At 37.0% G+C, this 72,089-nt stretch overlaps 4 protein-coding genes and 2 non-coding genes across 13 annotated transcripts; 1 reads left to right on the plus strand and 5 right to left on the minus strand.

The window, feature by feature from the left end:
- The first annotated feature begins 2,533 nt into the window (after positions 1 to 2,533).
- On the plus strand, positions 2,534 to 22,117 carry LOC136222232 (beta-galactosidase 8). Of its 8 annotated transcripts, none has more exons than XR_010685547.1 (22): positions 2,534 to 3,081; positions 3,184 to 3,279; positions 3,389 to 3,501; positions 3,629 to 3,695; positions 3,802 to 3,894; positions 4,108 to 4,251; positions 4,390 to 4,478; positions 4,580 to 4,685; positions 4,770 to 4,857; positions 5,066 to 5,184; positions 5,846 to 6,007; positions 7,724 to 7,926; positions 8,016 to 8,125; positions 9,212 to 9,321; positions 9,474 to 9,584; positions 9,729 to 9,830; positions 10,182 to 10,393; positions 10,467 to 10,803; positions 10,891 to 11,049; positions 15,900 to 16,154; positions 19,992 to 20,127; positions 21,866 to 22,117. XR_010685547.1 is itself a non-coding variant. In XM_066009784.1 (19 exons), the coding sequence occupies exons 1-19, from the start codon at positions 2,914 to 2,916 to the stop codon at positions 10,996 to 10,998; spliced, it is 2,538 nt and encodes an 845-aa protein (XP_065865856.1). In that variant the 5' UTR covers positions 2,534 to 2,913; the 3' UTR covers positions 10,999 to 11,266. The 8 variants fall into 8 exon arrangements, 1 of the variants encoding a protein (XP_065865856.1); XR_010685548.1 differs by having other exon boundaries at positions 19,992 to 20,036; XR_010685551.1 differs by lacking the exon at positions 19,992 to 20,127.
- LOC136222621 (uncharacterized) lies at positions 15,083 to 16,186 on the minus strand. The gene is made up of 2 exons (XM_066010364.1): positions 15,892 to 16,186; positions 15,083 to 15,801 (listed from the first exon to the last, which is right to left on the minus strand). The coding sequence occupies exons 1-2, from the start codon at positions 16,184 to 16,186 to the stop codon at positions 15,083 to 15,085; spliced, it is 1,014 nt and encodes a 337-aa protein (XP_065866436.1).
- LOC136222233 (uncharacterized) lies at positions 18,432 to 22,003 on the minus strand. The gene is made up of 2 exons (XM_066009786.1): positions 21,732 to 22,003; positions 18,432 to 20,693 (listed from the first exon to the last, which is right to left on the minus strand). Exons 1-2 carry the CDS (start codon positions 21,982 to 21,984, stop codon positions 19,981 to 19,983), a joined length of 966 nt encoding a protein of 321 aa, XP_065865858.1. The 5' UTR covers positions 21,985 to 22,003; the 3' UTR covers positions 18,432 to 19,980.
- A 5,247-nt stretch (positions 22,118 to 27,364) lies between the features above and the next one.
- Positions 27,365 to 30,443, minus strand: LOC136224602 (probable pyridoxal 5'-phosphate synthase subunit PDX2). The gene is made up of 7 exons (XM_066012983.1): positions 30,265 to 30,443; positions 30,015 to 30,142; positions 29,225 to 29,312; positions 29,048 to 29,121; positions 28,662 to 28,853; positions 27,840 to 27,937; positions 27,365 to 27,759 (listed from the first exon to the last, which is right to left on the minus strand). Exons 1-7 carry the CDS (start codon positions 30,314 to 30,316, stop codon positions 27,630 to 27,632), a joined length of 762 nt encoding a protein of 253 aa, XP_065869055.1. The 5' UTR covers positions 30,317 to 30,443; the 3' UTR covers positions 27,365 to 27,629.
- Positions 30,444 to 49,626: 19,183 nt separating this feature from the next.
- Positions 49,627 to 49,733, minus strand: LOC136224999 (small nucleolar RNA R71). The gene has a single exon (XR_010686740.1). It is a non-coding gene; the product is annotated as a small nucleolar RNA R71 (small nucleolar RNA).
- A 19,144-nt stretch (positions 49,734 to 68,877) lies between these two features.
- Positions 68,878 to 68,984, minus strand: LOC136225012 (small nucleolar RNA R71). Its single transcript, XR_010686752.1, has one exon. It is a non-coding gene; the product is annotated as a small nucleolar RNA R71 (small nucleolar RNA).
- Between the last annotated feature and the right edge of the window lie 3,105 nt (positions 68,985 to 72,089).

Here is a 72,089-nt window from a genome sequence, read left to right on the forward strand (position 1 = left end):
TTCCCTCATAATGGTTGAATGATTCAATACACATTTTAATTGAATTTATATAATAATTTGTTGATTAACAAATAAAAAATACAAATCCGATTAATCCTCGACTAATCCCTAATAACCTTATCCGTCCGACTAGCGCCTAACATTTATTACAACCTTGATGAGACCCATCAAATTTGGGGCATTTACTATACAAAATAAAAAGACTAGTTACTCAATATCATAAAGAAAATGATAAGTTAAAAAAAATGTGGTTTGAGGCTTGATATTTTTTTAGAATTGTAGTGTTTTTTATGATAAAATAGTTCAGGTGGTTTTCAATATTAGAAAGAAAAAAATAATTTTTAGTAACACGGTTAAAATTAAAGGAAATTTTTGTCCACTTATTTTTATCTGTTTTGGTATTTATTTTCGTTATTTTAATAAATATACTAAATTTAAGTTGCTATTTCCATTGAAATTTATTTTCATTGAAATTTTTTTCCTTGAGAGAAAACAATGGGTTTTATTTGGAATACTATTTTAAAATTTATTTTCACGTGCTATTTTTTCTTTTAATTTTTTTCAAATGAATTATATCAAAAAAAATTTGATTGGACACTTCCACCATCGTCAACTTCAATTGATATATCAAAAATTTCTATTGAGTTTAATTGTTGTGTTACTAGTTTTTTTTATTACAAGTATCATTTTTGTTAAAAAAAAAAACCAAACTTCTCAAAGTATCAAAATCTAAGATTTTGATACTTTTTTTTGAACTTATTCTTAAAAAAATCATGAAGCCAATTAACGAAAACACGAAAGTGGGCTACAAATATATTTTTAAATAATAACAATTGATTATTGTACCTATTAAATTTATTAAATTGATCTTTATGCAATTTTGTATCTAACATAATCTAATAAATTATCATACAAGATTACATAATTTTCCATCATAAACTAATTTATGGACTCGTCAGTCAGAAAATGCAATTGAGATAATAAAAAAAGGACGATATACAAATCCATATCCTAATTATTAATACCACGTCTCTACATTTTTGTTTTCAGATTTATGGATATTATATTTTCAATCTTTTACTCCACTAATCTTCTCACCTTTTTTTTAATCAAACATATCATTTCTTTTTTGTTTTAAAATAACATTTTATTAGGCCAAAAAAAGTAGATACACTGCTCAAATATCAACTATAAGCTTTCAATTTTTGCACTCTTTAAATCTATTTTATTCGGTTCATACTTAGACGAACAAATCCTATAATTGTATTAAAATAATCATTCTATACCACATATATAAAAAATTAAATTATTCTTTAAATTGCCCAAATGATATATTTTACCTAAGTTTTAGAGATATTGGTGAAGAGATTATGTAATATATATGGGACCCATCTTCAAGATTGTTTTTTTTATAAAATGATAAATTTAGAAGTATGAAAGTGAAAGATTGAATAGAAAATAGAAAATAGAGGAAATGGATGACTATTATTGCATTGGGCGGGACAAAAATGGATAGGTGATGGCGCAAATATCACGCACATGCACTATATATCCAAAAATGCTCCATCCTATTATTTTTATTTCAACCCACGTATCAATTTTATTCTATAAATACAAAATGGAGAAGCCACCATACATTATTACATCTATTAAAAAAAAAATTTGATAAAAAAAAACAATTATAAATACAACTTCACATAACAAATAGCGAAGCAAACTCATTATATAAAGTCGTTTTCTGAAAAAATACAATTTCAGTACATGAATTTGCTTCGCGATTTTCACAAATTGCGAAGCAACTCATCATGTGAAGTTGTTTTTTTTGAAAAAAATGGTTTTCATACTATCATTTTAAACTATCTCTAAGTTATATTTTACAAAATATAGCTAAAAAAAAAACTAAACCATAAAACAAAATCGTACAAAACAAATAACACGAAAATATAAAACCTTAAAAACATTGAAATCACAAAAATACAGTAGATACTTACATTCTTTCTGTCTTTTGACATTGAAATTGATAATAAACAATATTTTAAATGTAAAAAAAAATCATTTCTACAAAGAAAATGTTGTTTTCGAATTCGAACAAAAAGAAAGAAACGAAGAGAGAAAAAAAAAGAAAGAAAAAAATGAAAAGATACTTTCAATTCGTAAAAGAAAAATGAAAAGGAAAGAAAAAGAAAGATAAAACGATTTGGATATTTTTGAAAAGCCACAAATAAAAAAATCTAAATATATAATGTATTATATGATTGATTTAAATAGGTAAATCACCCTCCAAATTAATTCGGTGACGTATATTCCAAAAAATATCATATACAATTTCTCACATGACAGAATGACAAAGAATTAAATAAACTAAACATAATGGTAATAGAGTGGTTAATCTGAGCATTATTGTAAACCAAGACAGAATGTTCAAATAAAAAAGAATAATAATCCCGAGACATGGCATTAAATGATTGGGTCGGGACCAATAGTATTATGGTGGTTAGAGCTACACAATATAATTTCTTTTTTTTATCGGTGTCATCTCTCCCTTCTCTAGTCCAAAACACACACTCTATCTGCTGCCCAGCTCACAACTCTGCCATTATCTTCCAACACTCCAAGCATCTATCAGATGACTCAAGCACACCATTAATGGCTTCTCGCGTCCCCCTTAAGATTGTTTAATTCTACACTTCTCCTCTTTGGTTCACTCTACGCTTTCGCTAAAGTAAAAGCTTAAAGCAAATTTTTTTTTTTAGTAAGCAAAGAAAACTGTTCTTTATAAGCCATTTCACTACTGTTTGAAGAAACTTATAGGAATAAGTTGAAGATTTATCAATTCAGTTTCGAGGAAGGAAAGGATAAACGAATATTGTTGTTTTTCTGTATTTTATTTACTGAATTTGGAAGAGGAGGAAAATGAGAGAGAAGGAGATTCTGGTAGTGGTGGTAATGTTGTGCTTTGATGTTCTTGCTACGACGTCGTTTGCCGCCAATGTGACATATGATCACAGGTCGTTGCTGATCGACGGGAAGCGCCGTGTTTTGATCTCTGGATCCATTCATTATCCTCGAAGCACTCCTGAGGTCTATTCATTTCTTTTCCCTTCTCTTACACTTCATCTTTAGAAGTTTCCTTTTCGTGAAAGGAAATGTTTAATGTATTTGTATGCCCATTTGTTGATGTAGATGTGGCCAGACCTTATACAGAAATCCAAAGATGGAGGCCTTGATGTTATAGAGACGTACGTTTTCTGGAATGGTCACGAGCCAGTTAAAAACCAGGTAGTTTTTTTTTTTGGTTTAATTAACCATAGTTAGTTTTATGTTTGATAAAGGAGAAAATTATGGATTACTTGGCTCTGATTGTTGTGTGTATTGACTATTTTTGCAGTTTAATTTTGAAGGAAGATACGACCTGGTAAAATTTGTGAAGTTAGTAGCAGAAGCTGGACTTTATGTTCATCTTCGTATCGGTCCGTATGTTTGTGCAGAATGGAATTACGGGTACATCATGTTATTTCACTCAAATAGTTTATTCAGCAATGATTATTTCTATTCTTTTAATTTTGATAATTTCTTGAAATTTGATTCTCAATTTTACCATTTTTCTTTCTTTTGGGGGTTTGAACAGTGGCTTTCCTCTCTGGTTACATTTTATACCTGGAATCAAGTTTCGAACTGATAATGAGCCGTTCAAGGTTTTTACTTACCCTTGTAGTCGCGTAATTGGTGGTTTGTGTTAATAATTGTGCGTTACTGATTTTATTCGCTCTTTTTTTCCCCTTTCTATCTCTCTATTCTCAGACGGAAATGCAGCGATTCACGGCTAAGATTGTGGACATGATGAAGCAGGAGAAGCTTTATGCATCTCAAGGAGGACCCATCATTCTATCACAGGTTGAATTTTAAAACTAAATTCGCGTTTGATATAGTGTCCAAATCATGCATGTTCTACTTGTGGGTTCTCTTTTATCATTAGACAATAAATCATAAATATAATCACTATTTGACTTTTTCGTCAATGGGATGTTATGTGTTCTAGAAGCAAATAACTTTTTTTTGTTACAATTGTTTTTTGAATATATTTTCTTTCTTTTTCCTTAATTTCAGATTGAAAACGAGTATGGGAACATTGATTCTGCTTTTGGCCCTGCTGCTAAAACCTATATCAACTGGGCAGCTGGCATGGCCATTTCTCTGGATACTGGTGTGCCCTGGGTCATGTGTCAGCAAAGAGATGCTCCTGATCCCATAGTGAGTTATTTCACTTTAATTTATGCTTAATCAAAGTAGATAGTATCTTACTTCGTAGCCACTCCTTTATGTTAATCTGATCATCACCTATCTCTTTTATATGATATTTTTTGTTTGTCTTCTTGGATGAATTTGCAGATAAACACCTGTAATGGGTTCTATTGTGACCAATTCACCCCAAATTCTAATAACAAACCCAAATTCTGGACTGAGAATTGGAGTGGATGGTCAGCACCTATAGATTCTGAAATTTATTTTGTATTACATGTCATTTTTTATTATTTGAATGGCTGAAAACTTGTCTCTTTCTGAAAATTTGAAATGCTAGGTTTCTTTCCTTTGGTGGCACTGTCCCCTACAGACCTGTAGAAGACCTTGCCTTTGCTGTGGCTCGATTTTTCCAGCTAGGTGGAACTTTACAAAACTATTATATGGTATGCAATTTGTTCTTTAATATGTGATATCAGAATGAAGTATGAAAGATGCCATATTAACTTAAACTTGCCGGTCATGCACAGTACCATGGAGGAACTAACTTTGACCGTACTACTGGTGGACCCTTTATTTCTACAAGCTATGATTATGATGCCCCTCTGGACGAATATGGTAAGTCTTCTGCTACCACTTATCTTTGAAAGCTGTCCGACATAATAATTGCAGCCAATCTTTTGATGCATGTGTTGGCTATGTGCTCTCATTTTATTATGGTAAATTTTTTATAAAAGAGATATCATGCTTTCTTGTCTTGTCTTGTAGTTCAACAATTCAAGTATTCCTGCCAGTTACATATGTAAGAATTTTGCCTATATTGCAGGACTTCTTAGGCAACCCAAGTGGGGCCACCTAAAAGATGTGCATAAGGCCATAAAGCTTTGTGAAGCAGCATTGCTGGCAACTGATCCTACAACTACATCTCTAGGTTCAAACTTGGAGGTAGGTCTTCATGTATTTGTTTATTTCACTTTTATTGCGCCGTTCCCATTTTCAAGTATATTTGTATGTAGAGACTTCCAAGGCCTCAAAATTGTTTCCAATCCTAGTAAACGACAAACATTAAGGAATGGCTTCTTCTGCTTAGTTTGTCACCCTAGGGAGAGGGCTCAAGGTGTTCGTATCCTGCTATTTATAAATGCTATGAAATGATTAGAGTTAAAAAATTAATAAGTCAGAGAAGGTTTCCATTTTTCCGCAAGGCTTGATAGTGTTGTCATTGGAGCATTAACCTTCTAAGTAAACATTAAAGGAAAGAATGTTCATCCTTTAACTTACGAAATTAACTGATGACACAAAATTTCTAGCCTTTCAACCCGGTCTTCAAACTTATCCTTGGGGATTTCGGGTTCCCTTATATTAAGTCTTCAGCTTAATATAGTTTGATGGGTATTTAAGATTAGTACTTGTGACAGATTAACTTTGTTTGTTGTTTTGAGTATAAGCAGTTTTAGTCATATGCTTGTATTAATGTTTATATTGGACAACATAGATCATTGTTCGTTTTCAGAACCAAGAAACTGGAAGATTATGGACTTGTGAACGTTGTATGATTTTTAGGCTTGGATGAATTATAATTTGTACTAATTCAGTTTTCTTTCAGGCGACAGTCTATAAAACTGATTCAGGATCATGTGCTGCATTTCTTGCCAACGTTGCCACCTCTGACAAAACTGTATCTTTCAATGGAAATTCATATAATTTGCCTGCATGGTCTGTGAGCATTCTACCAGACTGTAAGAATGTAGTTCTGAATACTGCAAAGGTTTGTCTAATTGGTTTCTGTCGCATATCTATTTTCTTCCATTTACTATTCTTCAGTTTTATTTTATCACCATAAGCATAGATAGTTTGGTTTAAAGATGTGATCAGGAATGCTTTCTCAGAAAGATGCACACTGATGGGCACTTTAAAAAGCATATATCCAATGGATTAACTTTAGGTCATGTGCAAACAGACCTGGATATTACATGCCAAGTTTTCTCTGTTTTAACAGATAATGGCATCAGCAAACATACCTCTGCACTTCTTTTGGCACTTTGCAATTAAGAAGGGGGAGAGAAGTTGTTCCCGACCTTGTATACTTGTACCAGTTGATGTATATTGTCAAGAAACCGAGCTTTTAGTTCAATTGGTTCCATGACATGGTATGAGAGCCTCTTTGACCAAGTGATCAAGGGTTCGATTCATCGAAACCCCATTTGTTGATTTAATTTCAACACATAGTACAATGGGCCTATGTTGTACATGCTTCAAGCCTAGTGGGCATTTGTGTGCGGGGGTGTGTCAGATATTAATATGAATTGGTTTGCAACCTTTAACTATCAACTTAAGCTTTTAGTTCAATTGGTTCGATGACATATATATACTCGAAATGTGCTTATTGTTTTATTGCATCCTCACACGTGAGAGTTGAAGAGGCCCGTAGCACACACTTCACCTATTTGCGTCCCCACCTAACTACTCTAGGCTGAACCTAGTTGGAGCTGGAGGAAGTTATAATTCATAAACACTTTATGTACCATATATCTAGCACAGTTAGTTTTCTATGAAGAATTCCAATCTTGAAGATAAAATCATTTGCACTATGTTGAATTTACTTTATTGATGTTGCTATGGATGCCAGTAAATATATTTATGCTGACTTTGTTAACTATTCACATGATGGAACCAGTTAAGCATCTGTTGTTTTTCATTTAGCCCTTTAGCAGTAGCCTAACCAATTTTTCATTTGGAGTGTAAGTTTAGCGGCCGTAGGAGTAGGGAGGCAGGGACAATCACCCTAGATGGGAGAGTTGTTCAGGCCTCGGATTGCTTCCGGTATTTAGGATCTATTATCCAAACGGATGGAGAAGTAGATGGAGATGTTGCTCATAGGATTAAAGCTGGTTGGTCGAAGTGGAAGAGTGCTACGGGTTTCCTTTGTGATCCCGGCATGCCTAATAGATTGAAGGGAAAATTCTACCGGACGGCAATTAGACCAGCATTGTTATATGGTACGGAGTGTTGGGCAGTGAAACACTGCCACATCCATAAGATGTCGGTGGCGGAGATGCGTATGTTTAGATGGATGTGTGGTCACACGAGAAAGGACCGGGTGCGTAATGAAATAATTAGGACAAAAGTAGGGGTCACATCTATTGAGAATAAAATGAGAGAAAACCGACTAAGGTGGTTTGGCCATGTGAGACGTAGAGCGCTTGATGCGCCGGTTAGGAGAACCGAAGAGTGGCAAAGGGATGTAGTGGTGAGGGGTAGGGGAAGACCTAAGCAAACTTGGAGGAGGGTGATCGAGAGTGATATGAGTTTATTGGGAATTGAGGAAAATATGGTAGTGGATAGGACGGAGTGGAGGGAGCGAATCTGTGTCGCTGACACGACTTGATTTTCACGGTGTTATATGATGGTTCATGTTAGCCGACCCCGAATCATTTCGGGACTAAGGCTTTGTTGTTGTTGTTGGCTAACTTTCTCATAACAGATCAACTCTGTCACTGTGATTCCAACCTTCACTCGTCAACCTCTGTGGGGTGACATTGGTTCCTCCAAGGCAGTTGGATCTGGATGGAGCTGGATACATGAACCCATAGGTATCTCAAAGAAGGATGCATTTGTGAAATCTGGGCTGTTGGAGCAGATAAATACTACAGCTGATAAAAGTGACTACTTATGGTACTCTTTAAGGTGTGCAAGTTTTTTCTTTTCACTGTGTTTCCTTATATCTTGGTGTATATTTCCATTTTAGAATGAAAATTAAATTGGTATTTTTGCAGCACTAATGTCAAAGGTGATGAGCCTTTCCTAGAAGATGGATCTCAAACCGTTCTTCATGTGGAATCTCTTGGACATGCCTTTCATGCCTTTATTAACGGAAAGCTTGCAGGTGACTTTAAATTATGGGAAATCATGGAAAAAAAATTAATTTTTTTTTAATGTTTGCAAGGCTGGGATAGATATTCCTGATACCACTTAAGGAACATCTCATTTCCAATAATATCTCTGCAAAAAGCAGAGATTTCTTGATAATCAAGTGTGCTATGGGTATATGGATGTCCCTTGGCTACCCTTTGTTCGTGGTGGCAAATTCGCATGCTTTTTCTGTGTGCATTGTTCCAGCATGCCATCTGTTCCCGTGGTTGCTAATTGAGGATTTTACCTAGAACTATGTTTCTCAAATGTCAGAGATAATAACAAAAGCTGTTCTTGGCCCTTAACTATTAGCCTAAGCTTTTGTTTTAAATGGTTCCTTGACATGGTATCACAGCCTCTTAGACCAAGTGGCCGAGGGTTCGAATGCTGGCAGCCCCATTTATTGATGGAGTTTCAACACATGGTAGGATGGGCCACGCTTTAAGCTTAGGAGGCATTTGTGTGAGGGGATGTGGCAGAGATAATAATAAAAACTATTCTTGGGCCTTAACTATTAGCTTAAGCTTTTGGTTTAAATTCCTTGGCATCTACTTTATGGAAACTTGATTTATAAGCCTTTCATCTTCTTCTGCTTGATTTGTTGTTTGATGCACAATTTATCTTAGTTCTTCCTTGGAGCAAACCTCTCTGTTCCTTGCAAAATATCTCTCTGATTAAGAAGAAAAGAAATTAAAGTCCCGTTCTGCATTTCTACTTTAATATTGATTTGATTCCAAGTTCCTTGAAGTATTTTGGTATCACAATGATTAAGGTCAACTGATGCTATCTGGTGCAAAATAAATTGCATCAGAAACTATGAAAAATACAATGCCTCTCAGCCATCACCAGGCACACCAATTGTGTTTGCTTGCTATGGTAGTTCTAACGTTTTCATCTTGTACTCTCTTGGTTGCTGTGCAAACTGAAATGAAATTTCAGAAAAATGAAGTTTGATGCAGCAGAAAATTTTATGCAACTGTACACTTGAAATTTGCTAAGAGGATCTGCAATAGTTTCTTGTTTGAACAGCTGCAATAAATAGCAACCTTTGCTTGTACAGGGAGTGGAACAGGCACGAGTAGCAATCCTAAGATTTCTGTGGAAATACCCGTCACACTAACAAATGGGAAAAACACTATTGATCTGCTAAGTTTGACTGTGGGGCTTCAGGTCAGTCCCCTTGATAAAATTTATTTTGCAACCACGAAAGTGGAATGTGTTCTAGTGGGTTGGCTTTTGTTTTGACTGAATATGATGTCTCTTAGATAAAGAAATTTCAAGCTTCAAATCTTAATGGCTAAAAGTTCTATATTATGTTTCAGAATTATGGAGCTTTTTATGAGTTGGCGGGTGCTGGGATCACTGGTCCTGTAAAGCTGAAAGGGCAAAATGGAAGTACTGTTGATCTCTCATCCCAGCAGTGGACATATCAGGTCTCTTTATTCCTCACATTATAATACAACTAGATAGTTCATTCGATAGTAATAGGAATGGGGCTAGCTTAAGTTTTGCAACCTAAAATATTCAAGGACCAAAAAAGAAGAGTAATTAAATTACATTATATATTCTGAGTGCAGATTGGACTTCAAGGAGAAGACTCAGGGATTCCTAGTGGAAGTTCTTCACAATGGGATTCAAAGCCTACCTTGCCTAAGAATCAGCCTCTGATATGGTACAAGGTAATTCATACTTCTATCCTTCTGGTTGTCAATTTTAACTAAGCGTAGGCATTTCTCGAAATAGCAAGAGGAAATCGGCTCATGCTTTTGTTAATGTCATTGCTTGTTCAGTTCGTAGCATTCATTCCACATAGTGAACTAAGATAAGTTTATTATCATACTTACATGTTTTGTGTGCATGTCTTTGATGAACTTTTAGTCGAAACTGTATTGTAAATCTTGTTGTTTATACAAAAGCTTTTTATTATGGGACCATTCCTTTGTTCTTTTATCTCACAAAGATGAGAGATTTCTTGAACTATGTAGTATCAGGTTCTTAGAAACTAACGACTTGCACTAACTGTGATCCAGACCAACTTCGATGCACCTTCTGGTGATGAGCCCATTGCGATTGATTTCACTGGAATGGTTAAGGGTGAGGCATGGGTTAACGGACAGAGCATTGGACGTTATTGGCCAACCAATATAGCTCCAAACAGTGGATGCACCGACTCTTGCAATTACAGAGGAGCTTACAATGCAGACAAATGCCGCAAGCACTGTGGAAAGCCTTCTCAGACATTGTAAGTGTTGATGCAAGATCACTTGGGAAGGTTTCTCAAAAGCTTTGGTTCTGATCTGAACAAAATTTTGCAGGTACCATGTACCTCGGTCATGGGTGAAATCAAGCGGTAACACTCTCGTTTTATTTGAGGAAGTAGGAGGGGATCCAACACAGATAGCTTTTGCTACAAAGCAGGTTGGAAGTTTGTGTGCACATGTGTCAGAAATCCACCCCCAACCTGTAGATATGTGGAATAAAGATTCAGAAGCAAGAACGAAATCAGGGCCTGTATTATCACTAGAGTGCCCACATCCCAATCAAGTTATTTCTTCAATCAAATTTGCAAGTTTTGGAACTCCACAGGGAAGTTGTGGTACTTACAGTCACGGAAAATGCAGTAGCACTAGTGCTCTTTCCGTTGTAAAGAAGGTAAAACCCTGTTCAATTTCTCAAAGCAGCTGCATATATCAACTATGAACTTGTACAGGATGGATCAAACTAAAGCTAATTTTACAGGCTTGTGTGGGATCAAAAAGCTGTAGAGTTGGAGTGTCTATCAGTACGTTTGGTGACCCATGTGTAGCAGTGAGAAAGAGTTTAGCAGTAGAAGCAACCTGTACATGAGATGTGGCTCAAAGCATTCACTTGAAATAGGACAGTAACAAACCCCTCCAAGTAAGTGTCAAATTAAATAAGCATTCAACTAGTTATAGAAGGTACCAGAAAAAGGAAAGTTGCCTTGTCCTTCGCTATTGTATTTCTTGCCTAAAGAAAAATGATGATGTTTGCCCGTATTGGAGCAAAAATTGTAATTTTACCAGCCATTTTAGGCAGCAATGGAAGTATTGAAATTCCAGTTTTAGAAGAGAATAAAACACTGACTTTCCTGATAGTATTTATGCAACTTGGAACTCAACAGTGGTAGAGAAGTAAGAAATACATAGTTGAAGCAATTGATTCGTACCATTCTAAATGAGAACTTTGCAACACTTCAACTATATCATCTCATGGTTTTCTTGCTTTCTTAACTGCATATGGATAACAATAGTTGATTGTTAAGAAATGAGAAGCGGCTTTATTTTTATTTTTTTGGAAAACTAGTACCAATTCATTAAACAACAAATTCTGATGAATACACTAGGGTAGTGGGGATAGAATAAGAGGGATAGAATAAGATTAATCTCGATTTGTATTGTGACAATGCTATTTAGGTAGCTAAATGACTCCTATGTGAGACAATCCTCCTCCTTTGAGGTAGCTTTTAGGGTGAGTAAGGCCTTTAATACACACTTCAATAAAAGAATGTCTATTTTGTTGTTTACAATGGAGGAGTTGCTTGTATTCTAAGAAACTTGATCTACCAAATTTTTTTTTTGGCTATAGTATCTTCCATACTAGAGTCTATTAATTACAAAAAATTCCTTATAAGGAATTGTACATACCTGATAGACCGAAACAATCAGATATTTATTGTAAAACATTTGTCATCTATCTTGCCGAAATAAATAAAGGCAAAGGGACTCAGTGGTTTGATTAAAATACATGTCAGTACTATGCTTGATTGTTTTTGTACTTTTGAGAGATTAAATTTCTCTTGTGCCCAAGGTTGTAAAAGCGCTAATCGGGCGGACAGGACCTCTGGAGATTAATCAGGATTTACATTTTTGTATTTTTAATGAATCAATTATTATCTATATACAATTAAAATATAAACTATACCATGTAAAAATAATAATATAAAAGATTTAAGATAGAAAACATATATATTTGTTACATTAATGCCCTTAAAAAATAAAAATGTGCCAACAAAATAACATTAATATCCCTAAAAATAGCATTTGATAGTTTTAGGTCTTTTCTTTTAGTTTTAGGTTATTTAATATTTTATTTAAAATTGAAAAAGTTGACATAAAATTTAAGGGCTAGTTTTTAAAACAGGGTCACCTGGGGCCACCTAGGTTCGCCCAGGCAGCGAAAAATCAGTAAACCTATTTACACCTATGAAGCACGGACACGGGTGCGGACACGGAAAACGGCATTTTTAGAAAATATGAGACACGGGTGCGGCGGGGACACGGCAAATTTTATATAATTAATTATATATATATTAGATATAAAAATATATAAAAAACATGCTAAATCACAAATCAGATTATAATTTAGGATTTTTGATAAATTGCATAATTGATCCTTAAATTTTATAAAAAAATTTTAAAAAAACCCTAATTTTTAACTTTTTTTTACCCCAGCCGTGTCCCCATCCGTGTCCCCATCCGTGTCCCCGCCGTGTCACCGCCGTGTCCGGCCGTGTCCCGCCGTGTCCCCGCCGAGTCCCCGAGTCCGGCGAGTCCGACTCGGCCACGGCGACCCCGGGGAAGAGTCCATGCTTCATAGATTTACACTGTCCGATTTGAGGAAATCGGGCTGGTGTTGTAAAAATCCTCGCCTGGGTGGCTGCCTGGGCTGATTTTTAGAATACTGTTTGTGCCAATCCTGCTAGATGTTATTTAAGATAGAATTAGAACCTCTCAAGATGTGTTGGTCTTGCTGCTAGTTGAATACATGCAGGGTCAGAAGCAACTTTCTTATTAATATTAGTGTAATTTTTTCTTTTCCATGTTACATTCTCCATATTTTGTCAGTCTCCTTTTCTAAACATGATATCTACTTTCTATCAGGATCTTACTTTTATCAGCAAATAATCAAAATATCCACAAATATTTAGAGGCAGCTCCCATTTACTTATCTTGCAATTGTTCTAAAAATGAAGAGATCCGTGTTTCCTGTTGTCGTTGTTGTATTAGATATTTTTATAGTTAGTAATTAGTAACAAATGCTTTCAGTTTACAATTGTGTATAATTTTTTTTTTCCTTATGTGGTACTCTGTTCTATTTGCCTTGTGTGGAGAAATACCACAATAATAATTTGAAAATTATAAATATATAAAAGGCAAGTCAACCAATTCTAATTTCATAAATGTCTCATCTTTATATTTAGCTCCATCAACTTAGAAACTGTTGATTTTGACAGTGTTAGTGTTGTTCTTACAAGTGACACTGGCTCCAGGTAAAACGGGTGAAAATTGAGTATCCTCTCCACAGGGAACGATTGAATCAGAAGTCTAAACTCTTAACGAACAGTCTGTTCGTTCTTACTTAAAGGTCATTCTTTTAAAGTGATTTTATACAGAATAGTAAAGATAAAACATAAACAACATAAAACAGAAGTAGATGTGTGGAATGGAAAAAGGGAACAAGCTAGGATACTTCTCGAACAGGAAATTCTAGTACAAATTCTTCATATTTAAGCATGAATGATGTGAAACGTGTAGATTCAAGGTCTATTCCATGAATTTCACTTCAGCCAAGTCTCCTGGCACTAAAGATCCTAAAAAAGCTCATCAACCAAGTCTCCTTATGTAACTTGCTCTCCATGTCCTTCTCCTAAACGTGTATCAATCCAGATCCGGCCTATTAGAGTGATTCAGCTCCAGCAGGAAAAGTTTCTTCCTGTTCGCCCAGATTGTTCCTTCGTCCATCATATAACCACAAAAATGAGACTTTTAAGCTACAAATTGCTCCAATGAAGCTCCAAAACCAAATATATAAATGAAATCCCAAAATAATGGTTGTCCATTAAGCACATCATAGTGTCATTGGTTCTTTCAACCGCAACCTCTGTATCTTCAGCATGAGCTCTCCATTCTGCCTCTTGTTCTGTTGGTATATGGACGGTTTCCCCATCCCGTTGTTACTACAAGTGCCTCTTGCACCTATATGTAGTCACTATTTCTTCCTTGCGGCCGAGTACCAATAAACTGCATTGATCTGCAGGTTTTCATTGGAAACAGTAACAAAGTTTCCATGTTTCTCCATGGAAGTAGAACATCACACCATCACCACCAACAAACTGAGGATCATAACATAGAGAGCCATATCCATTACAATTAGGTCTTCCCCCTTCCATAAACATAACATAAAAGGAGCAAAAAGAAAAAAAACTCCAACAGGAATAGCTCTTTTCACATACTATCCTAAACTTAAGGCTGACATTTGCAAGTGACTTCACATTTGCTGCTGCCTGCTGCAGTCAATGAAGCATCCCTTTTGCTTTCTGTTTTTCACTGGCTTGAATTTATTTGTAATTTAAGAGATTGAATTTTTCTCTTATTCCAATTTGCTAGATATTATGGAATCTAGAATTGAAAAATATTGCATATTTTAGTTTTGCTGCTAGTTTAAGACATGCAGAGTCAAGAACAACTTTATTATATTAATATTAATGTAATATTTTCTCTTCCATGTTGAATTCTCTATGTTTTATCAGTCTCTTTTCTGAACATGATATTTGTTCTCTCTTTGGGATTTAACTTTTATCAGCAACTAATCGAAATACAGTCAAATACCCACAAATACTTCGATTTTGTTTTCTTGCATTAGAAAAAATGAGGAGATTATTGTTTTAGATATTCCTTTTGCTGGCAATTAGTAACAAATGCTTTCAATCTACAACTATCTCTATAATTGTTTTGTGCAGTACTCTATTCTATTTCCAAATTAAGAACTCTTTACTAAATTAATAACAATGTCAAATTTTTATTCCCTTAAATCAAAATACAAAGCTTATAGGACCCAAAAGCAAATACAACTACACACAAAATTCTTTTCTTTTTTTAATTTTACCATTATCTTCTGTTATGACTATTTCCTAAATAGCTTGAAAGCCGTTCTCTCTTTGAAATCTGCAAACCGTACAAAGAGGTGAAAAGAGGGATGGAGTCTTGTACTTGTCTTCTCCTCCCATCATGGGCATAGGAACTCCAATCTTGACAGGGCTAACATAATTTGGCCTGTAGGTCTTACCCAAAACTCCTTCAACATCATCTGTCAAGTTAAAAAACTTGAACTGTGTCTCTAAGTGAGCGAAAGCATCATTATCTGGCAGCTGATAGTTATGAATCCTGTTCTCTTCTTTCTCAATAGGTCTCACCTTTATATTTAGCTCCAACAACTTAGAAACTGTGACTTTGATAGTGTTCGTGTCATCAGTTCTTTCAACTGCAACTTCTCTATCTTCACCATTAGCCCTCCATTCCGCCTCTCCTTCAGTCGGTATCTGGACAGTTTCCCCGTCCCATGTTACTATAAGTGCATCAACATTAGCATCCCAATGTGATAGTCTCCTTGCTGAAATGACTAGTGTGTGAGTATCAAACATGACAGAGAGTGCTTGCACCCATGTGTAGTCACGAGTTCTTCCTTGTGGTCGAGTACCGATGAAGTGTGCATTGATCTGCAGGTTATCATCAGAAACAATAGCAAAGTTTCCACCCGTTTCTCCATGGAAGTAGAACATCACACCATCACCACCGATAAACCGGGGATCATAACATAGAGAGCCATATCCGTTACAATTAGGTCTTCTCCCTGTTATAAACATAACATAAAACGATTGAAAAAAAGGAAACTACAATATATATTACTCTTTTCACATGCTATCGAAAATGGAAGGCTTACATTTGCAGGTGACTTCACATTTGCTGCTGCAGTCCAAGAAGCATCCCTTTTGCTTCCTGTTTTGCTTTGGCTTCCTCACTTTGCATTGGTCTGGACAGACGAGGGTCTTGCGTAGGCACGACCCTCTGGCTAGGCAGAAAGCTCGTTCATGGCCTGAAGGTAATGTTCGCAACATGATATAATGTGTTATAGCAGCATCATATGGAGATTTTGTGGCACCGAAAGCTACACGAACCTCAATGAATATGAAGACGAGTAAAGAAGTGAGTATGACACCCAACTTTCCTTTATCCATGGCTTTGATTAGTATGTTAAACCTCTGCTTAGGTTGATTTTGAGGAATGTGAGTAAAGAGAAGTGATGGAATTGGAAAGAGATTAGAGGGGTATTATATATAAAAGGAATGAGTAGGTGGAATGGGTGGCTATGCCTTAGATTAAGGCTTAATTTACTGTGAAATGTGCTTCTTCCCATTAGCAAAAAATAAATGTGTGAACAGCTCTTGTGTGCTAGTAATTCTTTTGACCAAATTGATGATGACTATGTAGTTAGTTGTTAAAACTTAATTAAAAGTTAATTTGTAGGCTTTGCTTCAGTTTCAGAAAACAAGTTTTCATGACTTGAACAGGTCTTTTTAAGTATGATTTGCATTTAAATAGTTCCCCACTAGTGCAACTTCTGATAATTTGAGATTATTTTCTTTTTTTAAATTCATTAGGATTTCTTATTTTTCTTTACTGTATTGGGCACATAGGAATTAGAGTAGTTTAAGAGTAGGATTTAATTTGTTCTCTTTCAGAAAAAATAAAATAAAATAAAGTAGAGTTGAAAGGGTGAGCCATCATGCTTACATGCATCCACTGGTTACTTATTATATTGAATTTTATTCAAAGAAATCAAAGTAAATGAAGTGAAAAGAAGAAGAAAAATTTAAACTAGATCCCATTTGACATTGCTTTTAGGATTATCAATCACCAAATTCTTTTTACTTGTATGGAAATAAATAGGCTGTAAATGAGCCGGAGTCGTTCATGAGCGGTTTGGTGTTCGGCTCAATAAAAGTTCGACCGTGTTCGGCTCATTTATAAATAAGGTGAGCTTAGAGCACGATTTTGACACTCAATTCGTAACGAGTCGAACTTGAGTAGGGCGAAACTCATTTTGAAAGCTTATGAGTAGATTCGGTTACAGATTCGTGAACAAACTCGATTATAATGTTCATGAACAGACTGGTGAGCAAACTCAGTCTGATTATTATTTTTAGGGTAAATTTCAAATAAAACTATTTGTGGTTTCACTAATTTTCAGATAAAGGACTGTGGTTTACTTTTTGTCAAAACGAAGATTGAGGTTTTCAACTTTTGCAAAATAAGGACTTTTTTTATTGATACTATTGAAATCACCCTTGACGATTTCAAAAATGACATATTTTAAGAACTACTAATATTCTGAACAACTTTAATTCTTCAACTTTTTTATTTTGAGATTATTTAGATGATGTTTGGTAAAGAGAGAGAAAGTTAATGTTTAGAGAGAGAGAGTTCCAAAAAAGATGATTTTTGAAAATCGAAAATGTAGTTCCATAAAAATATGACATTGAACAACTTTAATTCTTGAAAATTTTCATTTTCAGGTCGTTAAAGATGGTTTTAATAGCATTAATCCAAGTGCGAAACCTCAATCTTCGTTTTGACAAAAAGTAAACCACAGTCCTTTATCTGAAAATTAGTGAAACCACATGGGTTTTATTTGAAATTTACCCTTTTTTTTATTAATAGTATTTCTATTATTCTATAAATGGAGAAATGTTCACGAGTCGCTTACTTATGAATATAATTAATGAATTGTTCGCTAGCAAAGTTCATTAATAGAATTAGCTGTTCGTGAGTAGAACTCATGAATAAGATAACGAGTTACTCGTGAGTAGCCCACAAACAATTAGTTTTCTTAATGAGCCGAGCTCGAATAGAATTTTGAGCTCAACTCAAAGCTCGGGTCAAGTTCGTTAATTTTCTACCAAACCGAGCATGAGCAGGTTAAAGCTCAGCTCGGCTCAATTACAGCCATAAACTAAAACCAGGAAAATAAATTAAAGTTCATCCCAATTTTCAAGATTTAATTATCTTGAACCTTAAGGCATCCTAAAGCTTAATTTTATGTACCCCAAAAATGAAATGAGAAAAGGGTCTAAGTGAATTTGACTTCTTAATTAATGCCTAGTAGGATCTAATTATTTACAACTCTTAAGCATGTGGAACTGCCATAAGTTATTTTTGTTTAAACATAATCTTATATATATAAATATATGAAAAAAGGCACAATTTGCTAAGCAATAGTGATTTCTCTTGATTTTAACTAAGATAATATATGTATATTCGCTAAAGAATTTATTGGATTGAAATAAACATAAAATGTACCTTTTACCTTCTATTTTAAAACTATTATGAATTCCAGAGTTAGGGTTGTGGTTTATTGTTTTCTATTATTGTGTTAGCCGTTTATTATTTGTTGTTGCTGGTAGGTTACAGATAGATAAATTTAATAGGCGAGAATGATCGTATATATTTAAAGAAGTTTTTTTCGATTAAAATATGTTGTACACATTGAAATTCGAGAAATAAATTTCTTATGGACCTCTTATTGGTCCTTAATCTTCAAATCAATTGATTTCTTTCCGTGAAAAAACTGTTGAAATTTTATTCCATGCATGTTCATGTGAATAGAACAAGTTTCAATACATAGGATCCCTCCCATAAATTAAACCAATTATAGGTGTTTAAGATCTGAAAATGTGGTGGCCTTTTGGGTAATTAAATTACAATTATCATGTGCATTTCGAATCTTCTTGAATTTTGAGAAAGTTTTAATTCTCTTTTTAAGATTGTAAACTTTTAGATCCTGGGTTCTTAATTAATCAAATCAACCTGGTTAATTATGATGTTGCATACATGTGGCAATCACAATTCACCTGATTATTTAATTAAGATCATAATTAATGCTATTGTTAATCTTATCATCAACATTTACTGACACCTTCATTCATTATAAAATTTCCTGGAAAGGAATTAATGTTATTTTACTGACCATGAATATTAAATTAGGTTCCCCTCCATTCCTCCATTGCATAAACTGTGTTTGAATTGTCAATTTGCATTGATAAAAGGCACTTAATTATTGGGAAGTATGATTAAGTTTTACCTATCTATATAACACCATCAGAGCTTATATTTAACTGTCTGTGAATTGATAAAAGGCACTTAATTATTGGGAAGTATGATTAAGTTTTACCTATCTATATAACACCATCAGAGCTTATATTTAACTGTCTGACCCAATGCCACGTAAGTATTGTCTATTTTGGTCTAAACCCAGCCTATTGGGTCTCCCGGCTTTGTAGGGGTGAGGGGCAATTTTAGAGATTTTTGAACTGGATTGAATACCCGAGTAAAAATATCTAGAATTGGATTGAATTATTGATTTTTTTTTTTTAGGACTGAACTTATTGTATCTTTGACTTACATTAGTACAATTCTTGAGATTTTCAAATTCCTAATATTATTGAGTAAATATGTTGGAGATTGATCGAATATCCGAATAAAAAGACACATAATAGGATGGAATCGTTGATTTTTTTTCTTTAGGACGGAACCAAATTGTACAGTTGAATCTTATAGATTTTTAGATCTTCGGATTGGATCGAACCGACCTCACCCCTATTAGAAACCAACCTCACTGATGGAGCACAATCACTTTCTCTCATTTTCCAATGCGTGGGATTCAATTCATTCCTGCTACTATAGTCATCTTCTTGCTCAACCTTTTACCTTTTCTTGCTCAACCTTTTACCTTGATACCACTCACTCCTTACCATTACAGTATATAAAGAAACATCTCAAAAATGCATAACGGGACAAAATCATGATCAAAATATGCATATAACATCATTCATAAATGAATAAAACAAATTACATTCTTGTAAATACAAGTAATAGGCAAATTTGATAGCCTTTTCTTATTATAAAAACATTAAAGACATGCTCAATTAGTATATAAATGTTTATTTTTTACATTCTTTGATTAGTAATGGAATCAAATTGCAGCAACAGCAGAAGATTTGATCTGAAACCTGCAAGCTCTACAAAGAGGTGAGAACAAAGATGGAGTCTGATACTTATCCTCACCACCCATAACAGGCATAGGCACTCCAACCTTAGCAGAACTAACATAATCAGGCCTGTAAGTTTTCCCCAAAATTCCCTCAACTAAGTCAGATAAATTGTTGAACTTGAACTGTGTCTCCAAATGAGCAAAGGCATCATTTTCAGGCAATTCATACTTGTGCACTAAGTTTTCATTTTTCCCAATTGGTCTCACTCTTATGTTCAATTCAACTAGACCTTCAACTTTCACTCTTATACTGTTTTTATCATCTGTTCTTTCCACTTGAACTTTCCTTTCACTTCCCCATTCGGTTTCGCCTTCGACAGGAATGTCCATTTGTTTCCCGTCCCACCTCACGGTGAGGGCGTCAACATCAGGGCTCCATTGGGTAACCTTGTTTGCTGAAATGACTAGGTTGTGTTCGTCGAACATGACGTTTAGTGCTTGAACCCATGTGAAGTCTCTGGTTCTTCCTTGTGGTCTTGTTCCTATGAAATGTGCATTGATTTGAAGGTTGTTGTCTGAGATTATTGCAAAGTTTCCTCCTTTAGCTCCATGGAAGTAGAACATAACTCCATCTCCACCTACAAACCTAGGATCATAGCATAGTGATCCATATCCGTCGCAGTTTGGTTTTCTCCCTGAAATTCCATATAAATGTATATGCATGTCAAACCTTTTCTATATCCAGCCGAAATGGAAATGAATGTGAAAACAGAAATAGAAACAAACACAGGGAAATTATATTTGTAGAAAATATTGGAAATACAAACATGGAATAATAAAAAAGGAAAAAGTACAAAAAAGATACATGGTTTGTCTTATTTGTAAACACCAGACTGTGGTTTAAAAGTTTGTAAATAGAGATTTATGATATTTTCTATTCACATAACACACTATTTTAAATTACACAGGTAAGTTCCGATAACAATCGAGGGTATTTGTGTCTTTAAAAAATTATATTTACATATCGACAAAACAATGTCCTTCCAAATCGAATTGTAGCTGTGTAAAATGAAATTAAGCTTCAATTTGGTAAAAAAAAAAAAGTGAAATGTTAATCATATGATTTATGCTTACGCTTTGAATGAGGGTTGTGTTTTTTTTTTTTTTTTGTGAATTATACACATCATTAGAATCTAATAGTGTAATTTAAAATAAAGTATTTTGTTAACATAACATATTACAAACCTCTACTTGTAAATTTTTAGATCAGCGGTCTTTATTTGCTAACAAGGTAAACCACAAACTTTTTTTACTAAGCATTTCTATAAATTTCTAGAACTATAAGGATGTATGTTTATTATATCACTTTTAAAAAGTTACATACAAGTCCCACAATGAAGAGGAAAAAGTTGTTTTTTTTTTTCATTTTAAAAGCTTGTAAAAAAAGATTATCTAGAAAATATTGGGAATTTAATGAACATGTTATTAGCATTCATCTATTTCTAAAAATACATTACATCCTACCAAATGAGTTTCCAATATTCTTAAATTACGGAAACGTGACCGGAAATATTTCCTCTAAGCTAAACCTTTCATGAAATGTGAAACATTTTAAATCATAGCTCTTTTCGAAAATTTCGGTTTCTAAAACATTTCATGAAATGTGAAACACTTTAAATCAAAGTTTTCGCGCAACATAGGTAGAAATTTTAAAGGAAGAGTAGGAGACTTACACTTGCAAGTGGCCTCACACTTGCCACTGCAATCAATATGGCAACCCTTGTTTTTCTTGTTCTGTTTAGGCTTCTTAGTTGGGCATTGAGCAGGACATACAAGTGTTTTACTACATCCTTTTTTAACTTTGCAGGAAGCCCTTTCTTGCCCTGTCTTTGATGGACTTACATCATCAAAATCCTCTTCATATCCAGCAACCTTAATGCTTATCAGTACCACAACAAACAGAAGCACCAAAATCCTCTTCCCCATCTTTAATTTCTATTTTCCTTGTTTTGTTTCAACAAATTAGTTTGAGATGAAATATCCCAATTTCAACTTCATATTTATAATTCAGATTTTCATTTTCCTTTATCCATAATTAATGGAAAATATCCTTTGCTTCTACCTAGCTCATTCTGTTAATTTTGTTGAAATACAGTGTTTTATTTATGTTTGCTTCACCTCATTGCAAAGGAGCTTCTTCAAAACTTGTATTTTGTGCTTGCTTTTCCAGAAAATAAAAGTTGACTTCATATTATATATATGCGAGTATGTTGGCATTGAGCATGAGCATGTGCAAGTGCAATACCCTTTTTCAAGCTATGAAACATAACTATATATAAAGGCCTTGTTGACCCTTACAAAACGCTCACATTCATAAAGCTTCCTGAAAAGAAGGAAAAGTGTACTTCAATCTTGCAATAATAGTTGGATTTTTTTGTTATACTAAATGCTGCCAGATCATCCTATCGAATGGGCACTTGAAGTGCTAATAAAGAAAAGAGTAACATGTTCAAAAATAATGAGGGTGAAGCATTACCAAGGCCATACCAAATACAACACCATATCAAAATCATCTTCACAACATTGTTATTAGACTATATATATTTATTTGTTATTTATCTGTATTATTAACACAGTCTGTTCCTCATCTCTAGCCTAGAATATAAGTTCAGTTGTTGACTATAGTTGTTCACTACAAAGTGAACTGTATTCTGTATATATACTAAATTACTCATCAATAACAATCACTGAGAATCATATTGTTACATGGTATCAGAAACCTAACTCTAACCATAATCTTCTCCTTCTCTTCCTACCTACACCGAAACACCTAACTCCCTCCCTCCCATCTACGGCCGCCGCCGCCGATTCCGGCTTCCTCCCTTCTCCGATCCAGAAAACCCGAACCACTACCCCTCTCTTCCCGTCGCCGCCATGAGCACCAACACAGAAAACTCCACCACCGGAACACCGCCCAAAACCAATTTGAACATCAATAGCACAGACACAAACCCTAATCACCATCTTTCCCTCAACGTATCCAACATATCTACCTTCATCAAAATAACCATCGACATAGAAAAAGGGCATTACCCTACTTGGGCCGCCGTATTCAAACTACATGCCAAAGCATTCCAGGTCCTGGACCATATCCTTCCTCCCTCACCCACAAGCCCTTCCGCCAATTCTCTACAGCAATCCAACCCCGACCTCTGGTCTCGTATTGATGTCGTTGTTCTCCAATGGATCTATAGCACCATATCCCTAGACCTTCTACATACAATCATTGAAGCCGACTCCACCGCCGCCAGGGCCTAGAGTCGTCTACAGGAGATTTTCTCAGACAACAAAAATTTCCGCGCCCTATTTCTTCAGCAAGAGTTCTCAAAAACCAAACTCGGTGACTTTTCTGACATCTCCACCTACTGTCAGCACCTCAAATCCCTGTCCGACCAATTATCAAATGTGGATTGTCCGGTTACCAATGATCAAATGGTATTACAACTCAATCCGGTCTGACTGATGCGTATGATACCGTTGGCACTCAAATCAGACATGGGGACCCCCTTCCCTCCTTTCATAAATCTCGCTCCATGCTGATTCTTGAGGAAACAGCCCGTGCTCGCAAGAATCCACCTCAATCTGATTCCGTCGCCTTGACCGCGTCCTCCGTCGATTCTGCCGCTGCGCCGTCGCATCACCCCCAACACAGCCCGCGCATCACCGTACCGTGGCGGCAGACACGGCGGACGTCCATACCGCGGCAGAGGCAGTCGCCACCACTACCGGTCGTCGCAGCCGTCCCACTACCGTCCTTCTGCCTTGGGGATACACCTACCCTTGGACGCCACCGCAACAATGGGCGACTCCTCCATGCCCTTATCCTACATTAGGCCGGCAGCCGTCTCAATCCGGCATTCTAGGACCTCGCCCTCAAATGCTCAGTGTAGTGAACAACTATAGTCAATAACTGAGCCTATATTCTAGGCTAGAGATGAGGAACAGACTGTGTTAATAATACAGATAAATAACAAAAAAATATATATAGTATAATAATTGTGTCACACTAAGTTTGAATCTTGTTACTAGACCTTATACCTTCTTCATTCCTTATCCTGCTCAAACAATTAAGAGTTCGTTAAGAGAGAATTTCATGATATCTAAATTGTCCAGGGCTCATTAAGAGAGAATTCCATGATCTTAAGAATTAATTTGTTGAAAAATCGCTAGCTTTTATTGAATGCAATAGTATATGACTGATGCTCCTCAATCCGTTCCTACAAAAATAATCAATGTTATCCAGCCCGGATCGGACCGGCCGATCGGACCGGTTCGACCGGGAACCGGCAGGCAGTCCGGTCCGAGCTGGACTGGATTTATTAACTCTTAAAAAACCGGAGTGAACCGGTAGTGGACCGGTTCGACCGATGGTTAAACCGGGAACCGGTCAACCCGGTTCACACCGATTTAGACTAAAAAAATAAAATTTTAGGAAATAATTAATCTTTGATGACATAATTTAAGGAAAGGAAAAAAATAAAATTTAAGGAAATAATTTAATGTGATGAAATAATTTAAGGAAAAAACTAAAATTTAAGGAAATAATTTAATCTGATGATATAATTTAAGGAAATGACACAAAATAAAATTTAAGGAAATAATTTAAGAAAAGGAAAAAAATAAAATTTAAGAAAATATTATTTATTTATTTATTACGTCATCCGGTTCGACCAATCTGAACCATCCGGTCTGACCAAGTGACCCGTGACCCAGTCACTAATCCGGTTTGATCTCCGATCCGATTCTGATAACATTGAAAATAATTTCTTATTTTGGTGTTTCGCAGTATATTTTTCATAGTAATTATAATAAATCTCGACATTCCTCTATCTCCCTACCGCCCCATTTCTGATAAAAGGAGGTTTAGCATCCTGATTTGTGACAGTTTGACCTGGTTCTAATTGGCTAGTTCATTATTCATACAACTTGCAAGGCTCATTGCCTTTGTTAAGTGTGGAATTCTATAATTCAACCTCGTCAAGTTGTCACCCAATTTGTTGCTTCCGATGGGACCACCAAACCAAATTGTAATCCTCTTTGAAATCGTCCCAAAAAAGATGGGGCTTATCTCACTGCTATCCGCTCATGCTCAATTCAGAGAGACCATCCATTTGGGCTGAAATCTCTTGGCGTTCTGCACTGTTCGTAACCAAAGCCGCATTCATCGTCTAGACGCTCGAAATCAAGAATTCATCTTAATTTTTTCCAATTAGTTCCTCTAGACGATTCTTAGCTGCTTTGGGCTCCGGCTAGACCGCCTTTACCTCCACTTAGGCGACGATGACAAAAACATTTTTTATTGTGAATTTATTTGTGGGTAAATTACAAAAATGGGTCAAATGGGAGGCGCATTTACATATTTAACACATTTACTCAACCTACTACATATCTAGACTGATTTTGTGTGACTTTCCTATAATACCCTTAATATTTACGTGCGTCTGTCTCCCTCCCGTCTGACTTCGCAGATTCAATCTTTTGCGAAGCCTGCGAAGTTAATGTTTAGGTTTACTTGATGAATTTAATTAGCATATGCGAAGCTTGTGAAACTAATGTTTGGTTTAGTTGATGAATTTAATTAGCATATGCGAAGCCTGGATGTGTTTTGAAGCTAATTCGCGAAGTGGTATATAACAAAAAAATGCCAAACAATAACGGATTCTAACATTAAAATCATAACATTATCAAAATTTACAACAAGATTGCCACAATAAACTCCTAACAAATCACTTCATAATACATAGGCTCCTATTCACTACCAATGGATGAATGTGTCTCACGGTACAGAACAAGATTGCCACAATAAACTCCTAACAAATAGGCTCTTATTCACCAGCGATGGATGGATGTCTCACGATACATAGGCTCTTATTAACCACTGAGGGATGGACGTGTCCCACGGTGTAGACTCCTATTCACCACTGATGGTTGGAAGTCCAGGCCTTTTGGAATGAATGTCTCTCATGGCACCCTAGCACGCCGGCTTCCAGGAATGAATATTATGTATTCAACCACCTTCAGAAAAATTTAATCGTGTTAGTAAAAAAAAAAGGAAGATTTGACTTCGCGAAACGATGATTCGCTAAGTATGCGAACATAAATGTGCAAGGAAGAGGGTGATTTTACTTAGCGGAACAATGATTTCGCGACATCTGCGAGGAGGAATGTGGCGCTCTAACTTCGCGAAACGATGATTTCGCGGAGTCTGCGAGAGAAATTTATCAAATTACCTCGCAAACTTCGCGTAACCATCGTTCCGCGAAGTGAAATCGATAAATTTCTCCCCACAGACCTCGCAAAAATCGCATATGCTAAGTGGATTTATGGGAAAAACGCAGAAAAAACAGTATATACTTACATTTTTCGACGAAACCAATATGATAAACTGGGAAAAACGATGAAAATAACGTATAATCACCATTTCTTCGATTGTCACAAGAAGAAAGAAACCAAGAAACGAGCAGGAAATGGAAGATGAAGAACCATGACTTCGTTTTCTAGGATTAGGAAGTTGCAGAATCAAGAGATGAAGAGAGGAAAAAGAGAAATACATTGTGATTTGGAGAGATGGTGCAGATTTCGTGCAATTTAAAGGAAGATAGGAAGATCAAAAGTCTTGGAATTATTAATGGAGGAGCGACGTCTTGGAATTATTAATGGAGGAGCTGCCAACCGTTTCGCGCAACCAAAAAAAGAGGGGAGAGACCGTTCGCGTTTGGAGAAGTGGAAAGGTTAGGGGTATTATGAAAAAGTCACACAAAATCAGTCTAGATATATAGTGATTGAGTAAATAGGTTAAATATGTAAATGGACCTCCCATTTGACCTAGTTTTGTAATTTTCCCTTTATTTTTTTCTTTATTATAATTCACTTTGAGTTGTTTTAATGATATTGTTGTTACAAATATTCATTTTTTATATTAAATAATTATATATTAGTATTATTTTTAAATAGTATAATATATATTTTAATTGAATTTCTATAACAATTTGTTGATTAATAAATAAAAAATAAAAAAATACAAATCCGATTAATTCTCGAGAGTCTTCCCCGCCCGACTAGGGCCTAACGTTTTTTACAACCTTGTTGTTCAGTCTCAACCTTGTCCTTGTCCTGCTCGCAATCACTTGTACATGGCTACGATGTTCTTGTTGCCGTAGGATATGAAAATCGCCTCTAACACCAGGCTCTGATACTAGCCTGATACCAAATTATTACAGGGCCTTGTAGTTGTACCCTGTAATATAATTTTCTAAGGAAGAATGTTTAGAAATCTTCCTTTCAACAGTGCGAGACAAACATAATGTTTAGAGAAATCTGAGAGATTGAATTCGAGTGTGTTATTACATATTTCTATAGATAGAGAAGTTGGCTAAGCTTCCTCTAAACGTTATGTACAGAGGTTCAATGTGTATCAACAGCAACAAACTTAAGAAATCAGAACTTAGACCTCCAAGATCCATCTGATAAACTAACTATAGGTAAAACATAAATGATTACTTTTTGCACCTTCAACCGGTAAAGAACAATGAAAAAAAGATGCTTACATACTAATAATTATCTCATTGCAATTACTGATATACGGGAAAATCAATCCTCGGTTTTTCATCGAAGCTTTCTAGTCCTCCAACTGGGACAATGCTACTTGAGGCTTTGTCTTGAGCCTCTGCCTCACATCCCATCTTCAAGAAGTAACTATGCCTGCAGCAAGCAAAAACTAAGACCCTAAGATACTTGAATGACATGTAACAGAAAATTTGATCACCAGAAAACAAAAATACCATCGAGTATCTGCAGTAAGTTCAGGATGAAAAGCCGTTCCCAGCACATTTCCTTGCTTTACAGCTACCACTACTTTATTTTCAGGCACAGCATTTTCCTGCATATCCAAAAAATTATCATTCTGGTGAAATTATCTAGAACTAGAAACTATTCATATACATAATATTCAATGAGATTGCATGCTCAAGAACAACAGATGCTTTAGTTTCTGAAAAGAAACAAGGCATAAACAGCTTAAATTATTGAAATGCCTCAAACGGCTCAAAGAATGCCATGGCCACCATATCATGCTTAAAATGTAAAACCGATGAAACGCAGATCAATCTCAACCAGGCATCTATAGTTTTATCTTTAGGCAAGACCTTTACGACCTGGCAGAAAATTTCCAATTTTAGTTTTTGATATCTCAAAAACTCAAAGAAAAAAAAGTTGAACCATATTCTTTCAAAAGTTGCCAATTCTGGTATGTTTCGTGGGCAACTGCCTAGGGCTTATATTAGTTTGATTTTGCTTCTCCACCATTTATTATGAATGAGACATGTTGGATCATTAACAATAAAGAATTTATGTTCATTTAGATAAAAAAATCAATTCACACTGCAAATTCTGTTAGCCTGTGGCTTCTGCTTCTCACAAATTAACCACTTCAAAGCCCCAAATTTCTAGCACAAAAGACATCTAAATGATGCAACAGTCTTAAACAAGCAATTGAAGAAGAAAAGATCATATATGCATACAACATAGTTAAGTATAAACGTGGCCAATAGCATTCAATGCAGGCAACATCAACAAGGAATTTCAATAAGAAATAGTAAATTAACCTCTTGGATTTTAACAGCTGAACTTGAATATAAAATATTGGTAGATGGGACAGGATACTCAGCCAGCACATCTACTCCAGGCCCAACTTCAAGTACTGCAGGAGCTCGGATAAAAATTCCACGGAATGTTTCTGGGCCACCTTCCTTGGATACCAGTTCTGGAACTGAAAGCTCGGCCTCGAAGCTTTGAATCTAAAAACATGAGTTTAGCATATAAAAGTTTTGAACTACAAGAAGTCAGATTACACTTCAACTACTATTCCATGTATGAGATTACTTCAACGAGGTTTTTGTGTTCTTGTTCTTGAGACAAAATACTATTAAGATGAAAACATTACTAAATTGAACTCTACAGCGTTTTATCAACAAAACTGCAGACGGTGTACCTGACTGCCAAAGTAATTTCTATGGACAGTGCAGTCTAGACCACCAACCAATTCTTGTCCTCCAATTTTCTGCCCTGAAAATTGAGTAACCAATTTCATCATTCATGTTCAAGATCAAAAAATACCAGATATGGCTAAAGTTAAACCAGTGAAAGAAGATAAAGAATGAAAACCAACCATAGGCTTTATCTGCCAAGAAGATGAGACCCGCACATGTTCCCCATACAGGCTTTCCCGACTTGACAAACTCGCGCAAAGCAGGAAACTAGCATCAACAAACAAACAGATAAATAAGCAGGGGAACATAAAACTACAAGACAAGTTACAACATGGATTCTCCACTATGTTTCCGAGTTTCATGTCCGTTTCTGTTTCAGTTCGGTTTCCATTTCCATTCTATGTTTTGAAGACTATTCACTCGGTTTTTTAAAGGATATCGTGTAAGAATATTGCACACAATTGTCATAATTATAGTGTTATTTTACTAATATATCCCTATATATATTTTGAAAATACCAAACATTTGATTTAGTTTATTGTAAACAACATTAAATGCAAGGATATATATGGAAAAAAGTATGAAATGTTCTCTTGATTTTATAAAATGACAACTATTTTCCAAATGAACAAATGTTTCTTACACAACATCCTTTCAAAAACCAAGGGAGTATGTTTTAGAAACAGCGTTTAAAGGGAGTATACTTTAGCGTTTTCCGGGTGTCAGTTTCCGTTTTAGTGCAACATTGTCCATCATATAATCCCTCCATATGCATCAGAAAAAAAAAACAATCCATAGGAAGCATTCAAATTTAGAAAACCAAATTCAACAGGGAAACAATAAAGCAAACAACTTGGGCACAGAAACAAACAGTGATTAAGGAGAATTCAGAATTGCACAGCTCTAAAATGAACATTCAATGAATGAGGTGTATCTTATTAAAAGTGAACATATGGAAAGAGAAAGCACCAAGTTGTGAAACTCGGCAAGCTTAGCCATAGTAGTGCTTTCACCACCGGGAATAATAAGAGAAGTCACATCATCAAGCTGGTCTGGCTTCCTTATTTCCACTCCCTTCACCCCCAATCTTCTAAGCGCTGCCAAATTACACCAATTGAAAGCATGATTGATATCGGCAATTAACAAATAATGTATGGAAAGAAGAAAAGGAACAAACTTTGGCATGGAAATGTTAAAAAAGAAGAGATATAAAGAGTGCCTGTAATGTGTTCGTTAAAAGACCCCTGAAGAGCGAGAACGCCGATAGCCATTGACACCGCCCCTGGACTTGAAACTGGGTTGGCGGCTAAATGAGTGAGAGAAGGAAGGAATGAGAGTCGTAAACTTATAGAATTCTTGGGCCTTTCATTTCAGACGGCGCTAGAGCACCACGTCACCAACCATTTTCTTCGTTTCTCTTTCTGGTAAGATACAAAATAGCATGGGGATCTAATTGTATACCGGGCCCAAAATGGCATGGGTGGGGGGGATCTCATCAACTTAATAAATTTTTTTTTATCAAAATGGAGAGGCTATCCCCAACAAAACTACCTACTTACTAACCGAGGATACGAGATCCCCGAACTGTCACTAATAAGGATGTCCAGGATTTTGCAGGTGGCACACTACACTCGTAATAACTCAAAGTAACGGTTCCTGCGAAGTTCGTCATCCAATCAGCTGTACGATTGTCTTCTTTATAAACGTATTGAAGTCTAACAATCCAATTCCGAACCAGGAGCTCTTTACATTTTCTAATGAGCCAAAAGTACGGATGTCGGGAGGTATCTTGAAATTATTGAGGTGTTTAATAAAAGGGTAAAGTGGTTTGCGGGTTCATTCTAAAATTGAGAGTTTTAAGGGTTTAGAAAATTTCTATTTTTTTGGAAAAAAAAACTAGTTTTTTTAATAGCAAACAGTAATAAGGAACAATAGATAAATTAAACGGGCTTTAATTTGAAAAAAAAAAACTTTGGGTTTCTATGTTTTATATTCGTATTTATGATATAAAAAGATAGTGTGATTAGGTAAAACAAAACCTTAAGCATTTTATATTAGGGTTAAGGTGCAAAAATACTCCTAACGTCAGGAGCAATTTTACCCCTAATGTTTAAAATTGTGCAATTTTACCCCTAACGTTGGAAGCCAAGAGTAATTTTACCCCTAACTGGGTCAATTTTAGACATTATTATAAAACACAAATATTTTTGTTCCTTCTTCTGCACCAATTGCATAACAATTCGTTCTAAAAAAAAGAATTTCATGTTTTTTATAATTTAATAATAAAATTGGAGATTAATATTTATAAATTCGGTGAACTTTTTGAATTTTTTTTGTCTAATTCGTACAAAAAGACATTATATTTTTTTTACTTTTTTATTTTTTTCACATCTCAACATATGTTTGTGATTTGTTACTGATAAAATGACGCACGCGTGAAGTGTGGATGACAAGATTTATGACTGAGAAGACAGTTTGATGAATTATTTCTCAAATTGACCCAATTTATCAACGTTAGGAGTAAAATTGCTTTTGGCTTCCAATATTAGGGGTAAAATTGCACAATTTTAGATGTTAGGGGCAAGGTTGTAAAAAACGCTAGGCCCTAGTCGGGCGGACAGGGCCCTCGAGGATTAATCGGCGATTAGTAGGGATTAATCGGATTTGCATTTTTGTATTTTTTATTTATTAATCAATAAATTATTATATAAATTCAATTAAAATATGTATTATACTACTGAGATCTGTCTTCTCTCTCTCAGATCTGTTGTCATGGTGAAGAATTTTTATGAAGATGGAGAGTTTTGAGATCTATCTTCTCTCTCTCAGATCTATCTCTCTCTTTTAGATCTGTCTTCTCTCTCTCAGATCTGTTGTCATGGTGAAGAATTTTTATGAAGATGGAGAGTTTTGAGATCTATCTTCTCTCTCTCAGATCTATCTCTCTCTTTTAGATCTATCTTCTCTCTTTCAGACCTGTCTTCTCTCTCTCAGATCTGTTGTCTTGAATTTTCATTGAGGTGGTCGGTTTCGGTCTGGCTGCTCCGGTGATTGGCGTCGTGCCAGCTGTGATCATGGCTCCTCCTCCGGATGATTTCCTTAGTATCAAAGTTCTCTTCAATCCTAAGCTCCGTTTTGCTTCGGATCTGCCTCATCAGCCCCTTACTGGTGACAAACCCGTGTCATCTTTCTCCTCTGTTGTTAAATGAGGCATTCCCGAGGTTCATCAATCCTCTGCTACGGTTACTGACATTGGAGGCCTGAAATCCATTCGGATTTCGCAATCTGCCTATGAGAGGAGATTAGCTCTCTGCTCACACGCTCTTATCGGAAGACTTGTTCTATCTAAAAGGGATTCCCCTTGGAAAGTGGCGGACCTCAAGGCGAGTTTAACTAAAATTTGGGGAGTCACTGTTCAGTGGAGGCTAATTGCGATTGGTAAAGGATATTTTCAAGTAATCTTGCCTTCCAAAGAAGCACATGATATGGTTGTCAACAAGGGGATTGTGAATACCCGTCCAGGCACTTTTCGTCTTCAACCTTGGGTGTCGAATTTTGATCCTTATGTCGAACGTTCCACTAATGCACAGGTTTGGGTTTGCCTCTACTCTCTTCCATGGGAATATTGGGATAGACAAATTCTTTCGGACATTGCAACAGGGATTGGGGGATTGATTCGGTTTGACAAAGCCACCCTTGAGGGTGATTTTGGGCATTTTGCTAGACTACTGTTGGATGTGGATTTGGCAGGAGAACTACCAACGAAGCTTGGAGTTGAGAGAGCAGGGAAAAACATCTGGATTGAAGTGGTTTATGAAAGGCTTCCTCAGTTCTACAAAGTTTGCTCTTCTATTGGTCATTCGGTATATGACTGCAGGAAAAATAAAAAACCACCGGAGAGTCGATCTTTTCAAAAACCGTCGACTAAGAAACCTTCTCCTCCTGATGAGAATCGTGCAATTGTCCCGGTGGCAATTGCCACAGCTAGAATTGTTACTGACCTTGCTGAGAAAATTGATGTTGAGAAGGTCAGTCCTGACAAAGAACTTGTGTTTGCTGGGAGCCCCTTGGGACAAATAGAGCCGGTTGATGAAATGGAGAGGCCTGACTCTCCTGGCAACAATAATATTTCTCCCACTCTTTCTTGGGCAGACCAGGCAGAGCAAGAAGATGAAATATGGCACACTGTGACATCAATTAAAGCACGCAGAGGTGGAAAACATGAGGCAGAGAAATCCCGAGCGAAACGGGCCATCAAACCCCCTATTCATTTTGAATGACAGTTCTGTTCTGGAACTATAGGGGGCTCCTCAACCCTAACACTCAGAGGTACCTTTCTGATTTATGTAGGCAACATAAACCTGATCTTCTTTGCTTAGCAGAACCAATGGTTGATTTTGAGGCAATTCGTCCTTCGTTTTGGGCCAACATTGGCATGAGACTGATCTCTGTTAATCTGCGTGATAAGCCAATTCTTTGGATTCTTCAAAGGATTGCTATGACTGATGCAATCTCTGTAATTCTTCAGCATGAACAGTTTGTGGTTTTGCAACAGGATGTGCAGGGCATTAAGCATTATTATGGAATTGTGTATGGCAGTATTTGGGCAAACAGACGTGTTGACCTCTTTTTGACTCTAAATGCTCTCAAATTGAATTTACAAGGTAGATGGTTGTTAATTGGGGACTTCAATGCAATCCTTGGGGCTCATGAGAAAACGGGATGGCCTTCGGCTACGAGACCTTATCGTGACTTCAGGAATTTTATGGATGATGGGGATTGGCTGGATATTCCCTCTACTGGTTGTTTCTTCACTTGGTGTAATGGGAGAACTGGTGAGGCGCATGTCAATTCTCGGCTTGATAGGGCTTTAGTTTCGACTGATTTTGCAAAAACTTGGAATTCATGCTGTGTGGGGCTAACGCGTCATCACTCGGACCACCACCCCCTTCTGTTCAAATTTTCAACTACTTCTGGTAGGATTTCTCGGTTCAGATTTCAAAAAATGTGGGTTAGTAATCCTGAGCTTTATGGGATAATAAAAAATCATTAGTATGGCCCTGCCCCTGCTCTTCTGTCGGCTCCTTTGTTGTGTCATAAGTTACGTGGTCTGAGGACTATTTTGAGAAATTGGAATATTAATATTTTTGGTAACTTCAATGCTAACATTGATGAGGCGCGCAGCTCCCTTGCAGATATTCAGCAGACTATTCAACCTGCTGGATGGTCATTGAATCTTCAGGAACGTGAGTTGGCCGCTCATGAGAAGTTGGACCTTCACTTGCTTCAACAAGAAACATATTTGAAAGAAAAAAGTCGGGTGCGGTGGCTTGCTGAGGGAGACCGTAATACAAGCTACTTTCAATGTGTCTCTGCGATGCGAAAATCGTATATGGGAATTTCGGCCTTAACAATTGATGGGGTTTCTCACACTGACCCAAATACTATTTCTAATCATATTATCTCTTACTATGATAACCTGTTCGCCAACACAGGTGGGAATCCGGTGGATTTGTCTCTAGTTTCTGATATGGTTCCTCGGGTTGTGACGGATTTTGAGAACACATCTCTAACCGTCTACCCTGATGAGGATTGCATCCGTCATACGGTTTTTTCCATGGATCCTTCTAGCTCTCTTGGCCCTGACGGCTTCACCGGTCATTTCTTTCAGTCCTATTGGAGCATTGTGGGTAGTGACGTGTGTAAAAGGGTTCAGGGGTTTTTTCAGCATGGGAAAATCTCTGGTGGGCTGAATTCAAGCTTGATGGCACTTATCCCCAAAGTCCCTGGTGCCTCGACAATTGAACAGTATAGGCCGATTGTTATGAGCAATTTCTACTAGAAATTAGGCTAAGGTATAGCAGCGGAAATATAAAATTTTTAACCTATTTCCATTTAACCACAAGATCCGTTAACCGTTATTTCATATAAAGAAGGATAAGAAGAAATACCTTTTAGAAGTTCTATCTACCATTGCAAACGAAGTGCCCACAACTTCAAAAGAGATAGAAACTGTCTACCAATCTTCTCCTATCCGAAACAGACCTTCCAGGCCTCCGAACGATAATCCCTTCGGTGGAAACGTGGAAGAATATGTCTAGAAGCTCCTGTCCACAAATCGCGACGATCCGACGGTTCAATCTCCGGGAATCCGCGAAATCGTGAACTGACCTGATGTAGGAGTAGTAAAACGAATTTCTCCCTTTTGTTTGTTTTTCTTCTTCGAGTTCCCAAACACGAAATAAAACACGGGAAGATTAATTTAGTATCAACCGTTGAATAGCAACCAAAGTAGATTGCCTCTAACTAATCAACACAAGATCAAGGATAAAAGAAATAGATGAAAATTAATTGATCAAACGAAGCCGTAGAGAAATCTCGTCCTCGAACTAGGGGTGTCGAATTTTCTCTCTCTTGGACTAGGTGAATTTCGAAAATCACAAGTAGGGTATGGCTTGCTTGGATTTTGAAAATCTCAAGGGAAGGGGTATTTATAATCTCTTGTATCTAATCCCTAGTTAAATAGAATTAGGTTACTGAATAGGAATTCCATTCGGAATATAATTCCTAATTATTATCTCACTATATATCTAATATATTAAGGATAATAATAATAACCTTATTGGATAATAATAGGAGTATATTAATCTAATTAAAACTCCTAACTTAATTATCTCTTAATTAATTTAATTCATATTCCTAATCTAATTAGGATTAACAAAATCAAATTAATTATTCATGTATATCACTACATGAATTTCGACCCCCTTATGTCCATGGGCCTTATTGGACTCAATTGGGCTTCTATCAATCAATTAACATCTATCTCTCTTTTAGGTAGGGGTGTGCATCGGTATAAAACCGAACCGAACCGAACCGAACTGAAAAAACCGAATACCGAAATGATCAAAATAATTCAAACCGATACCGAACCGAATAATAGGTAAAACCGAATTAAAACCGAACCGAAATATACGGTTCAGTTCGGTTTAAACCGAACAAACCGAATTAAGTTAAAATTAACAAACAACAAATAAAAATCACTATATTTTTTCCATTAAATTTACCTCAACAACAACAAAAATTTAAATATTTCCAAAATATATCTATATTGCGTTATTATCTCAACAATAATAAAAAAAATTAAACTTATATAATCAAATATATATGTGTATATATATATATAAATGTAAAATATGTGTAATTCGGTGCGGTTCGGTTTTTTCACATTTTCTGTCAAACCGAACCGAATACCGAAATACACTTAAAATTAAAACCGATGCCGAACCGAATTATTAAAAAAACCGAACCGAAAAACCGAATTCATTCGGTTTCGTTCGGTATGCGGTTTAAACCCAACCGATGCACACCCCTACTTTTAGGTTCCAAGTCTTATGTGTGATCCATTAGGTTCTTATTGCTTCTAGCCGTATGCAACGTTATTAAATTAATTTTCAAAGAATTATATTTAACCTTTGCATAACGGAATGATGTACAGAGTATGTGATTAGCAAGTCCGTAATCATTCCCCCAAAGCTATAAAAAGACAGGTTGATTCTGTCGTTAACCTTTCCGTATTAGTTACAGTATAATTCGATCATTTATCAACTACATCCTTGAACCGAATCTTATGACTATGGGTGATGTCAAGTCACATATAGCGAGACGTTCGTTTTACTTGTACAGGCCGAGTCAACTCAAAAAGATAGGTTAAGTGAAATCTGTATTTCTTACTCTTAAGCTATCACCTTGCAAGGATTTAGAGTCGAGTCTTCCACAAGCGATCCATGGATGTATCTCCCATTTATCGAGAGTGATAAATGCTCAATCCAATATATAACGACTCCGCAATTACTTCCTGTGATACCCAACGTCTACTGTTCACACCCGAGAGTCATCTCTGTTAAGGATCGTGTTACACCAGAGTCAAAGCATCACATTCCGTAATCCAGAATACCAATTAATATTCCTTTGAGTTTGAGGATTAGTTATACCTATTAATACCAATGAGATGAACATGTGACAAGGATGAATCTACCCATCCTGTTATCTCAAATCGGATCCCCAATCCTAATGAACAACGTTTCATCGGATCTATGTAACTGTCCAGATATCTGTATATATGAAGCTTGTGAGATCAGCTTTCTGTCGGACAGAAGACATTGTTACATACAAGTCTCAACAGTGATATGTCAATCCCAAACATATCACTTGACTTGGGGTGGTTTTTAGTTTATCAGTTTACTATAAAGTTTTGTCTCACTTCATGCTTGTATGAACACTTTATAATCACTTTAAATAAACTTACAGATTTCCTTTTATTAGACTTTATTTAGTGCTTAAAAGGGATTGCCTTTATATAGTTATAAAACATATATCTCATTAAACAAAGGATATAAAGAACAATTCATTTACATTAAGTTTGTATCCTAGAACAATTGTCTATAAGACACTAAACCCCAACAATTTCACATTCAAAATCATCTCAAAGATCTTAGCTGATAGGCTCGCCATTATTGCTAGCCGAATTGTTACAGAGAATCAATTTGGATTCATAAAAGGGCACCAAATCCATCAGTACATTGCAATCGCTTCTGAAGGTGTCAATCTCTTGAATAAAAAATGTTTTGGTGGTAACATGTGCCTGAAGGTGGACATTAGGAAAGCCTTTGATACGTTAAACTGGCAATTTCTGCTTGAAGTTCTTAAGTCGTTTGGTTTTTCCTCTCAATTCATTGATTGGATTCGTGCGATACTCTTTTCGACTCATATCTCGATTCTCACTGCTAATGGATCTGATGGGTATTTCTCTTGCTCTCGAGGAGTAAGACAAGGAGATCCACTTTCCCCTCTTCTATTTGGTTTAGCGGAGGATTTCCTTAGCTGTTTTATCAATGCTCATACCCTGTGTGGGCCGCTGTCTCCAATGGATTATTCTACTTCTTCTGTAATGCCTTCGCACTTGTTTTATGCAGATGATATTTTAGTTTTCTGCAGGGCAAGCATCTCGAACATACATGCTCCCATGGATATTTTTGATTTATATGGCTCTCTATCTGGACAATTAGTGAATTGGCAAAAGTCTGAAATTTTCTTCGGGGATGCGATCTTACTCAGACGTCGGAATAGATTGGCGGGTCTAATTGGAATCAAAAGTGGATCTCTCCCATTTAATTACTTGGGCGTTCCTCTTTTTCAAGGGATCCCAAGAGCTAAATACCTTGCGGCGACTGTGGATAGAATTATTCTCTCTATGGCTGGTAGGCTAACACTTGTTAATTCAGTTATCACTAGCTCTTTGATCCACACCTTTATGGTTTACAAATGACCTGTGAGTTTGCTAAATAGACTCAATAGACACATGAGGAATTTCATTTGGACAGGTTCAGTTTTGTCCAAAAAGCTTGTTACTGTTCCCTGGAAGGTTTGCTTAAAGTCCTTAAAGGAAGGAGGGTTGGGTATTAAACACCTCTCGACCCTTAACTTGGCTATGAGTGGTAAATTAGCATGGGGCTTTCTTTCCTCAATTCTTTATGGTTTAATTTGTTGAGGACGCGCTTTCTAAATAGGGCTGGTTTGCCAAAGTTTCGGTTGCAGCGATCGTCTGTTTGGTGGTCTGTCAAGGCCGCCTATCTCAAGTTACGAGAGAATTGTTTTTGGTCATTTGGATCATCTTCTGAGTTGTCATTCTGGAATTTGGAATGGATTTTGCCGCCCCTGGCTGAACAGCTTGGGATTTCTATGTCAGACCGTTTGAAGCTCACTGATAGAATCTCAGATTTTTATGAAAATGGCAACTGGCGGGATCTTCCGATGCTGGCTAGTCCGTTGCACCAGCGCATCCGGAATATGCATGAAAATGGCTCTGAACATGATTTATGTTTTTGGAGACCTCCGAGCAATGGCCTCTTCACGGTAAAGTTATTCTATCACTGGCTACGTGCTCTTCCGACTTTGCCTTTGGTTTTTCAGTCAATTTGGAAACCTTTTATTCAGCTGTCACACTCCATGGTTTGCTTGCGTGCATAATGGGGCGCTTTACCAACTCATGATGCGCTCCGTGCTAGAGGTCTGCCTCTAATATCTCGTTGTCCGGTCTGTTTAATGGCTTATGAGACGAGTGACCATTTGCTTATTCATTGCCCCTTTGCTTCCCAAATCTGGTTTAGCATATCAGCTTTATTTGGTAGAAGACTTGTACTAGATTCTTCTCTACAGACCCTCTTGCAACACGCCTTCTCACACAAGTTCAGTTCGCAAGTCCTTTCCCTCTGGCAGGTCGCGCTTGTCAACGTTGTTTGGTTGATCTGGTTTGTAAGAAATGCTGCTATTTTTGAGAGCAAGCCACCAAACATTCATGAGGGATTACACTATCTTTGGGCTGCAATTCATAGCTCTGATAGAATCAGCAATGGATCGGTATGGAATTCTGTTGTGGAGTTATCTATTCTCCATAATCTCGGGTTAAACGCTCGTCGTCATAGGGCCCCTCGAATCATTGAAGTTAGATGGCAGCCCCCTCCGTTTGATTAGGTTAAAGCTAACACTGATGCCTCCGTGATCTCGGGTAGAGCTGGTTGCGGTGTGGTTTTTCGAAATAGTCAGGGGCATCCTCTTGGGTCATTTGCCTTCCCCCTTGATTGTGCTTTGGTACACATGGCGGAATTGCAAGCTGCTATTTTTGCAGTTTCGATTGCGAGGTCACGTGGATGGACTCGTCTATGGATTGAAAGTGACTCGACTTACGTTATTCGAATTTTTCGTACACGTGCGCATATCATTCCCTGGACAATGCGTGTGGATTGGTTAAATTGTTTAGATTCAATGATGCATATTCAGGTGGTTGTCTCCCATGTGTTCCGTGAGGGAAATCAAGTGGCGGACGCTCTTGCTAATTACGGACGTCTGGTCTCAGATTTACAAATGTGGAATACCCTTCCAGACTTCTGCTCCCTTCTTGCTAGAGATAATGCCCTTGGTAGGGATATGTTTAGATTTGCTTAAAACATTCTTTGTATTGGTTTCATACTTTTTTCATCTCTTCATTTATATATTTGGTTCTTTGCCTTTTCGGGGGTGCCAACCTGGTTGGGATTCCCGTTGGGCTAGGTCAGTATTTCAATAAATAAAAATACTACTGAAAAACAATATTATAAAATTAATTAATATAGAAAAGCACGCATATTTGGAATATATATTTTTAAAAATGTGCAAATATTAACATTTTAACAACAATATCATTGAAAAAACTCAAAAGTGAATTATAATAAAGAAAAAAATAAATTCACAATATAAAATGATTTTATTCATCGTCTAATCGACGGCGCCTATGCGGTCTAGGCGGCGTAGAAGCGGCCTAGGCAGAGCCCAGGCGGCTAAAAAATGCCTAGGAACCAAAAAAACTCCTAGATGAACTAATTGAAGAATATCAGGGCGGATTTTCGATTTCGAGCGCCTAGACGGTCGAAGCAGCCTTCGTTTTGAACAGTGGTTTCATGACACAAAACGTTAAGTGTATTTTTGCACCTTAACCCTTTTATATTATGATGAGGTTTTAACCTTTTGCTAATAAATTTCATAAGTGAATTTTTTTTATATTCTTTTATAATAATAAAAAAAATTAAAGGGAGAGGAGAGTTGGTTGTGGGTTGAAGCCACTGGCTAATGGTCCTGCAGCCTATATACTCATCATCATTATGATGGATATGCCATCCTAATGAGTAATTAATTATTTTTTTCTATTATTTATTTTAATTAGGGTAAATTACAAACTAGACATTTTTAAATTACGCTTTCCCAAACTACCATTAGTATATATCATAATATGATTTAACCAATTCTTTCACTCAACCTATTATCCTTTGCAATCCAACTTCAATTTCATACATCAATCTAAAATCTATAAATTTCTTTATATAAGTTAGTTTGCACCTTTATCGAAAGATATTTGAAGATTTTATCAAATCTGATAAGTTCTTGGTTTACGATTTTGCTTTGCAGTGGAAGCAACTCCTAAGATAATTGCTTAATAGTTGCTTAGTCATTGCTTCCACTGTTAAATAAAATCGTACACTGTTAAGACGATTGCTTCAAAAAAAACTTTACAAAATGCTTTATATTTACTCATCATCGATACAACAACTAAATTAATCTATTTAAAGAAGTTTTTACTTCTAACAAATCGAAAGATAAAAAAAATCATAAATTTCAATAGAAAATCACAAAGAAATTAGAGAATAAGAAAGATGAGCAAATTACATACGTGTACAACTTTTACTTGTTGTACACTTTAGAGGGAAGTCATCATAAGATTGTGGAGTTTTATGTGCAAAAATGAAAATTGTACATCAAAGTGTGAAACATGGTAAAAGTTATACACCACATATGTAATTTACCCGAAGAAAGATAATGAAAGAAAGAGGAGTGATATGTTAGATAGTAGGGTAAATTTTAAATAAAATATCTGTGGTTTCACTGATTTTCAGATAAATGACTGTGGTTTACTTTTTGTCAAAACGAGGATTGAGGTTTCGCACTTGGATTAATGCTATTAAAACTATCTTTAACGACCTGAAAATGAAAATTTTCAAGAATTAAAATTGTTCAATGTCATATTTTTTATGCAACTACATTTTCGATTTTCGAAAATCATCTTTTTTAGAACTTTCTCTCTCTAAACATTAACTTTCTCTCTCTTTACCAAACATCATCTAAAGATTCTCAAAATAAAAAAGTTGAAGAATTAAAGTTGTTTAAAATATTAGTAGTTCTTAAAATATGTCATTTTTGAAGTCGTCAAGGGTGATTTTAATAGTATCAATCGAAAAATTCCTTATTTTGCTAAAGTTGAAAACATCAATCCTCGTTTTGACAAAAAGTAAACCACAGTCCTTTATCTGAAAATTAGTGAAACCACATGGGTTTTATTTGAAGTTTACCCTAGATAATATATATACACTAAGGGTATTTCGGGAAAGTTAACTTTGAAAGTGTTTAGTTTGATAAGAAGTGTTGTGATGGGTCTAAATATGTAAACGAGCCTTTTAATTGAACCAATTTTATAATTTACCTTTTTAACTATGCTAGAAAACAACCCTTTTTCAAGTAAATAATTTCTAACTAGTACCATATTAGAATTAATTTTTTCAAACAACACCAGATTAAGTTATATCACCAAACTTAATTCTTAATATATCATTATTTTCAATATATTATGATTTTACACCATAATTTAAAAATTCTAGACTCCAATCATAAATCATAAATCATAGAAAATATATTCTAGACTTCTAATTTATAAATTCTGATCCTTAAAATATATTAAAAGTACTAATTTTACTAGTATGACATAGTGTAAAATTATAACTTGACAGAGTTGTAAATAATTTTTAAATGATGAATTTTTGTGTAATTTTCCCAATTAAATTGGTGTTTAACTCAAAAATAAATATTTAAGATTAGGTGTTGAATATTATAAATATTAAAAGTATTAAATAGTGTATTTGTTTGATAAATATTAATGAATAATTTTCAACTTAAAAATATTAGTGAATAATTTTCAACTTAAAAATTTTAAGTTAAATATTTTGACTTATCAAAATAAATGTTTTTTAGTGAAAATTTTAAATGATATTATCAAACAAATTAAAAATCAATAAACTCTTTATGTATTAAATTTAAGTGCTTAAATAATCTATAAAAAAAAATATCAAACAGCCAAATGACTAACTGTTTGAATCATAATTTAAGTGAATTACTATATCCAGCCTTGAATTCTCACCCCTAGTCCCGTGAAAAGACCGAAATACCCTTTAGACAATTTTTAGAATTCTCAAATCCTCTCAAACAATCTAAACTCTCTTTAATATAATCCAGACTAATTTATCAATGAAAACATGGATCCATACTAATTTATCAATGAAAGGGACCTATGATACGTATTTCCGTTTGATTTTGATGTTGTTTGGACGTTTTTTGCATCGGATTTTGCTGTTATTCGAAATCAGAATCGGGACATGGAGGCATGTGGAGATCACGCCATCACCTCTGGTGCGGTGTATGAACATCACGCCGCACCACAGGTGATGGCGTGATAGCTTCACGCCTCACCACAGGCGACGACGTGATATTCATACGCCGTCACCTGTGGTGCAGCGTGATATCCTCACGCCCTCACAATGGTGATGGCGTGATGCACATACGTCCGTGTGACGTATGGGTAATTATTTATTTATTTTTTTAATTTAGTTAAATTTAATTAAATTTTTGTAATTTTTTGTCCTCATGACACGCGGGCGTGTGTCTATCATGCCCCACCGTGAGGTCTGGTATGTGGCTATCACGCCTCACCGTGTGGTCAGGCGTGATAGCCACACGCCTCACCGTGTGGTCGGGCGTGATAGCCACGCGCCCGACCACACAGTGAGGCGTGGGGCTATCACGCCTGACCACACGGTGAGGCATGATAGCCACACACCCGTGTGTTGGGAAGGTAAAAAAAATAGCCTTTTCCCACCCTCGACCCATGAAAGGGCATTTTCGTCCTTTCACGGGGCTAGGGGTGGGAATTTGAGGCTAGGTATAACAGCACCCTAATTTAATTTTGGGTATTGCTAAATACCGCAAATATTATACTTTTCACCGCACCCTTTTGACATTTATGCCCTCCTCATTTATTTTTTAATAAAACTCAAATTTTTTTTCTCTCTTTCTCTCCCAAGCCTAAAACCCCGACTTTGACGAAAATGGACTCGAGCATTCCCGAAGACCATGATTTGGAACACGAGGTATTCTTACGATATAAATTTAAATTAAATTTTCATTTTGAAATTTTAATTTTTTTTTTAAGGATATGGCCTGAACGGGCGGCTCATGCCGTTCGCACCGCAGGCCGAACGGATGAACTACCCGTTCGGCCTGCGGACGAGCGGCATGTGCCGCTCGTTCCATTTGCGGAACAAGCGGCATGCGTCGCTCGTTCCACCAGCGGAACGAGCACCATACGCCGCTCGTTCCACCAGCGGAACGAGCAGCATGCGCCGCCCATTCCACCTGTGGAACGGGCCGCGCGCTGCGCTCGTTCCGCCGTAGGACGGGCAGAGTGACCTGCCTGTTCCAACCGATGGTAGAATGGGCAGGCTGGCTGTTTAGGCTAATATTGGCCTATTTTTTAATTTTTAACGGGAGCCTGCCCGTTTAGCCTATAAAAGGCCCGAACAAGCTCGGAATTTTAATTTTTAACGGAATAAGCCCTGAATTTTTATTTTTTAATTTTTACGCGTATTGTTAATACATATTATGCACCCGAATGCCACTTTTTAAATTTTTGCACGTAATGTTAATACCTATTATGCATTTTTTATATATTCAGGTACCATTAGAAGATTGGCAACCCGACGACATTGATTACAATTCCCGTTTTATAACGGACACCGTTTTCCCTTCGTGTGAAGATGTTGTTGATTGGGCAAAACAGGTAGCTATTTGAATTGGGTTTGAGATTATAATATCTTCGCATAAACATGGGGGAAAGCAAAAACAATTGAGATGTTCACGGGGTGAACGCTACAGAGAGAGAACGGGTGATGCAGGGTTAATAAGAAAAAGTAAAACTAAAGCGTGCAGGTGTAAATTTGAGATTAAAGCCTATCAACGGCCAGACCTTTCTTGTTGGGGGATAAAGGCTAAGGCTGGATTAACTGGTCAGCACAATCATACGTTACGTATGTATCCAGAGGGAAGTCGACAGATGAGCGGACTCAGTACCGCATCTAAATTAATTATGTGTAATATGAGTTCGGCTCAAGCAAAGCTCTGTGCTATTTTAGCAGCCGTTAAAGAAAAGCATCCCAAAGACAACCCAACAATTAAACACGTCTACAATTATAGGGATAAGATGAAGAAGGATGGGTTCGAAGGTAGAGACCTGGCTAGTCAGTTCTATCATATTGCTCTCGAGAACAAGTATGTTCATTATACGCAAGCTGATCCTCATTTTGGCGTGATTACGCATGTGTTTATGGCACATCCAGAATCGGTAGATTTATTCAGGACCTACTACTGGTACATCGGCATTGATTCAACGTACAAAACCAACAAGTATAAAATTCCATTTGTTGAAATTGTTGGGGTGACGCCTTGCAATAACAACTTCAAGATCACGTATTCCATCATTAAAGATGAGACTGAAGGGAGCTATCATTGGGTCCTGCAACGGCTGAGGGTTTTGCTTGGGTTTGATCTCAACCCGACTGTTATCGTTAGTGATAGGGAGTTAGGGTTGTTGAAGCCTATCCTGGAGGTTTTCCCACATATAGCACACTTGCTATGCACCTGGCATATAAACAAGGATGTAGAAGATTGGGTGTATAGAATTACGGGAGAAAAATCATTTGCCGCTAAATTCAAGAATGGAAAATGGAGAACAATAATTCAATCCTTATCCATTGCGGAGTACGAGCAAAATTTGAGCAAGATGAAGGATTCGATGAATAGGTACCAAACTCTTATCTTGTACGTTGAGGAGACGTGGTTGGTGCATAAGGAGAAGTTTGTTGTTGCTTGGACGAAAGATTTCCTACATTTTGGCAACACAACTTCTTATCGTGTGGAGAGCGAACATACGAGTCTAAAGCAATGGCTCAATACAGCCACAGGATCCCTAGATACGGTATGGCAGAAGGTTCACAAGCAGATAGAATCCCAGGCAACTAATATTAGGTATTTTCAATACGTTCTACTGCAAGATGTTTATCTTCTTATCAGGTATTTGTAATCTCAGTCAACTGATAGTATGTTTATCTTCTTATCAGGTACATTCTTGAGCAGTCCAGGCTTCATAAAGGAGTCATGTACTCCGAATTCTCCTTTAACTACATGGTATGCAAAGTCTCCCACCACTGCATGCATCTGCTCAATGTTGAGTTAGAGCGCATGAGAAGTTTGAGCCATGAAGTGAATGTGCTTTGTGGTTGTGTATTGAGAACCTCTCATTAGATACCATCTGTACGCGAGCTCAAACAAGCTTATGATCTTAACCGTATGATTAGTATTGAGAGGGTTCATCTGTTCTAGAGAACACTTTTGATTAATTATGGTCAGACTCATGAAACTGAAGGGTGTAATGATCAGATGGAGGATCAGAGAAATTTTAAATCCTTAGTCGACCAGGTATCTAAAGGTGACCCAGCCTTGCTGCGGAACATTTCAATACTTATACAAGATCAACTACACCCTAATGAAGCACATTACACCGAACCTGATGTAAAAATTCACGTTCGAGGATGACCTAAGGCGAGTAAATCCACAAAATGTACGCCGAGTGCCTAGGAGTACAATGACACTCGGCATGGATGTGCTCGTTCTAGTAGTTCGTCTATGTGTTGTGGTAGAAGTGGTAGGAGAAGCTCTTCATCATCTGTCCATAATTTTGCAAAATCAGGTAATGTTTATTTGATCAACACAACTTGTTTTTGTAATACAAATTTGCAATATCTAATTCATTTACACTTAATATAAGTTCTGTGCGGGTTATAACATCTTATTTCACTCAATGCATATGGAAATACGTTTGAAGTTTAATGATTTCGTACATTTTGACAAAGTAATCGGGATCATTAAGCCCTACGTCGAAATATATTACGACGTAATCGGTGATGGAAATTATGGCTTCCGTGTTGTTTCTACCTATATTTTTGGCACCGAAGATTCATGGCAAGCAGTTAGGCATAACCTTAGAAATGAAGTAATTGCTAACCATTTTCGGTATGAAAATGTTTTAGTTGACGGTGTTGATGCAATAATTAATAGGATAAGTTGGGACGGTGGAGGTTGTTCACATGAGCATTGGATGCTCGTTTATGATGACTTGTTTCTGATTGCTACATTGTATAATGTTGTTGTCATGTTTTTCGGTTTCATGGGTGGACAGACATCACAGTTTTATGGTACTGTGTTACCATTGTATGCCGCATCCACTATTATAAGACCAGAACGAGAGATATACATAGCTCATTTGGGTAATCAATGCCGCCACTATATCTGTTTAAATTTATCTCCTAATTTTCTGGTCCCCCCTATACTAACATGGTGGTATCAACACCATGATCGAAGCGTTGAAGGGTGGGATCGCTTCTATGCTGATAAGAGAGCACAATGGACAAGATTGGTTAACCTTAGGGGCAATTAGCTGTTATTGTGTATATTTCAGACTTTGAGTATTATATGTTATTGTTACTTTGAGTATTATGGTTTCTGAATAGTTCTGGATGTGTCCAGTTATGTTTCAGTTAGTTGTATATATGTTACAGGTTGATTCTGTAGGAATTCTATAATGTTCTGGATGTTTTCAGTTACAATTTTGATACAGTTTTGGTCAGTCGAGTTACAGGTTGATTGTGAATGGTTTCTAAATAGTTCTGGATGTGTCTAGTTATGTTTCAGTTAGTTGTATATATGTTACAGATTGATTCTGTAGGAATTCTGCATGGTTTCTTTCATGCAAGGTACCTAAATATTTGGTAAAATCCAAATAGGAACGAAAAGAGGTCAAAAACGAAGGAAAAACCCTAAGTTACGAGCAAAATACGAAGAAAATCAATGCACCAAAACGAAGATGACAGAACGAAGTTGGAGTCGGGAAAAAACTCCCGAGTCGCGACCGAGATTCCCTAATCTCGGTCGCGACACGCTGATTTCAGCGACTCTCCCTTGCGTTCTGAAGACTGAAATTTTACTCCTCAATCTCGGTAGAGATTTTCCCATCTCAGTAACATCAGAAACTCATGCAGCACATCTTTCACATGTTGAAATTCAAAGAAACGTGTACGTTCGGGTGGATAGAAACGTCTCTTCGCAGCGAACACGACCCCTAAACACGACTCTTCAACATCTATAAATAGAGAATTGATTTCAGAGTTGTAGAGAGTTAGATTTTTAATATTAGTACAAAACTTATGCAGAAATTCTGAGTCAGAAACGATTCAGAGTTAGAGTTCAATTTTGTAAAACCAATTTCATGTACACACATTGTTCTTAAATTAATTACAAACACGGTAGCAATTAGATTTAGATTAAGATCTGTTCAAGACTAGTTTACATTTTGGTAGTAGAAGAGCCATCTCTATTCTGAAGATTCGGTGAGAAGATTAAGTAGCGGATTTGACCCCGGAGCCTGACAAACTCTAACGAGGTTTGAGGAAGGATTGACAACCTGGAACTCACTAAGTCCTCTTGAATGCTTCCATGCTTTTTATTCTCTGTAAACTTGTATCAATTCACACTTCATCTAATAAAGTTCATGCAATTCAACATATTTTTATGTAGTTACTTTGGTAAATGATCCGAAGTAAAGTTCTGGTGTTTTCATTAAAACGTAGTTAAATTGAAATCTTTACAAGGAAACTTTGTTGAACACTTGGACAAATTCATTCTTACGGACGATATGATCGTTAGGTCGACTTATCGAAAATAAGTATAAATTTGGTCAAGGTAGAAATCTGCTCAGAGCCAGGGGGATTCTCTACGGTTCAAAGCCTTTTAATTGAAGGAGTTTACGTTTATTATACATTTATAATTTTTACAAAGTTTAAAGTTGTTTTATTTGCTTAATGCAAACGAGTACAATTATTCTCTTGTTCTAAACACTAAATGTTTCTGTTTTGTAATTTAAACCCAAAACAGAATTGATTTCTAACATTCTACATATATTCTAATCTGATTCTTATTAAATCAATCTCAAAACCAAATTCAAATAACGATTTTCTATTTAATAAGCCTAAGTCGTATTTAAACTAAATTAAAATAAATTTTTGTGAAAAAACATTCATTGTGGGATCGATATCTTTTTATTACTACAAGCGAAACCGTGCACTTGCGGAAATCGCTCAACAAGTTTTTGGCGCCGTTGTTGGGGAACGCCAAATTTTTTTACAAAAATTTAGATTTTTCGTGTTTTATTTCGAATCTAGGTTTATACATAGTTACTTTAACTTTTATATTTCATTTATTTTATTTTACTAACATATTTATTTTTCAATTCTGTTTTGAAGGTAGTTTTGGTTCGTGCAAAAATTTCAAGTTCATGTGCAGTTCTCGAAGTTCAGGCATTCCACCAAACCAATTAGATCCAGAAATTGAAAAGACAATTAAAAAGAAAAAGAAACACAAGAAACAAAAAGATAACCAAAATTCCGAGCCAGAAAATATGGCAGATCCACCAACACTCATGGATTATGCTAGGCCAGGAGTGGCCGATGTAACCAATAGTATCGTTAGACCCAGAATAACCGCAAACCAATTTGAAATTAAGCCAGCTTTACTTAATATGTTGTAAAACAATGTAACGTTTTATGGACTACCTAACGAAAACCCGAACACCCATTTGGCAAATTTCCTAGAAATTCGTGACACTTTCAAAATAACCGATGTGACTGCCGAAACAATTAAACTTCGACTCTTTCCTTTCACTTTGAAGGATAGAGCCAAAGATTGGTTAACTTTTATGTCAGCCGCAACATTCGGAACTTGGGACCAATTAGCCCAAGCGTTTTTATCAAAGTATCTCCCTTTAGCAAAAACAGCAAGAGTCATAAAAGAGTTGACATCTTTTTCTCAAAATGATAATGAAACTCTTTATGAGGCTTGGGAACGTTTTAAGGAACTTCAACGTTTATGCCCACACCACCAATTGCCCGATGCACTTTTAATGCAAACTTTTTATAATGGGATAAATCCTACAACTAGGGGTTCATTAGATGCTATGTCGGGAGGTTTATTTATGAAAAAGACGTCCACCCAAGCGAGAGAACTTTTGGAGGAAATGACAATCAACAGTAGTATGTGGCCCGCAGAACGTGGACACATACTGGTGGCAAAACCATCATCCTCAACCGCATCACCAGTTAAAGGTATAGTGAATCTTGATCTAGTCTCGATGTTACAAGCCCAATTTTCTGTCTTATCACACAAAATTGATAGGTTTATGGCACCGTGCGATACCAATGGTAACCCAATCCCAACGGATGTGGATTACGGAGGTATGGATGAGATTGAACAGGTAAATTTTGTTGGTCCCTAGTAATTAGTTCCAAGGGGGGGTTAGGAACTAATGTAACTTTTTCGCTTTTAAATATGCTGACTTAATGTTATTTTAAGAGTTTGATAACTCAGCGTGTTGGTCAGCACGGGTGTTTGATTAGTCAGACAGTTTTAGTTTTATGCTGACTAAGACTGCTTGACTTGAGAGTTGGGAATTGACACTTGAACGGTCAGCTTCCAACTTAACACTCAGATTTACTCAGTTTCAGTTTTAACAATTTATAAGCTGAGTAAATACAACAAGCAACACATACACACACATATATATATATTGAGAGAGAGTTTAGAAGTTACTCAGCACGACTTATCCTGGTTCGGCCTCTCTGCCTACATCCAGTCCCCAGTTCCTCCTGGGATTTTCAATCCAATACTGAGCTCTTTCAAGGTAGAGCACAAACCCTTTACAATGCAGTGAGTATGCAAGAGTACGTCCTCTATTCGTCTACTCAGCTCCTACTAAGTACTACAACCCAGCACTTAGATTTTTCTACCACTGAATACTTACAACCAAGTACTCAGCTCAACACTCTCAATATTCCTATTGATCACACACTTGTTCTTTTTCAACTAAAGAACACCTTAGATGATTACAAAACAATCAATCTAGCATTTACACATAGAATAGAAAAATTGGTGTAAGATCTTTTTGTATTTGAGTGCTTTCAGAATTTTCTCTCTTGTATTTTTCTTTTTATGCTTGAGCAAATGATCCAAGAACTCTCATTGTCCTTTTATAGATGAATTTCTGAAGATTGGATCATTTGAATTGGTTTAGCCGTTGTGTCCAAAACGGCTCTTTTAGGAGACAGCTTCTGGTCAGCTTCAGACTGTTCCGCCATTCCCTTCTTCTGTTTTCTTCAGGCGTCAGGTTTTGTCTTATTGCATCAGACTTGTCTTTTTGTGCCAGTTGTCTTTTACCAATAATCCACAGACCCATGATTATTGGAATTAGTCTTCTGTGTGCTTTCGAGGCTTCAATTATTGGTGCAGAAGATTGGCAGACTCTGTCCTTTAGTGAACGGATCTTTCATGATGTCCTGACTGTCACTCAGCTTCATCCGTTATCTTCGAATGTTCAACTTCTATGATGAGTTCCTTCTTAGTCAGCTCCGTTCTTGTTTATTCAATTCTGAAGGAGTCTTCTAATTTAGTCAGCTTCGTTCTGGCAACTTTGAAAGAAGCTTCTGATGCTGAGTTCTACTTTACTCAGCTTCTATCCTTTCATGCTGAGTTCCGTTCCACTCAGCTTTTGGCTTATGCTGACTTCTGACCTGTCTTACTTTATATATATATTTTTGCACTCAATATTGAACAAACACATTAGTACAATTAAATCAAAGCATTTAAATTTAATTGCCTCTTAATCATGGATGATTTTGTCAAATCAAAATCTTGTGGAAAGGTGTTTCAACAAACTCCCACATTTTGATGTTGGCAAAATACATAATTATGGAACTCAGTTATAAGTTACCCCATGATTGATATATTTTTGAAATGACTCCCCCGTAAGGGTTGCACATATTGTCTTAACTTAATTCTAAACCTTCCAAGATTTAATTGAATTATCTTTAAGACATTTGTGTATACTTACTTAGTTTAATGTTGGATTTTTCAAGATCTGAACTTTTTGAATTTAAGTCAGCTTTCAAAAATAGTAGAAGTATGTTGTTACTCAGTTTATTACCTAAGTGTTTTAGTGTTAATGTATACTGGGTATGTTTTACTTCTTATTTTGTTTGTTCAATTTTATCGACTATATTGAGAAAATAGTACTTGGCATAGATTGAAGAAGAAAAATAAAGCAAACACATATATGAAGGTTTCTATGCTAAGTTCTAAACATTTACTAGACTATATCTAGTTCTTCTTCTTCTGAGCTTGGTGGTCAGCTTTAGCTATTCCTTTGCCTTTGTCTTTGCTTCCTGAGGCATTACCTGCAAGCTGAGTTCCTCCTTGACTTGTCTCCCCCGTTTTGCCATCATCGGGTTTATAAATGAATGTGTCAGTGCGAGCATGAGCGGAGAGGTGAGTTGAGTATCGCTGGAGCCTCTTAGTACTTTCTCGCAAGCCATTAATTATAGGAACACTGTCATCTTGGACATGGCGAGGAACCCGAAGAGAACTGCTAATCATACTGAGCAGGCATTTATGGGATTTGCTAAGCCAGGTGAGCGAGCTGGTAAGCTGACCAAAAGATTGGTGGTACATCTTGAGCAAGGCAGAGTCATAAAATATGCGCTGGGCATTGTTGATACGCATTGCCTTCATTATGGTTTGGGAAAAGCTCAAGAGTTCACTGTTGGAGACTGGATCAACATCCATCTGTGCTTTGTTGATGTTGAGTAGGCTGACTGCTTCACTCAGTTGGTCAATTGTACACTGAGAAGAGGAAGATACTAAGTCACGCGTACTGGTCAGCTCAGCAGTAAGCTTGGTAAAGCATTCTTGAAGTTCAGCAGAGGTGGCAAACTCAGCATTGCCAGGTGCACTTGATTTGGTCAGTTCTGCAGTTAACTTAGCAAAATATCCTTGAAGTTCAGCAGAAGTGGCGTACCCTGGATTGACTTCTGAGGGTTGTTGAATTTTACCTTCAAGCGAGTTCAGATGGTTTACCATTGTGAGAACCAATTCAGTCAGCTTTGTGATTTGGTCTTGCTTTGGTTGCTGAGTCTGAATGGTGGTCATAACACTTACTAGATCCTTGAGTCCTTTTAGCTCATTGAGAAGCTGAGTAATTCCAGGCAGTTGAGAGGACTCAGTATCAGAAGATCTAGCAGCATCAGCTTGAGGAGGGTTCAATTCTTGAAGCAAGGACTGAGCAGAGGCAATGATGCGTCGGCCTGACTCAGTGGCATTCAGGTAGGTGAATTGAGCCGCGTTTGTCTCAGAGGCTGGAATGGTGCTTGATGGTGGAGGAGTTTGCTCTTTGCCATATTGATCACCTTGATTGGTGACTGGACTTTGATGCAGATTACCTTCAGGAGCTGAGTTGTCAACATGCTGAGTTGGAGGTGGAGTTTGGTTAGTCATGTTGACCTGCTCATCCTGAGTGGGTGAAGTTGAAGCAGTATTGGTTCCTTCTTGAACAGTTGGATTTGGATCTTCAAGGGTTTTGGCTTGTTCCTCATCCTGAGTAACAGAGGCTTGTTTTTCCTTTGAGGGAGACTCAGGGTCGTTTGCAAAATATGCGAACTGTAGCTCAGACATGCCAGTGAATTGTTCTGGAAGAGGAGAATCTGCAAGAAGATCAATAACTTGAGTTTTATGGGCTTTCTTCTTAAGCCGCTTGAACCTTTGTTCCTTGGGAGGAGAAGGGTCAGCATCAATGTTTTCCTCATCAGTATCAACTGTCTCCTCTACCATGGTTGGATGCTCATGCTTCTCAACATGATCCTCATCAGCAGCGTTTTCTTCTTCCTCAATTCTTTGCTCAGCATCATCCTGAGGTTGCTCAACATTAGCAGGTTCTTCCTGCTCAGTATTAATGTCTTCCTCAACATAAGTTTCTTTCTCAGCTTCCCTTTCTACTTCAACATTTGTTTTCTCAGCTTGATGCTCAGTTTCTTTCCCAGCTTCCTTTTCTAGGTCAGTTCCATGACCTTTGGACGATACAACCCAATCTAGGGGATCAACTTCAACTGTCTTTAAGGAAATAACCTTCTTCCTTTTCATCAAGGGGGATTCTGGAGTTCCCTCTTCTTCATCCTCACGCTCTTCTAGCCTCTTTCTCTTCTCTGCCGACTCAGCTTTCTCCTTAGCTTGGTCGGTATCAACATTCTTAGCTCTGCTCATAGCCCGCTTCTTCCTGGGCACTGAGTCAATATCTTTCGCGCATGTTGCCAACGCTTTTCTCTTCTTCTTGTCTTTAGGGGACTCAGCAGGAGCCTCCACTTCTTTTTCAGACTCATTTTCAGGCTCAATGTCTAGCTCAGCTTCATCATCAACAACTTCTTCATATCCTTTCAACGGTTGATTGTACAACAGTCCAACCAGCAGAGCTGCTGTGATTTCACTTCCCAAAGTGTCAACTTCATTGATTGTCTCAATCTGTTTGTCCTCAATGATCTTAGTGATCAGAGAACCCAACCTGAGCTTCTTTCCACTGCGTTGAAGAGCCCCAACCAGAAAAACAAGCATGTTGAGTGGAGTGTAGGTCAACATGTGCCATATGAAGCACTATTCAAAATTGGAGGCAGATGAGGCTGAGTTGAGTTTGGGAAAGATGAAGTTGGTCAGCATGTAGTGAGCCATCTTCTAGTCTTGCCCCATACACGTGCTGGGTATTTCCCCTTTATGATCTTTGGGTTTGCAGAACCCTTTGATCTTGTCAAGTTTTTCCTTTGGTACTTTCTCTTTTGTTGTCCTAAATTCTATTCCTTCATCTGGTAAATCAAGCAAAGTAGCTAGATAGGCAGGGGTTATTGTGATTTTCTGACTTTGACTGTAGTCTTCAAGTAGTCAGCATCATCCTCATCAACAAGCATGTTAGAGTAAAATTCTCTGACCAGCATGGGGTACGTTTTTCCGGCGAGTGAGAAAAGACCGGTCCATTTGTTCTTCTCGATCCAGTCGCAGAACGGTTTCTCTGAAGTGACGAAACCTGGAGAGAACCATCTACATTTCAATACTTCCAAGTTATTGACCTTTTTATGGACCTTGATCATATTCCTTTCGATTTGCCTCGAAGAACTAGCGGGGTCAGCTTGAGTGGGTTTGCCAGAGGTTTGGCCAGGCTGAGTGGTGAGGTTAGGGATTTCGTTCTTGCCGGAAGCCATTGTTACCGAGGAAGGTTTTTAAGATTTAGGGAGAGAGGAGAATTCGATTTCAGAGGATCGTAAGCGTAAAGAGGAATGAGTGGGGATCCTTCCGCTACTTATAGAGTTTTTAGTCATTAATGAACTAGCCGTTTTCATCTTGGGACTTTAATCGACAAAGATTCTGCCATTTATGACAGGTTCGGCGTATGGGTATTCATCATTACTTGCATTTTCCTAGGTATGATTTGTTACACGTGTCATTGCTTATCGGTGCAAGTGGACATTTACTCAGTTTGCCAGAATATGAATCGTTTATGATACTGAGTATTTAATTCTACGTAGATGGATTTCCTATCTCTTAGTGACTCAACATACGTTCATCACACAACATGTACATTCACTCAGCATAAGGTGATTACTCAATATGTCTATTTACTCAGCACAGAATATTTACTCAGCATTTGTATCTACTCAGCATAGACTATTAAGCTCAATGTGCAGTAGTTACTAGATTGATATCAGTTAGCATGACAATCACTCAACATTTATTCAAGTACTTAGAATTATTGAAGAGGATTAGACATACCGATGGCTTCCCTTAGTATGTTAAATTGTTCACGAGCCAAAGGCTTGGTGAAGATATATACAAGTTGTTCATTTGTTGGTACATAAGTCAGCTTGATCTCACTCTTTAGTACGTGATCTCTGATGAAGTGATGCCTTATGCTGACATGCTTCATCCTGCTGTGTTGAATAGGATTCTTGGATAGATCAATGGCACTTTTGTTGTCACATTTGATCTCTATTGTCTCAGTTCTTACTCCATAATCCTCAAGCTGTTGCTTTATCCATAGGACTTGAGCTACACAGCTTCCAGCAGCAACGTACTCAGCTTCAGTTGTAGACAGAGCAACTGATGACTGTTTTTTGCTGAACTAAGATACTAGACAGCTTCCAAGGAAATGGCATCCTCCTGAAGTACTCTTACGTTCTAGCTTATCCCGTCCATAGTCAGCATCAGTGTATCCTATGAGTGTGAAGTCATTTGAGGTTGGATACCATAAACCTGCATCAACTGAGCTCTGCAAATATCTAAAAATTCTTACAGCAATTATGTGAGATTCCCTTGGGTCAGCTTGATATCTTGCACAATAACATACTGAGTACTGTATATCAGGTCTACTAGCAGTGAGATAAAGTAAGGAGCCTATCATACCTCGATAAAGTTTACTATCTATTGACTTACTTTTCTCATCTTTGCATAGGACAGTATCAGTACCCATAGGGGTTGATATGGGCTTACAATCTTCCATATCAAATTTCTTTAACATCTCCTTGGTGTACTTGGACTGACTAATGAAGATGTCGTTCTTACCTTGCTTGATCTGAAGTCCAAGGAAGAAACTGAGTTCTCCCATCATAGACATTTCGAACTCAGTCTGCATCTGTTTGCTAAACTCTTGACACAAAGATTCGTCAGTAGCACCAAATATTATGTCATCTACATAGATTTGTGCAAGTAGGGTATGTTTACCCTTTTTCTTAATGAACAAGGTTGTGTCAGCTTTTCCTCTGACATAATTCCTGGTCGGCAGGAAGTTGGTCAACCTTTCATACCAAGCTCTTGGAGCTTGCTTCAGGCCATATAAGGCCTTCTTGAGTTTATAAACATGGTTTGGAAACTTTGGATCTTCAAAACCAGGAGGTTGATTTACATATACCTCTTCGTTTATAAAACCATTAAGAAATGCACTTTTAACATCCATTTGATACAATTTAAAGTTCATGAAACTAGCATATGCACACAATATACGTATAGCTTCTAGCCTAGCAACTGGTGCAAAGGTTTCACCATAATCAATGCCCTCTTGCTGACTATAGCCTTGGGCTACAAGTCGAGCTTTGTTCCTAATTACATTTCCATGCTCATCTAGTTTGTTTCTAAAAACCCACTTAGTTCCTATGGATTTTTGATTCCTAGGTTTAGGTACTAAATCCCATACCTCATTTCTTGTGAATTGGTCAAGCTCTTCTTGCATAGCATTGATCCAATACTCATCATGCTCAGCGTCAGCAAAGTTCTTTGGTTCATGGACTAATACGAAAGCGACGTTGCTAAGAAACTTCCTAAGCTGATCTCTAGTCATTACTTTGTTGTTTGCATCATCAAGGATGGACTCTTCTGAATGTCCTTTTGGAATTTTTATCTCTTTGGGTAATGTTGAGTTGTTTGGAACAGGTGTTTCTACAATCTCTGCAGGGACAGATTGGTTAGCAAAGGTAATTTCAGTTTCGATTTTACCTTTGGTCAGTTCTTGTACTGATGACTCAGCATGTCCATTCTGGTCAGCAGGAGCTGAGTTGGGTTCTTCCTCTGTATGTTGAGTTGTTCTTCCTGCAGGGTCAGTTTCATCGAAATCTACATGGACTGACTCTTCTACAACCTGGGTCCTTTTATTATAAATTCTATATGCTTTACTGTTTGTTGAGTATCCTAAAAAGATCGCTTCGTCAGCTTTAGCATCAAACTTTGCCAGATTATCCTTAGTGTTGAGTATAAAACATTTACACCCAAAGGCACGAAAGTATCCAATATTGGGCTTTTGTCCTTTCCAAAGTTCATAAGGGGTTTTCTTTAATATAGGTCTTACTAATGCCCTATTCAATATATAACATGCTGTATTGACAGCTTCTCCCCAAAAATACTTTGAAAGCCTATTTTCACTCAGCATTGTCCTAGCAATTTCTACTATTGTCCTATTCTTCCTTTCAACAACTCCATTCTGTTGAGGAGTTCTAGGGGCAGAGAAATTGTGGTCAATACCATTAGTTTCACAGAATTCATCAAACAATTGGTTTTTGAATTCTCCACCATTATCACTTCTAATGTGAGCTACTCTTAGGTCTTTGTCATTTTCAAGCCTTTTGACTAATGTGGTAAACATCTCAAATGTCTCATCTTTGCTACTTAACAAGATGACCCAAGTATACCTAGAGAAATCATCTACAATAACTAAGGAAAATTTCTTACCTCCCATGCTGAGTGGCTGGATAGGTCCGAAAAGATCCAAACGTAGTAATTCCAATGGTCTTTTGGTTGAGACAACCTTTTTGCTATGAAATGATTTTTTAATTTGTTTACCTTGCTGACAAGCATTACACAGTTGATCTTTTTCATACTTTAATTTGGGTAATCCCTCAACTAATTGCTTTCTAGCTAGTTTGGCAAGGAGATCCATGCTGACATGCCCAAGTCTCCTATGCCATAGCCAGGAGTTATCCTCTTTTGACACTAAGCATATACTTTTTGAAAATTGTTTTTCCAAACTCAACATGTAAACATTTTCTACATGAGGGGCTGTTAAAATCAAATCAGTTGTTTTTCCCTCGAGTATCTGACACTTAGTATCATCAAATATAACCTTCCTTCCACTCTTGCAAAGCTGAGCTACGCTTAGAAGATTATATTTGAGACCTTTAACTAAGGAGACTGACTCAATTTTAGGGTTACCTCCGATAGTTCTTGAGCCAACTATCTTGCCCTTCTTGTTGTCTCCAAAGCTTACACTACCTCCTCGTTTAAGCTCTAATGTGATGAACTGAGTTTCATCACCTGTCATGTGTCTTGAGCATGCGCTGTCTATATACCAGAGTTTTGATTTCTCCACGCATGTCAAGCTGACCTGCATTTTAAACTATTCGTTTTTAGGTACCCAATTCTTTTTGGGTCCTTTCTTGTTAGTGTAAACAGGTGCAAAGTCATATTTTAACTTGTGACGACATACTTTTGTAGTATGGCCACTTTTACCACAAAAGCCACACATAGTTACCCTTTGAGGGTGATATTGAGTGTGGTCAGCATTATTGTGCTGAGCATGCCAGCATACCTTGGTAGTATGACCTTTCTTACCACAGAAGTCACATTGGACAGTCTATTTGTTATGCCAGCACACAACTTTTATGTGTCCTTTCTTCCCACAACAGCTACATTGAGTAAACTGTTTATGCTGACCAGTACCTGAGTACTCAGCATGGGGTTTATTCTTAGTTGAACCTTTTATTTGGTTCTGTAAAGTTGTGACATCCTTTCTAAGTTTCTTTGACTCAGTTTGAACCTCCGTGACAAACTTATGTAAGATTTGCATGTTCGTATGTAAATCTGAGTTGTCCTGGAGGAGATATCGGAGGTCACTCAGCTTGACCTCCTCAATCTCGTCACAGCGCCTGCTGAGTGCCTTAATCCTTTTGTTACACTTCTTAGTTAGTGTATATAAGTCACTCAGGGCATTTACCATTTCGTTTCTAAGCAAAAGTAAGGATGTTACCTCATTGTTGTTTTCCTCCTGCTCAGAATCTCCAGAGAGGTCGGCTTGCTCAGATTGAGATTGGTCAGCTCCATCATCTGCCATGAAACATATGTTGGCTGTTTCATTTTGCTCAGCTTCAGATGATGTTGACTCATCACTGTCACTCCACGTGGCCACCATTGCCTTTTTGCTTCCACTCTTATCTTTTTTCAAATTAGGACAGCTTGACTTAATATGCCCAGTTTGATGGCATTCATAACATGTGACAGGCTTAGAGTTGTCCTTTTTGTATCTGGTGTCACTGGACTCAGCTTTATATCCGTCTCCTCTCTTGTATGGTCGTTTACTATTTCTTTCATTTCTTCTGAACAGCTTTTTCATTTTTCTAGTAAACATGGTCATTTCCTCATCATCAGTTGACTCACCTTCTATGGAGTCAGCTTTCATCACTAGTGATTTCTGTTTCTTGTCCTCAGATTTTTCTTTAGCTTCAAAAAATTTCATGGAGATTTCATGGGTCAGCAAGGAACCGATCAGCTCATCATATTTGCATGTGGTCAGGTCCTGAGCTTCCTCTACAGCTGTCTTCTTGGCTTGCCAACTTTTGGGAAGACTTCGTAAGATCTTCTTCACTTGTTCTTCTTCAGTGAAATTCTTACCGAGTCTTTTAAGCTCATTTATTATGTTGGTGAACCTGGCATTCATTGCTGAGATGTCCTCATTATCAGTCATCTCGAATAGCTCATACAATCGCATGTGTTGGTTCACTTTGGATTCCTTGACTTTGCTGATGCCTTCATAAGTTACTTCCAGCTTTTTCCAGATCTCCTGTGCTGACTCACAACCTGAAATCTTATTGTATTCTGCAGCATCTAGAGCACAGTGAAGCATATTGATAGCTGAAGCATTATTTTGTAATTTTCTGAGGTCATCCTCTGTCCACTCAGTTTCACTCTTGATAACTTTCTCATTATCAACAGTTTTATAAGGTACATGTGGACCTTGAACTATTGCAAGCCATGCACTCATGTTTGTGGCTTGAATAAAGTTCTTCATCCTATTTTTCCAGAACGTATAATTAGATCCGAAGAATAGGGGAGGTCTAGTGATTGATAATCCCTCAGGGAGTATCTGTGTTGTTTGGTTTCCTGGGAGGAAACGAGTGCTATTCTCACCCATTTTTCGGGATCAGCTCAAGATTGTTAGATCTTTGAGTAGTGAGCGTTAGGCTCTGATACCACTTGTTGGTCCCTAGTAATTAGTTCTAGGGGGGTTAGGAACTAATGTAACTTTTTCGCTTTTAATTATGCTGACTTAATGTTATTTTAAGAGTTTGATAACTCAGCGTGTTAGTCAGCACGGGTGTTTGATTAGTCAGACAGTTTTAGTTCTATGCTGACTAAGACTGCTTGACTTGAGAGTTGGGAATTGACACTTGAAAGGTCAGCTTCCAACTTAACACTCAGATTTACTCAGTTTCAGTTTTAACAATTTATAAGCTGAGTAAATACAACAAGCAACACATACACACACACATATATATATATATATATATATATATTGAGAGAGAGTTTAGAAGTTACTCAGCACGACTTATCCTGGTTCGGCCTCTCTACCTACGTCCAGTCTCCAGTTCCTCCTGGGATTTTCAATCCAATACTGAGCTCTTTCAAGGTAGAGCACAAACCCTTTACAAGGCAGTGAGTATGCAAGAGTACGTCCTCTATTCGTCTACTCAGCTCCTACTAAGTACTACAACCCAGCACTTAGATTTTTCTACCACTGAATACTTACAACCAAGTACTCAGCTCAACACTCTCAATATTCCTATTGATCACACACTTGTTCTTTTTCAACTAAAGAACACCTTAGATGATTACAAAACAATCAATCTAGTATTTACACAGAGAATAGAAAAATTGGTGTAAGATCTTTTTGTATTTGAGTGCTTTCAGAATTTTCTCTCTTGTATTTTTCTTTTTATGCTTGAGCAAATGATCCAAGAACTCTCATTGTCCTTTTATAGATGAATTTCTGAAGATTGGATCATTTGAATTGGTTTAGCCGTTGTGTCCAAAACGGCTCTTTTAGGAGACAGCTTCTGGTCAGCTTCAGACTGTTCCGCCATTCCCTTATTCTGTTTTCTTCAGGCGTCAGGTTTTGTCTTCTTGCATCAGACTTGTCTTTTTGTGCTAGTTGTCTTTTACCAATAATCCACAGACCCATGATTCTTGGAATTAGTCTTCTGTGTGCTTTCGAGGCTTCAATTATTGGTGCAGAAGATTGGCAGACTTTGTCCTTTAGTGAACGGATCTTTCATGCTGTCCTGACTGTCACTCAGCTTCATCCGTTATCTTCGAATGTTCAACTTCTATGCTGAGTTCCTTCTTAGTCAGCTCCATTCTTGTTTATTCAATTCTGAAGGAGTCTTCTAATTTAGTCAGCTTCGTTCTGGCAACTTTGAAAGAAGCTTCTGATGCTGAGTTTTACTTTACTCAGCTTCTATCCTTTTATGCTGAGTTCCGTTCCACTCAGCTTTTGGCTTATGCTGACTTCTGACCTGTCTTACTTTATATATATATTTTTGCACTCAATATTGAACAAACACATTAGTACAATTAAATCAAAGGATTTAAATTTAATTGTCTCTTAATCATGGATGATTTTGTCAAATCAAAATCTTGTGAAAAGGTGTTTCAACAAATTTTGTCCAAGGGCAAAACCAGACTAATAATCCTTATTCTAGTACTTATAATTCTGGATGGAGAAATCATCCTAACTTTAATTGGAAAGATAATAATAATAATGCAAATTCTAATCAAAATCGTACCAATAATTATCAAAATCAATCTAGAGATACGATTAGTATTTTATCTTCTAAAATCGACAAATTTATAAACGCTATCGGTGGAAAAGTAAGTAGCCACGATGATGGTTTTAAATGTATCGAGAATAAATTCGATCAACTTATTAAAAACCACTCGTCTAGCATCCATAATTTGGAGGTTCAAATAGGACAAATTGCTAAATCAATTCCATCCTGATAAGAGGGAAGCCTTCCCAACCATACGGAAGAAAATCCGAAAGAGCATGTAAAGGCTATAACTCTTCGATCAGGAAAAAATTACTTAGGTCCGGAAATGCCCGGAGATTCTACTTTACAGGGGAACTGATTTACCAACAAAATCCAAAGAAGATACATTAAACACAAAAAGTTCACCTATTGACTCAAGTACAAAAACTTTTGTACCGAAACCACCTTTTCCACACAAAGTCCGAAACAAAGACTATGACAAACAACTTTTAACGTTTTTGGACAAACTTAAAAATTTGCATATTAATTTGACGTTTATGGATGCGATAACGCAAATTCCTAACTATGGTAAGTTTTTAAAAGATTTGATTTCAAAGAAAATCAGTTGGGAAGGAATTTCATCCATATCGTTAACAGAAGACTGTAGTTCAATAGTGTCAAGTAATTTGCCCACTAAACTCAAAAATCCTGGATGTTTCACCATCCCGTGTAAGTTGGGAGATATTGAATTCCCAAGTTGTCTTTGCGATTTAGGAGCAAGCATCAACTTAATGCCGTTGTCTATTTTTAAGAAATTAGGTTTAGAAGAAGATATCAAGCGTACCAACATGGTTTTGCAATTAGCGGATCAAACCACAAAGAAACCATATGGTATAATTGAGGATGTTTTAGTTAAAGTTAATAAGTTTATTTTTCCTACCGATTTCGTTATATTAGACTTTGCATATGACGTTAATTGTCCACTAATTTTTGGTAGACCGTTTATGAATACGGGATGTGCATTAGTCGATGTATCGGAAGGGAAAGTAGTTTTGAGAATAGGTGAAGATAAGATCGAGTTTAATATGAGCAAAGCGATGAAGTATCCTATGGAGGAATTCGCTTGTATGAAACTTGACTTGGTTGAAGAATGTGTCAATGACATTGTTCAAAGAGAAAAAATAATAGAACCTATAGTGGGAGAAGAATTAGAACATAAGGACCCAGAGCCTTTGATTCGAGAAGATGGACCAGTTCCGCCTTCAATTGTAGTACCCCCTAAGTTAGAACTTAAAGAGTTACCAAACCATTTAAGGTACACTTTTCTAGGTGAAAGTGATACTCTACCTATAATTATCTTTAACAAGTTAACTCAAGAACAAGAAGAAAAATTGAAATAAGTTGTTAGAAATAGGATAGGAAGTATGGGATGGCAAATTTCAGACTTAAAAGGAATTAATCCTAGTATTGTAATGCAAAAATTCACTTAGAAGAAGATAAGCCACCTAAAGCGGATAGGCAAAAACGCTTAAATCCGAACATGAAAGAAGTAGTCAAAAATGAAATTACTAAACTTTTAGACAATGGAATCATTTATCCTATCTCGGATAGTGAATGGGTTAGTCCAATCCATTGTGTACCTAAAAAGGGAGGCATAACTGTAGTAAGGAATGACGAAGGTGAGTTAATACCTATGCGAACCACCACCGGTTGGAGGGTTTGTATAGATTATAGGAACCTAAACAAAGCAACCAGGAAAGATCATTTTCCTCTACCTTTCATCGATCAAATGATAGAAAGGATAACTGGTCATGCTTTTTATTGTTTTCTCGATGGTTATTCCGGATTCTTTCAAATATACATTTACCCAGATGACCAAGATAAAATGACCTTCACATGTCCTTATGGAACCTTTGCATATAGGAGAATGCCCTTTGGTCTATGTAATGCACAAGCAACATTTCAACATTGTATGACTGCAATATTTAACGATTTCATTGAAGATATCATGGAAGTTTTTATGGACGATTTTTCAGTTTATGGAGATTCTTTTGATGCATGTTTACAAAACTTAAATAAAGTGTTGTCTAGATGTGAAGAAACGAATTTAGTTTTAAACTGGGAAAAATGTCATTTCATGGTAGATGAAGGAATTGTTTTAGGTCATAAAATATCTGAAAAAGGATTAGAAGTGGATAGAGCGAAAACTTCAGTTATAGAGAAATTACCCCCTCCAACTACTGTTAAGGGAGTACGGTCATTTTTAGGTCATGCAGGTTTTTACAGAAGATTTATAAAAAACTTTTTTGTGATTTCCAAACCACTTACTAATTTGTTTATGAAGGATTCAACCTTTGATTTTAATGAAGATTATGTTAAAGCTTTTGAAACATTGAAAACTGCCTTAGTCAGTGCACCAATAATTGCTAAACCCGATTGGGATTTACCTTTCGAAATTATGTGCGATGCAAGTGACTTAGTCGTAGGATGTGTATTAGGTCAAAGGAAGGATAAGAAACTTCATGTTATTTATTATGCAAGTCACACATTGTCCAGTGCACAGTTGAATTACACCACGACCGAAAAAGAAATGCTAGCGGTAGTTTTTGCATGTGATAAGTTTAGGTCGTATCTGTTAGGATCTAAAGTTATTATATATATCGATCACGCAGCTTTAAGGTATTTATTTGCTAAGAAAGATGCAAAACCGCGTCTTATTAGATGGGTTTTGTTATTACAAGAATTTGACATAGAAATTAAAGATAAAAAGGGAGTAGAAAACCTTATCGCCAATCATCTATCAAGACTTGAAGATGAAAACGGTCCTATCGTGAAACAATCGGTATACGAGATGATTTCCCTGATGAATTTCTCAAACAAATAAAAAGTGTCATCTCACCGTGGTATGCAGATATAACTAATTATCTCGTAGCTCGTATTGTTCCAGAAGGATTAAACTCCCAAAAAAAGAAGAAATTCTTTTCCGATTTAAAATGTATTTTTGGGAAGATCCTTTCTTGTTCAAAACATGTGGTGATGGTATAATTAGGAGATGCGTCAGTGAAGATGAATATGAGTCTGTAATGTCAGAATGCCATTCAAGCTCTTATGGAGGGCATAACGGCGTCAGTAAAACATTAGCTAGGATATTAGAATGCGGATTCTTTTGGCCTACGTTATTTAAAGACGTTCATTCGTTTGTTATTCGGTGTGACAAATGTTAAAGAATCGGGAATTTAGGAAGGAAAGATGAGATGCCTCTCACAAGCATGTTAGAAGTTGAAGTCTTCGACGTGTGGGGAATCGATTTCATGGGTCCTTTTCCCCCTTCTTTTGGTAAAACTTATATATTGGTAGCCGTAGATTATGTTTCAAAGTGGGTTGAAGCAATTGCAACCCCGACAAATAATTCTAAGGTTGTTGTTAAGCTTCTTGATGACATATTTTGTAGATTTGGAGTCCCTAGAGTCATGATAAGTGATGGAGATACTCATTTCATAAACTGAAGTTTTGAATCACTTATGAAAAAGTATGGAGTACACCACCGCGTATCTACGCCATACCATCCTCAATCGAATGGTCAAGCGGAGATATCAAATAGAGAACTCAAGTGGATATTAGAGAAAACAGTTTCGACTTCAAGAAAAGACTGGGCACGTAAACTTAACAATGTGTTATGGGCATACCGTACTGCATTTAAAACACCTATAGGAATGACACCGTACCGACTCGTGTATGGAAAAGCTTGTCATTTACCAGTAGAATTAGAACATAAAGCTTATTGGGCTATTAGAGCACTTAACTATGATTTGTAGAAAGCGGGAAAGAAGCGTTTATTCGACTTAAACGAGTTGGATGAATTACGCCATTTATCCTACGAGAATGCAAGGATATATAAAGAGAAAGTGAAAAAATGGCACGGTGCCAAAATTAAAGTCAAAAGCTTTAATATTGGAGATAAAGTGTTACTGTTTAATTCTCGACTCAGATTATTTTCAGGTAAGCTTAAGTCTAGATGGTCAGGATCATTTTTAGTCATTAAAACTTTCGACTACGGATCCTTAGAACTAGAAAGAACTGATGGAGTTTGTTTTAAAGTTAACGGTAATGGATGCAAAATTTATTATGAAAACGCTCCAATTCAGGAAATTAAGTTTGTGGACGAATTCTATGAAGATTAATTCATTAATTTTCATACATTTTCTTGTTTTCCTTTTATTTAGGTTTAGGTTTAGCTTTTATTTTTACTTGTTTTTAATTTATTTATTTTTAAAATTTTTTATTTTTATGATTTTTAGTTTTTAGATTTGTGTATATCAAGTTTTCAATCTATAAAAATTTATTCCAGTCATGTTTTTAATTAGTTTTCAGGTGATTAATATGAATAGGTGAAATTTCAGGAATCTCAGTTGAGATTCCAGGGATTCAATTATTCAAGGAAAGGTAAGCAAAGTTTCTGAACTTACCGAGATGAATTAAATCTCGGTCGTGATCAGCGAAATGAGGTTTCGATGCACGTTTCTCAAGTGGGAAACAGCGTGTCGCGATCGAGATTCACCCATCTCGGTCGCGACATGGGTCATTTTTTACCTGTATCCTTCTTTCTTCTTTATTCCTTGAACCTTTGCTGTACATTTCGAAAAATGCAGTCAATTCATGTCCAAAAGGCGTGAATTTACACCTTTTCGTTCCCAACAGTCACATTGATTTATCCTGATACATTATAAATAATTAGAGAATAACAAAATTATTTTACTTCCCATTTCTTTTCATCTCTATCAGACAATTCTGATTTCTTCTCAATTATCCTACCCTTTTCTAAAAAGTTACAGACACTTTTTCCTTTCTTCCAAAACATGACTACCAAGCATAAATCTTCCAAGAAGAATGTTGTTGCACGCAATAAGCGTCCTGATATGTCAGAATGCTACGATGCACTGTTAGGCATGAAATTGACTACATTAAAAGGTGTTAATTATAATGAATTAAGGGTGTTTGTAGTGCTTTATTACATGAAAGAAGGCCTTATAGGTGTTTTTATGCAGATAAGGAAAGACTTAGCTGAATAGACTAGAAGCAGGCTGTTCACACAACCAAGAGGAGATTATGCCATTATTTGATCCAGCGGTCAAACGTTGGAACCCCTGATGATGGACAGCGACTAGACGGGAAGCAGGTACGATAGTAGCTGCTGGCAGAGAGGTGGAGAAGTGCAGGCATAAAGTAACAAGATGAAAAGAAGGCTCGACCCTTGAGTGTTCAAGGGTCAAAATGATCTTCAACCACTTTTAGCAATTTTTAGATTTCTGAACTTTTGACTTTGTTTTGTAATATATTTTGTGCGGATACTTACCAAGTACCGTTTTAGACTCGGACCTTTCCTTTAAATAGAGGTAGTAAGGAAGGAAAGGTATCGGATATTGGAAGAAAGAAAAAGATAGACTTTTTGGAAGGGAGAGAGCTCTATAGATGGAGTTTCAGAGCTTTGAACTATGTGATTGCTCACTCGCCTGTATGAGTGAGTAATCCTTTTGAATGGGCTCGGCCAGTCGGGGCCGGTAATGTAAGTTTTTCCAAGTCTAGCAATGAATGAATGATGTTAATGCATGAAGTGTTTGTTGAGGCTTTATATTCCAATGCTTGAGCATGTATGTTTGTGTTAGATGAATGATAGGAAACTGCTTTCATCTTCACCGAACTCTCTATCAAACATCCAACCCCGAAGCAGAAATGTTAGGTGGTTTTACTAAGGGTTTTCTCATAAGAAATGTTGTTTCAATCTTAATGCAAGAAAGAACAAACCTTTAGGATGCTACGGGTTTTAGTAAATTTTAGAATCTTAAGAACACACGAGAGTTGACTTAAGTGAGAGTTAAAACAGAAACCTTGGCTTCAGTTGCATCATTCATGATTTGTTTGGTTGTTGTCAAGCTTACAGTAACCTGTTCCTCTGTGCTTAGCCTGTTCTCCTTATTATCATTATCAAGCAATCATTTTTACACGTAAAGCAACTTGTTTAGTCATTAGTCTTCACAACTACCAACATCTGTCAATACAAAAGAATCACACACTACGAGCACCCTGTTCATAAAGTATTTCTCATAAACTTTGGACATCAATCCCTGTGGATACGATACTTGACTTATCACTTTATTACTTGTATCTAGTGCACTTGTTAGAGTCCATTAAGGAGACACAAAGTTTTTGGCGCCATTGCCGGGGATTGAAAGCAACAAATTTTATACGAAACTTTCTATGAAACAAGGTGTTTTTAATCTGTTTGCTAAATAGTGCAGCCAGAATGAGTCTTTATCAGTTTATGCATAGAGCTGGACCTGCTATTTTTCCTATCGATCTCTAATTAGAGAGAACGTGTAGACGAAACAGAGCAGGAGCTCGACGTGCAAGACAAAGAGAACGACAAAGAGAAAGAAGAATGGCTGGAAGGGTACCACCCGAACAACCAGTCCAACCAAATCAGGAAGAAGAGGGAGAGAATAACAATCCTCCTGTCACGAGAATCGGAGACTATTCGAACCACGGAAGGACATTCGTCATGCATAGTGTTACCCAACGAAAGGAACAACATGTTTGAGGTGAAAGCATCTATGATACAAATGTTGCAGGCAGCAGTACAGTTCAATAGATACCAGTCGGAAGATCCAAATGGGCATATCCTTGAGTTTATCACACTATGCAACACTTTCAGATCAAACTGAGGCGTTTCTGAGGACGTGATCAGGCTAAAGCTGTTTCCTTTTTCTCTAAAAGATAAAGCAAAGAACTGGTTGAAAAACTTGCAACCAGGAACAATCACCACTTGGGAAGAAATGGCTAGCGCCTTTCTGATGAAATATTTTCCACCAAGACAAGCCATTAAACTCAGAAACGAGGTATCCCATTTCATGCAAGAAGAGGATGAATCCTTAGCTGAGGCATGGGAAAGGTACAAGGAACTACTAAGAAGGGTACCCAATCATGGCATTCCCATGTGGATGCAGATGCAGAACTTTTACAATGGGGTAACCAACATTTATAAGATCCAGATTGAATCCATTGCCAACGGAAACCCCGAAGATCTGGAACCACAAGCCTTGTACGACCTTATTGAGAGAGTAGTAAGCACGAGTTATAACTGGCACTCCGCCAGAAGTGAAGAAAAAAGTGCGGGAAATGAAGATGTTGTGTCAAAATTGACAAGCCAGGTAGAACAACTTGCCAGACAGCTCGGCAAGATAAATGTGTCCTCAATCTACAACGAACCACCGTTCAATAATATATGTGATTTTTGTGGAGGGCTTCATTTTAATATAAACTATCCCGGAGTCAAGCAAGGGAAGGGTACACAGGCAGAATGCGATTATGCAGGGTATAATCAGAGGAATCCACTGAACCCATACTCTAACACATATAATCCAGCCACAAGAAATCATCCAAATTTCGGATGGACAGGCCAGCCTAACCAGCAGGAACAACCGAGGTATCAGAAACAACCAAGATACCAACAACAGCAAGGAGGACACTACCAGAGGCAACCTCAGCAGCATTATAAACAACATGTTCCACCAAAAGAAGATGTAGAGCTAGACATGAAGATGATAATGATGCAGTTCATGAAGCAGACGCAAGCGTCAATTAAAAATCTGGAAACTGATGTGCGCGGCGCCTAGTGTAGTGGTTTTCTACGATGCAATGTATGTGTATTGCGATGAATGTGCTACGAATATGGATATGATCTTTTAAATGTTCTAACTCCACTAGACACTACGACTACTTAGGGGCAAGTGTACCCCGCCGTATCAAGTAATAATCCAGTTAAGACCGGGTATCGAATCCACGGGATTTATAATTACAAGTATTAGACGACTCGGTTTCGTATGTTTTTTAAGCGGTGATTACTTTGGGTAAAGTAAGACACAACTACAAACTACTCCTAACTATGGGCGAGACAGATTTATGTAACGAAAACTCCACGGAATGAAATGGGCGACGATAAGTTATAAATATAAAAGGCAATGACTCCGAATATATTCGATTGACGATTTACTCTTGCAAAGACGACTACATGTAGTTCGACCGACCCGCGAAGTACTTAGACTACGTGGTTCCTAGTCAAGGCGTGTCTAATGCTGGGGATTAGAAACTAGGGCCCGTAAGTTCCGTGGTGTGTCAATTCCTACGGTTTCCGGTTTGTCACTTCTGGTAACGCAACACCTATATGAATCCCTAAAGATTGCCCGAATGGCATCGGAAATCGCGTTCCCCTACACAATAGTCAATTACGACCATCAAAACAAGCAATAAACATCAACACGTATATAGAAACGGAAATTGCAAATCATATATTATAAATATGGAAAGCGTGAATAGGGAATACAACCAAGCCTAGTACATAGGAAGAGTGCAAGCTAATTAGCAAGTAGAGAGGGGAGAATCGGCCCTCGGAACTAGCTAACCGGACTCAAGGCCGTCTCTTAGGTCTTGGAGGTGGAACTCTCGAGCTTGGTGGCCGAGGGTGGAGCGGAACTTTGACGGAATGACGGATTAAGTGAACAAGCCCTCAAGGTGGGAGAGTTTTATTACATAAAAACTGAATCTAAAACTAAAATAACAAGAATAAAAAAAAGTAATAAGATGTAGCTATGTACAAGGTGTTAAGAGATGTCTAATTGAGTGCTAATCACTCTTATTTATACATCAAGCTAGGGGCAAAAATGTAACTTCACAAGGTGCAAGTATGGAGCAACATCATTGAGTGTAGAAATCCCATAATACGCCCCGCGTATGGTGAGGCACGCCCCGCGTATATTCCCATTCTGTCAGAAATCTCCTGCATGTGGACCAATTCTATGTCTTGTTGTCTCAAACACGCCCTGTGTAGCTGAAGTACGCCCCGCGTAAATGAGTTTCTGAGATTTTATAGCTTGAATTGGAGCTTTTACGCCGTGCGTAGCTGAAGTACGCCCCGCGTAAAGGATGATACGCCCCGCGTAAAAGATGATACGCCCCGCGTATGGAGAGTTGACTCCGGGAGACAATGCATTCTGACTTTCAGGATTAGGCCAATTATTTCCGACATGTGTCATACGCCCCGCGTATGCTGAGTCAATTCCACATGGTGTCTGCGGATAAGGCAATTATTGCTGACACCATGTTTTACGCCCCGCGTAAGGGATGATACGCCCCGCGTAAAGGATGATACGCCCAGCGTAAAGGATGATACGCCCCGCGTATTTGAGTAGATTTTTGCTCCTTGCTCGTACCTGAAATACAAATCTTAAGAGCCGAGTTAGCTTGACGTTTTTATTTCCTAAACTAATCAAAAACACGGAAAATTAACTGAAAGTACGAAATTTATTCTTATTTCTTTATTTTATCAAAACGCTTTATTTTTGTAATTAAACTTATTTATTTCTTCTAAAATTAAACCGTAAATCACGCTAAAAGATAGGGACGAAATGCCCCTATCAAACCTCCTCGGACTTTAAAGTTTTACTTGTCCTCAAGTAAAAGAAATCGAAAGACAAGGGATTGAGATAATTGAGAAACAAACCGAAGGTTGGTTTTACCAAGTGCGTGATTTCAAAGTTACGGTTTTATGCAAAGGTTTCGGTAAGTACCTACGCAAGCAATTGAGTACAAAAATTATTTGAGACCTCCATGATTAAGTTTAATAGGCGATATTAACGGGAGCCGATCATCTTTTGAGAACTCGGTAGTATCTCACCAAGGAATTTCACTCTTACGCTCAATTTTTGGTGGGTCGGTGTTTTCGCACTCTTCTTTGCACTTAGTCAAGATCATGTTGAATTTGCATTTTCATCCGGGTTTTTCCTCCTATAACATGGTTAGGCAACATTAAAAATGAACCCAGAGGGGGGTTGTAATGTGGGTGGCTTTTTAGTGGTTAGTTTAAAGAGACTCAAGTTCCAAAATACCGTTTTGTGATTGCACCGTGTTTTTATTTATTTCTGCCTTGGCGATTTTTACAAAATATACTTCAAAATTGCTCGGGTGGAGCTTGAGAATGCCTTTTTGTTTTTATTGTATCCTTTGTTTTGATAGAGGCACAAAAACAATATTTTGAAGG

Source organism: Euphorbia lathyris, chromosome 3 (genome assembly GCF_963576675.1).
Source record: "Euphorbia lathyris chromosome 3, ddEupLath1.1, whole genome shotgun sequence".
Taxonomy (NCBI): Eukaryota; Viridiplantae; Streptophyta; class Magnoliopsida; order Malpighiales; family Euphorbiaceae; genus Euphorbia; species Euphorbia lathyris.

Coding starts and splice junctions, on each gene's coding strand:
- LOC136222232 (XM_066009784.1), top strand. CDS start 2,914: ATGAGAGAGAAGGAGATTCTGGTAGTGGTGGTAATGTTGTGCTTTGAT. Junction 4,479..4,579: donor ACTGAGAATTGGAGTGGATG/GTCAGCACCTAT, acceptor TTGAAATGCTAG/GTTTCTTTCCTTTGGTGGCA. Junction 9,585..9,728: donor CCCAGCAGTGGACATATCAG/GTCTCTTTATTC, acceptor TTCTGAGTGCAG/ATTGGACTTCAAGGAGAAGA.
- LOC136222621 (XM_066010364.1), bottom strand. CDS start 16,186: ATGGATAAAGGAAAGTTGGGTGTCATACTCACTTCTTTACTCGTCTTC. Junction 15,802..15,891: donor ATGTGAAGTCACCTGCAAAT/GTAAGCCTTCCA, acceptor TGTTTATAACAG/GGAGAAGACCTAATTGTAAC.
- LOC136222233 (XM_066009786.1), bottom strand. CDS start 21,984: ATGGGGAAGAGGATTTTGGTGCTTCTGTTTGTTGTGGTACTGATAAGC. Junction 20,694..21,731: donor GTGTGAGGCCACTTGCAAGT/GTAAGTCTCCTA, acceptor ATGGAATTTCAG/GGAGAAAACCAAACTGCGAC.
- LOC136224602 (XM_066012983.1), bottom strand. CDS start 30,316: ATGGCTATCGGCGTTCTCGCTCTTCAGGGGTCTTTTAACGAACACATT. Junction 29,122..29,224: donor CTTGGCAGATAAAGCCTATG/GTTGGTTTTCAT, acceptor CTCAATTTTCAG/GGCAGAAAATTGGAGGACAA. Junction 28,854..29,047: donor GAAATTACTTTGGCAGTCAG/GTACACCGTCTG, acceptor TCATGTTTTTAG/ATTCAAAGCTTCGAGGCCGA.